The 72,089-nt window shown below is 38.0% G+C and overlaps 3 protein-coding genes across 3 annotated transcripts; 2 read left to right on the top strand and 1 right to left on the bottom strand.

The window, feature by feature from the left end:
• The first annotated feature begins 3,078 nt into the window (after positions 1-3,078).
• On the top strand, positions 3,079-7,579 carry cryz (crystallin, zeta (quinone reductase)). The gene is made up of 8 exons (XM_079243693.1): positions 3,079-3,266; positions 4,017-4,169; positions 4,295-4,458; positions 5,739-5,790; positions 6,399-6,548; positions 6,640-6,741; positions 6,834-6,929; positions 7,309-7,579. Exons 1-8 carry the CDS (start codon positions 3,159-3,161, stop codon positions 7,468-7,470), a joined length of 987 nt encoding a protein of 328 aa, XP_079099819.1. The 5' UTR covers positions 3,079-3,158; the 3' UTR covers positions 7,471-7,579.
• A 1,963-nt stretch (positions 7,580-9,542) lies between these two features.
• On the top strand, positions 9,543-17,364 carry lrrc53 (leucine rich repeat containing 53; the record flags this gene model as incomplete). Its single annotated transcript, XM_079243835.1, has 9 exons — positions 9,543-9,679; positions 10,747-10,846; positions 11,007-11,135; positions 11,372-11,470; positions 11,544-11,719; positions 12,160-12,323; positions 12,430-12,619; positions 12,874-13,066; positions 15,098-17,364. The coding sequence occupies exons 2-9, from the start codon at positions 10,840-10,842 to the stop codon at positions 17,362-17,364; spliced, it is 3,225 nt and encodes a 1,074-aa protein (XP_079099961.1). The 5' UTR covers positions 9,543-9,679; positions 10,747-10,839.
• A 5,706-nt stretch (positions 17,365-23,070) lies between these two features.
• tox (thymocyte selection-associated high mobility group box) lies at positions 23,071-71,865 on the bottom strand (the record flags this gene model as incomplete). The annotated part of the gene is made up of 11 exons (XM_079244263.1): positions 71,682-71,865; positions 71,373-71,566; positions 54,850-54,915; positions 50,000-50,110; positions 45,571-45,852; positions 36,175-36,420; positions 33,073-33,297; positions 29,463-29,543; positions 28,818-29,300; positions 24,973-25,133; positions 23,071-23,107 (listed from the first exon to the last, which is right to left on the bottom strand). The coding sequence occupies exons 2-11, from the start codon at positions 71,475-71,477 to the stop codon at positions 23,071-23,073; spliced, it is 1,797 nt and encodes a 598-aa protein (XP_079100389.1). The 5' UTR covers positions 71,478-71,566; positions 71,682-71,865.
• Between the last annotated feature and the right edge of the window lie 224 nt (positions 71,866-72,089).

Here is a 72,089-nt window from a genome sequence, read left to right as displayed (position 1 = left end):
ACAAATGAGAAATGAAAGTTACTAGGTATAACTAGCATATATACACAGCTGCGGTATTATTAGCATGTAGCTCTACACAACTGTTAATGTTTTTCTCAGTCGCTTTGGTGCATTTCTCTCATCACTATTTACATTTGCACAACAGTTAGTTCAACCTCCACAACATTTAGTCACTTGTGCACATCATAGTAGCAGTTTTTCATTCCTTCCAACAAATTGCAAATGCTTTTGGACATGCATCAATTGCTTTCATACAACTCTGCTGTTTTATAACATTATCATTTGCTAAGGTCATGTCAGTCAAATTAACTAAATTTGTGAATGTTGAATAGTCATTCCATGTAATACTAATAGTCCTCATTATATTGCTCAAGTCATTACATACAAAAATGTTGAACTAGTTGTCAAAATCTGTCAAGCAAATTGTATAAATAATTTTTTTTTTTTTTACCTGAAAATGTCTCCTAAATTGAACAATTTCTCTTAGGTGAACCTCAGCTTTCACTGATGAGAAGGTGTGCGTGAAGCATGAGTTGCAACGAATGATAAGCCACTTCTCTACAATCACTCAGTACTGAATCCCATAAACTCCCATTTCACAAGCATATATGAACTAAGCAGGACATGGTGTGTAGCATTTCTCCAATACTGTGACACAGAAATGGAAGGACACCCTCGTGGAAGAGGGGTGAGGGTGCAGGGAGGAATGGGAAGAGGACAAAACAGGGGAAGAGGAAGAAGAGGCCAAGCACATAGGCAGATTCCTGATTTTATATATATATATATATATATATATATATATATATATATATATATAATATATATATATATATATATGTGTGTGTGTGTGTGTGTGTGTGTGTGTGTGTGTGTGTGTGTGTGTGTGTGTGTGTGTGTGCTAAAAAGCACTTTAGTAAATGCAGAAAGGGTCATAATGACACGCAGATGACAATATAGATGACAGTTAAAATATTACATATATGTTAAAAAATAGTCATTTTAGTATTTTAGTGACTTTTATTGTATCGATGCATATTTGTTTAATTTCATTTATCATTTTAGTTGCAGGTCAAGCTGTTAATTGTAACTTTTGTGTCGACTTGCAAAGACTAATACATTGAAAAAATAACAATATGCCAATACACAATAAATGTAACATTTTTCTCCTCTTTTAAAACCAAATGTAAAAACTAGTTATGTAGCTTGCCAGCTACTTCATAGACTAACATTAACTGTCAAGTATCAAAAATTATGCTCTATATTTATTCTATTAAAAGCTCAAAGGGAAAATGGGAGATAGAAACGAAATGTGATTTTAAGTCCTTTTAAAAAGCAACGCAGGAGAGTTTAAGGCGGAATGTAATATTTTTAAAAGAAGACCAATCAGGCTGCAGCCGGGGTTTATTGGACCCATAGACATCATACACTACTCACAAAAAGTTAGGGATATTTGGCTTTCAGGTGAAATTTATTGAAAATGCAATATGTTCATGCTACAGTGATATAATATCATAAAAGTAAGACATTTAAGTAGAAGGATGCACTATTGATTTCCTCATCTCAAAAAATTCATTCAACACAAAAGGTAACAACAACAACAGTTACACCACAACAAAAAATTTGAACGTCTCAATATCTCGTCATGTGCCCTTGAGCATCAATTACAGCTTGACAACGACGTCTCATGCTGTTCACAAGGCAACTTATTGCCTGCTGAGGCATGGCATCCCACTCTTCTTGAAGGGCAGCCCTCAGGTCATTGAGGTTCTGGGGTGCAGGGTCTCGAGCCTCTACACGACGGCTCAGCTGATCCCACAGGTTTTCAATGGGATTCAGGTCTGGAGAGAGTGCAGGCCATTCCATTTGAGGTACACCAGTCTCCAACAGCCGTTCCCTGATGATGCGGCCTCGATGAGCAGGAGCATTGTCGTCCATGAAGATGAAATTAGGCCTGTGCTGTTCATGTAGGGGCACAATCCCTGGATTAATGATGTTATTCAGGTAGTATGGGCTTGTCACTGTACCATTCACAAAGTGTAGGGCAGTTCTGTACCAAGTGGACACCCCTGCCCACACTGTAACACCGCCACCACCAAAAGCTCGCCTGGTGACAACAGTGGCTGATGCATAGCGCTCTCCCTGACGTCTCCAACATCGTTGCCGGCCATAATTTCTGCTCAGTGTGAATCGACTTTCATCAGAGAACAGCACTGAGGCCCACTGGTTCCTCGTCCAGCATAAATGCTCCCTGGCCCATGCAAGACGTTGATGCCTGTGCCTGGTGGTGTGGTCAGGTACCCGTGCAGGTCGTCTAGCACGCAGACCACGCTGATGGAAACAATTTCGAATGGTCTGACGTGACACTTGGGTGCCTCTCACCTCTCTTAAACGTGCCTGGAGTTGAGTGGCATTCATCATCCGGTTTCTCAGGGCAGTGTTCACAATGTAGCGGTCATCAGCACGGGATGTGGCCAAAGGACGTCCACTTCTAGGCCTTTCTGCGACTCTTCCAGTCTCTCCATATCTCTGTTGCAACCTGCTGATGACACTCTGTGACACTCCAAGCTCAGTGGCCACTTCTGTCTGAGAACGTCCTGTTTGAAGCATCGCAATGGCAAGGGACTGTTGTTCCATTGTTAGGTGTCGTCTTGGTCTCATGATGTCAAAATGTGAACAGCATGATGAGGACAACTGTTTAAACACCAGCTCTAATTGAACCAGGACATTTATTGGTCAATTCAAGGATCACACACCTGCCGTGATTTTTGCCGTTAAGCTCCTTGTTAGAGAACAGCAACTTGTGCAAAATTTATTGAAACATTTAACAGTTGGACATGTGCATTTAAAAGCTTAGAGAAGATCACATTAAGTTCACCTGTACAGGTTTGAATGCATTTTAGGCTTGTTGTGAAATTTCACCCAAAAGCTGAATATCCCTAACTTTTTGTGAATAGTGTATATAAAATGTCTCTGATTGGACCAATTAATTTAAAAAATAAAGGCAATATTCCACACGGACACGGGAGGGCGCTACTGCGCTACAATCTGCAGCTGTCAAACAGACGAAGAAAAGCGAAACACGGACTCTACCTGGTTCACTGTGAGACGGAGTTTTAGTTTCTCTTCGTGTCTGCTGAGCAGTTTGTCAGTGTGCAGACATGTCGGGCAGCAGGCTGATGAGAGCCATCAGAGTCAGTGAGTTTGGAGCTCCGTCAGTCCTGAAGCTTTGCTCAGATGTGCCTGTCCCTCAGCCTGGACGCAGACAGGTGAGACATGCTGGACACACTGCTGGAGGATCACAGGTCAAAGGTCAACACTTCGCCAAAATAAAAACATGGTGATGATGTCTGAAATATGTGCATCAGATATCATCACATGTCCAACATGTTTCTTCATGACGTCCTATCTGAAAGTTTTCTCATGTTTGTCACAAGACCTTTTAGTAGATTTAGGGACAATGCGAAGTTGGTTTCACTTTACGTCTGTAAATCTGATACACAACTTTCACACACTCTTGTCTATGAGATTGTGAAAAATCAGAATTAAAGAAATATATCAAGCTACACTTGTCTTTTAATCTAAAGCAAAGTTGGATAGCAAAAGATACAATGATACATATAGCCAGAGTAAAACTTTATAGGTATACCGGTATTATTCTGTTTTATATAAATAACAGCAACGAAAAAACAATGTGTGTGATGCCTGTACTGTGTAAGGAGGTATTTGCTCTTATTTATGTGGAATAACAATATATTTTATAATGTATAAATACAGAAATGCCCTGATTTTAATAGCAACGTATGTTCCATATTTCATTCTTATTTATTTCTCATTTCAATCCAACAGTCAGTTAATCCAATAAAGAAGAACAGTTCTTTAATTTCTCTTTTGTAATGTAGTTGATATTATATTGGCTTGAAACTGTATTGTTTTCCTCTTGCAGCTGTAAACACAGTCTCTCTGAAATGTACCTGGTTTGTCTTGTGTTGGGAACCATGTTGTCTCTTTTTTTGCAGGTGTTGATTCGTGTCCTCGCCTGTGGAGTGAACCCTGTGGAAACTTACATCCGCTCTGGATCTTATGCCCGGAAACCCACTCTGCCATACACTCCGGGCACTGATGTAGCCGGAGTGGTGGAAACTGTTGGTGAGGAAGTGATTGCAGTAAAGGTAAAATAAGCATATTTCCATAAAATCCATATAATCTATATCTAGATTGACAGTCATCATGCATAACTACTGTAAGGTAAATTGTTAAAGCAATCTCAGGTATACATACTGTGTGTGTTTTCAAGGCAGGCGATCGGGTTTTCACCACGGCCACTGAGTCCGGAGGTTATGCAGAGTACACCGTTGCTGCTGATGACAATGTTCACAAGCTGCCTGATGCTTTAGACTTCCCACAGGGAGCAGCCATAGGCATACCATACTTCACTGCATACAGAGCTCTGGTTCACAAGTAAGACCACATCTCTGGGATCATTACAACATTTACAGAATCACAATTTGCACTTTAGAACTTACTCATATCGACACTGCGTTCATGTATATATTTATTTATATATTTATATGTATCTATTTCTATCTCTCTCTCTCTCTCTCCTATATATGTGTGTATATATATATATATATGTATATATATATGTGTGTGTGTGTGTGTGTGTGTGTATAAAAATAGTACAATTGTACGTGCAGTTTTCTGTTCCAGTGTTTTTCCGTCTTTCTTTTGTACTCAGCAATAGGAGGCATTTATGAATGCTTGTGTGTGCATAGTGACAGTTATAACTGATCCAACCTGGTGTGAGCGAAGTGGACGTAACAAAGTGGCTGGTTAGAGTAAACCTATGGCTGAGTATCATAGAAGAGTGTGCACTGTGCTTCTGTTTCTGGACAAAAAAAAAAGAAAACAGGTCATCATTAAAATAAGGAAGTGGTCAGTTCAACAAAAACGCTTTCTCAGACCAAACTTGCCTTCCCCTGGGTTAAGCCTGCCAGTAATTTATACTGGTCAGAGTTCTGTTATTAACTCAGAAAGTTGATCTTTCTCATGTATGACTGTGGCATTGAACTGGATTCTGTGTGCATGTGCATGTTGCTGTTAATTTATTGATCCCTGCAGAAATCTGTTACCTTTATAACTTTATTCCCTCCTGCATGTCTGTCAGATCTCTGGGCATCAACTATCTTTATTCACATTTTTATGAATTCAAGGAGAAGAATACTCTAGATATGAACAGAATAACTCAAAGGGAAATGCTAAGTGCCTGTCTCACCTAATGACAAATAACTGTCTTATCACAAGGAAGTAACACACCATGATGGAAGCAGAAGACAGTATTAACATTTCTGGTTTACAGTCACCACAACAGCACAGAGTAGGCTGGAGCTGCATTAATGAATTAGTTAATACTGCCCTCTGGTGGGCATCATCCAAACAGCCCATCATCATCTCCTCCCCTTCACAGACAAATCCAAACTCAGTTGGAATGAAAATAATGTTTTATTTATAAGCTTTATGACTATCAGTCTGCTCATTTAGACAGTCACTAATATATTACCTCCGTCTCTAACAGCTGTGAATAAAAGATCATTTTTAAATTGTTTTATGGTTTTGTATAGATAATAATGTTTGCACAACTAAACTACATGCTGAGGCCTCTCATGAAATGTTTTTTAACCTATAAATGTGACTCAAATGTTATTTATTTATGTTTTAATTTACTGTTTTGTGTTTGGAAGAGCTCGGGCCAAAGCTGGAGAGACCGTCCTCATCCATGGTGCCAGTGGGGGGGTGAGACCAGTTTTCAGCCTTTCTGCACCAGTGAAACACAATAAATATCAGTGAATCCAGAGTAGAGAAAGTCAATACTTATGCATATTCCATGGCAGCAACAGACACTTAATTAGAGCTGCTGCCTGCTGTCCCGCTCGAGCCATCATTTCCAAAATGTTTGCCAAAATGTTGCAGCTGGAAATTGGAAATTGGGCTAATCCTAAACCTAACCCTGTCCTGGAAGACAGCTCCTTTATTATTAACCCCAATTGTCCCATCGTGTTGTCATGACAATTAAATACCAGCTTAGCTAGCTTTTGGCTTTACAAATAGAGAACTTTCTAAAAAACATTGATAAGTCATATTTAATCAAATTATTTTGAGAAAAATAGGATAAAATAAATGTTGACTTTAATTGTTTGTTAATCCAGAATTGTTTCAGGCAGAAAAACAGCTGCACATGTGACTACAAATCTCTTTTTTCTGTACTTTCTTCTCCTGCTCTGTCTCTTTCACTTTATGTTTGTAAAAGAAATTGCTCTTAAAAATGCAGGAGGTTAAATCTTAACACTATGCTCCCCGGCTCCATGACAGAAATGGATATTGTTATCATGTCAAATGTTTAGGTGGGTGTTGCAGCATCCCAGTTGTCCCGTGCTCTGGGCCTCCGGGTGTTGGGGACAGCAGGGACACCTGAGGGGATGAAGCTGATTCTCAATAATGGCGCTCACCTGGCTTTTAATCACAGAGAGGACAGCTACACAGACAAAATCATGGTATTCACACACTCGGGACAATAAGCATGAATAACATTTTAACACCTCTGTAATCACAGAAAATGGATTGTGTGCTTTTTTTGTGCCTCAGGAGGCCACAGAGGGCCGAGGTGTCGATGTCATAGTGGAGATGCTGTCAAATGTCAACCTCAGCAAAGACCTGCAGATGTTGGCCTACGGAGGGCGTGTTACCGTCAGTCTGCTGCTGCTCCCCACACAACCTCATCTCCTCTTTTTAATTCAAAGCACTCACAGATTTGTTTCTGCTTTGTCGTCCTTTTGTAGGTTGTTGGTTCCAGAGGCCCGATAGAAATCAATCCCAGAGACACCATGGCCAAAGAGAGCAGCATCATGGGAGTGGCCCTTTTCTTTTCCACACCGGTAACTTGCAGTGATGCCACATCCACTTTGCATATATGATTTTTACATGTCATAAGCTGCAGCTGCATGCATGTAAAACTAAATAAAACCTTCATTCTACAATCCTCATGAACCATCTAACAGCATTACTGACATGAGCCGACTCAGCGTTGCAGCAGAGTGATCACATGGTATCATGACTAGTTAAATGCTACAACATTCATTCATTCATTTTCTGAACCGCTTAATCCAATTCAGGGTCACGGGGAAGCTGGAGCCTATCCCAGCTGGCTTTGGGCGACAGGCAGGGTACACCCTGGACAGCTCGCCAGTCCATCGCAGGGCAAATGCTGCAACAGTGTGTCATTTAGTTTATTTCTTTTTCCTGTTTTTTTCTCAGGAGGAAAAGAAGGAGTGTGCAGCGCTGCTTTATGCAGGCATGGAAGCTGGCTGGCTGCGTCCAGTTGTCGGTTGCCTGTATCCGCTCGACAAGGCCGCCCAGGCCCACCATGACATCATGGAGTCCCCTGGAGCTGCTGGGAAAATGGTTCTGACCATGTGATGATATACCAATAAAATCTGCAGATAACTCCACTAACTCATCATCCACAGCGGTTTTACTAGCAGTTGTCATTTTTCTTTAGATGACACATAGGAAAATTGCCACTATGTACAGTTTTAATTCTTCATATAGAAAGTATTTGTATCAAATGCAAACTGTTGAATTAAATAAATTTTCATAAAGATGTCATATTTGGATTTTTTCTCTGTGGTAATTGTATTGAGAGAAAGAACTTAGCTGTAGGTGTGACATTCAGTGATCATTTCTGAGTCAGACATGGTATCTGTACCTCTCAGGTTACAGTCATCCCTACTGAGCATGCTCAGAAAACAGCCAGGTAACCTAAGCTTGACCCACTCAGACTCAGTACATGCTCCAGCACCACAGCAACCAGTAAACGATGATGGCTTGAGTTTAAAAGAGCTAACAGAGCTAATCCTCACGCTTATGGTGCAGCGTTTGACTGGAGTGTACCATGTCATCAGCAGAGGCAGATCTCTGAGCTTCGTTCAAAAGGTAAGCAGATCTGACATGATGTCTGACAATGATCTCAACATTTTTTTTAATAATTTTGGAGTGCATGTAGATTATTGGATACTAAAACTAATAAGAACTTTAATCAATGGTATAGGACCGGAGCCCCTAACTCTGGTCCTCGAGGCCCACTGCCCTACAGTGGTTGATGATTCTTTTTGCAGGACACCAGCTGATAACGCTGTTTACATGGTAGTTCCTCGTGCTTAAAACTGTCTAGTTACTGCTGCCATGAAGAGGCCAGCCAGATATGTGCTGCAGGTACAGTTCTGGCAATGTGAATAGACTCAGTAAAGCAGTTTACAGGATGAGATGATTAAACAGTCAAAGTGTAAACCCTTCATGTTGTGTTTGACAGAAGCATTTGAACTGTATACTGTATACCACGTCTGTACTAGATGTTGCAGTAGGACACTGGTCAGGCTGAGTGAAAGGGCCTCTAATAAAGTAGTTTAGCTACAGTAATAGGTCATTAGCAGACGTTTTGTAACCAACATCTGACCGGGAAACTTAGGCTTGAGCAAAATTTATATGTGTTGTAATTGAAATTAAGAAAAATATATATTGCAATGTCCCAATAAAACATCAAATAGGATCTGAAAGTGGAATAAGGCCTATGTTGCAAAGCAATAAGTTTTTTTTATTAGTTTGATATCGATGTATATGTTGTTGTAATGGCCCTCAGAAATGTAGAAGTTCATTCACATAGCCCAGCCATGACACAATATGTCTGTATGTGGGTAGCACCACCTGGGATGAATAATGCTCTGAGTTAAGTTTGTCACTGAATTTTTTATCCAGTTACCTTTTCTTGACATGGCTGAAAGAGTATCCTAATCAAACAGCAACCTGGGTCCTGACCTTCTGTGGGCAGATCAAGGACTCTAAGCTAACCTGTTAGCAAGCCCCGACATTAACAGTGTGATTGGTCCATTGATGTCTCTGCCATGCCTGGACCAGCTGAACAGTTTGAAGAGTAACTAGTAGCCAGCACTGTGTGACGTTAACTAGTCAGAAGGTTAGACATGAAATGTCGAGTTGGTGGTGCTGTAACTGTTGTGTATCTTCTCAATACTGCAGCAAATGTGTTTGTTTTTTGTTTTTTTTTTCTTATATTTAGTTGTAAAGAGGGGTGATTTGTGTGAGCTTTGCACGTTCTACATGTGTTATACATGGGCTTTCTTCTTTTAGGTACTCCGTCCAAATACATGCATGTTCCCCAGGAGGGAGCATGAATGGTTGTTTGTCTCTCCGTGTTGGCCCTGCAGTGGACTGGCGACCTGTCCGGGGTGTGACCTGCCTCTTGTCCTCTCAGCTTCCCTGCAGTCCTGAATTAGCCTCAGCAGTATAGAAAATAGATGGATATTTGTCACAAACTGTCTTGTATCCTCTACCATCTGTGGAAACTTTGACAGATTTTTCATCCTCTTTTTTATTTTTCTATGTGAAGCTTAGACATGCAGACCAAAAACAGTTCTGCTGTTCACATATTATTTAATAATCACATTCATATCTAATTGGAAATGTGTCAATGATCAGTGGAGTGTCAGTGATAAGGGCTGTATTTGCTTTCGTCGTGTTAAACCTTAATTCCAACAGTCCCTCACTTTGCTTTTGATTGCTCTCTGGGAAAAAGACTTCCCAACCTGAGAAAAAGAGAATTCCTTGTTGAAAGGTAATGTATTCTTAATCATTTGACATTTATATAAATGCTCATACACAAAGTAAGAAGATATACCAACCCATTTCAAAGATGAACAACACAGGTTTATTACAAAGTTGGGAAAAACCAACTGCAGAATGATAAAGTGAAAAAAAATTGATAGTATCACCCACGACAGCAAAGGGACAAACAAGCTCATTCTTTGCAAAGGTTGATATTTAATGTCCACATTCTTCAAAAAAAAAAAAAAAAAAGAAAGACTTATTTCATTAGCAATGACTTCAACATTGAGCATTTTTTTTCATTCAGTTCTTAAATATCACTCAATATTACAAATTTAAGGGATGCAGTCTGTGTTCAGATACTAGAATAAATACTTTTATTTTTAGATAAATAAAAGGTTGCCAGGATGTAACAATATCACACTTTGTAATGTAGTTATTCCCTTGCGGCCATTCTGATGATCTGCTCTTGTTCATGGATATTAAAAACTCAATTTGATTTCTCAGAAATGACGGCTTTCTAAAGGAAAGTCCATTAGTAAAAGAGCTTTAGTGGAAACACGATAGGCCTTATTCTGCTACAATGTCTGGCTGTCATCCATCAGTCAGCATCCTCGAGGGGCGTTCCCTAACGACACCACACACAAACACACACATCGGTGTATTGCTAGACCTTTTTGCAACTCGGAATAACCTTGATGTTAGAAAATGTCCAAACTTTGTCCCAATTACATGTTTGTTTGTTTATTTTTACAACTATCTAACTGGTTTTCAGCAAAAAAATTCATCATCACAATCAACAGACTTAATTTTATGACAATAAGAAGCTTTTTGATAAATATGTAGTCAGGATGAATTGGTAATAGTGATGATATTGTATCAACTGAGGGTGCCACACTTCAAACACACCACTCAGCCTCCGCTCAAACAAATGTATGTGTGCCTGTTTTATGTGGGCTTTTATTTAAAAAAAAAACCTTTTTGTGTCCTGTTCTGTACTATGAATGACTGATCACTACATAGAGCTGTGCACAAAGATCATTTTAGTGACTATCAATGCTTTTTCATCCCAAATAGATGATAATGTTGATGCTGGGGAAGCTGTATCGGGTTCCAACCCCATTGAAGAGATGCTACCTCATCATCATGTTGCCTCCACTGTAACACAACATGACCAGTAAGTACAGTAGGCAGATAAATCATAACAAACAGAAGGAATAATTACAGACATTTTAAATATCAATCAAATTAACCCTTGATTGCTTCTGGTAATAGTACAACGGATTTCCCCTGAGCCAGCATGATGCAGAGAGCAATGTTTCTGAATTTCTCTCCAGGCGTTTTACTGATGCTGCTGCTGCCAGTTGTCAGAGCCCAGCGTGTGTCTCCTGCACCACCATGTCCTGCTTCCTGTGTGGTTTGTTCTGAGGATGCTGTCATCTGTCAGAGACTGACACACATCATAGGTATTTCTGTCATCTCAGTGGTTAAAGCTGCGGTTTAGATTAGACTGTGTGGTGGCTGACCTGCGCTAATAACACCACTTTTATTGTAAATGAACCTCAAGATGGTTTGCAAACTTCTATCAGCAAGGTGAAATCAGTAAAGTAACTAAGTAATCCTCTGGTGTTGACTAATGCAAAAAGTGAATACTATGCGACCGATGAGAGTAAAGTGTGTGTTTTTGTACTTGTGTGAGCAGCTGCTCCAGATTCAACTCAGGCTTTGCTTTTAACCGAAGGCTCCATCTCTTCAGTCCAGCCTGCCTCGCTGTCAGACCTCAACAACATTACCGTCATAGGTCAGAACCAACGTGAATCTGAATGTGTGTCATGTTGGTCAGAAAGTTACTTAATGATGTTGAATGTGTTCAGGTCTGAGTCATAACCACATCTCAGAGCTCGGTAAAGAAGCCTTCAGAAACCTGCCTTTCCTCCACACCTTGTTGCTGGACCACAACCTCCTGACCAGCCAGGCTCTTCAAGGTGGAACTCTGATTAATTTAACCCAGCTGCAGGTTCTTGCTTTGGGCCATAACCTCATCAGCATGGTAGGTAACTCTGCAGGGGAAGATTTTGTGGCAATTTCTTTTTTCATCTATTCATTTACAGAAGAGTCGCAGTTATCAAGGGTGTCAAACTCCAGTCCTAGAGGGCTGGTATCCAGCAGGTTTTTGTTTTTCAGCTGCATCAACACACCTGATTAAAATCAAATAGATCCATCAGCTTCTTGTCAACCTGTTCATTCATTTCAGTCATTTGTATCGGAGCATGGAGACAACGAAAACCTGCAGGACACTGGTCCTCGAGGACTGGAGTTTGACACCTCTGTAATAAATGAAGACTGCTCAGCTGATGCTCTATTTAAAAAAATTGATTAATAAAAAGAAAGAAAGGAGCTATAGAATAAATCATGTCCTGAATGTTATGGCTTTAAAAGTACTTGTTTGTACTAAAGAAAAAAGACAGATGCATTCTGGGTGTTGTGCAGATCCAGGCTGGCTGGTTTAAAGGCACAACGGCTCTGCTCAGTCTGAAGCTGGAAGGAAATCTGCTCACCAGTTTGGACTCTGGTTCATTACCTCCGAAGGACTTCAGTAAACTGGAGAATCTGGATCTGTCAGATAATCTGATTGCAAATCTGGACAGAAACAGGTTGGGATCTGTTTTACAGTTTGAATGAATGATCTTGTCTTTTAAAGAGAAAAAATAACGAAAGAAATGAACAATTTGGTAAAATAATGTTCTCTTGTGGTCTTAGTTTTGATGGGCTGGTGAGTCTGAAGACTTTGGATCTCTCCAGAAACCGCCTGACTTCTGCTCCTGCCGAGGCCTTTTCCTACCTCAGCTGGCTGACAAACCTCAACCTGGACCTCAACTCTTGGAACTGCTCCTGCGAGCTGCTGGAGTTGGCTGTCGTCCTGTCCACCTTCATTCAACAGCCTGATAAAGTAAAGATGTTCCTTGAAAGTTTTGCAAAATAGCATCACAACCTCCCTTGTTTCATTACCTGCTACATTATAGTAACACAACATAACACAGAATAAACAAACATATTCTACCAGCGTCAGACAAAGCAAGTAAAATGAAGATGAGGGTAAAATTGGTTTTGCATATAAGACAAAGAGCCAAAATGGTGAATCAGGTAAATCCATAAAAACTTAGTTTACTCGAGCCTAAACTCTTTCCTCCATGCTGGTTTCAGACGCTGTATAATGGCCGTAGGATGGTATGTGTGAGTGCCGACAACCCAGCTGTAACCACAGTACTGGAACTGACCGAGGCCAACTGTGTCCCGTCCAACCAGAACATCACAGTGCAGATAGAGACAAGAAGCAGTGTGACGCCTCAGCTCTACGCTCGAGATTTGGCCATCACTGCTGTCATCTGCTTCATTGGTGAGAATTAGAAACATTTTTAAAGTGTTTTATTATTCTAAAGAGTCATTTTGGAACTTTTGCAGAATTTCTCAGCGATGTGGCCCCTAACGACAGCTAATCATCTTGTATCCGACATGTACTTCCTCTTCTCTTAAGACAGGAAAAGTTTGTCCTATGTTGACTCTGGTCTGATAATTTGCTTTGTTTCGCATGCCTCTCTTCCTCAGATGATGTTGTCTTATGATTCTTTTAGAGATGTATGATATTATCGGTCATCAGCCGATATCAGCATTAAAATGCAATATCGGAAATTATCAGTATCAGTTTTTACTTTTCTGATTATACAACTTTTACACAATATGCACATGTTATATCAAACGCTTCAGCTACGTCTCTTCTAATTTAAACCAACAAAATTTAAAAGATTTAATGTATAGTATCAGATAATTTTGTTTGTTTGGCACAACTTGTTTAAAAAAAATCAGTTTTGGCTGATATTGGTATTGGAAATTGAGAATTGGAAAAAATTGATTTATTGGATATCGGTAAAAGAGAAAAAGCCAGTATTGAACATTCCTTGTATCTTTGATGAATCTGTGCATGTGACAACATGTGGGACACCAGAAGAAAACAGTTGTGAAGTGCAGTTTCTCATCTTCAGGGGAACAACAGCTCCAGAAATGTGCATAATTACTGTCAATATGAGTCAGAAACACTCTGTTTTTAAGGTCCAAAAGTCATATAGTGCTAAATTTACTGGTGTTACATTTGTGGGATGAGCAGCAGAGTTGTGTGTGTGTGTGTGTTGCACCCATTAAAAAAACTCACCAAATCTCCTGTGTCAACAGCTTGTTCTCCTGTTGACTCTAGTTTGGTGTCATTTATCTGGTTAGATAATTTAAGTATTAAGAGACATATTGTCAGTTTAAAATAAATAATTCAATAAATCAACAGGCTTTCAAAAAGTACTTATTAAGATTTATTAAGATACACTGTCACAACAAATGAATCCACTGGGTTTGGTGGATTTTTCATATTCAGTTTGGTATCATTTTACACACAAACTGTTTAATAGTAAATGAAAGTAATGGATCACCATTTAATAATACTGTGATTAGGTCTGAGCTTAATAATGTGATAGTTAGCACTGTTTCCTCACAGCAAAACGGTTTTAGTGTGTGGAGTTTGCATGTTTTCCCTTTGCATGCATGTAAGTGTATTTTCCCCTGTAATTTACTCCTGTCTTAAAACTCACAACTGAAAGACCATCGAATTAAACGCATACTTGATGCAAAACGAGCTACATTAATTTTAGTCACAAATGTATGGAGCTGCTACTTTTTTTAAATGTAGAATAAGATATAGAAAAGTAATATGACTGGAACGCTTCAGAAAATAGCTAAGAAGGTTATTGTGTAGCTCACTGTATTATAATCACAGTACATTATACCATTTTAATGGTTTTGAAGAAAACGTTAAATATTTATCACGTAATTTATCTAAATTTCTCTCATATATAGTCATATTTGTGTTATAACAAAAAGCAAAAGGACACAGTATAATTGTTAAAAGTCACTAGTTTATAAAATTTGAGTGTATTGTTAATAATAAAACACCAGTATCAGCAGGCTGGAAGGAGAGTCTCTAACTTGTAACAGATATGAACATACCATTGAAACAACCTGAACTGTGCTAACTAAGCTAATTAATTCAGACAAAGAAAAATTAAACAAGTGAACTGCAAACAAGGTCATAAACGTCAAGTTTTTTCTTGTTGTGGTAACTATGTGTAGTTTGAACCGGAAATTAGCATTTTCGTTTGCAGCCTTAAATCCATCATAACATTCATTAAAATGTACATTTTGTTTGTCTGTTTGGTTAAAAACTTCTGCATAAACACTTTATTGTTGTTAATAATTAATATGATAACAAATTGTTCCAATTTTAGCGAAAAAATAGTCCCTGGTTACCCCAAAGAAAACTCTGGAATAGTTAAAAGTAATATAATGAATTTCTAAATCCATTCATTTCTGTTTTGCTGTGTTTCAGGTGGTGCTGGTTTGACCCTGTTAGCAGTTCTGATCTATTATCAAGTATCTCAAAGGAAGAGGCGGAAAGAAAGACTAAAAGTAGAAGAAGAGAGAAGCGGCACTGGGATTAACCACATAAATCACTCTGATGTTAGGAACAGGAAGAGGGATTTTGCTTTGCAAGCTAACGGTAGCCGTCCTTGGAACACAGAAACCATGCTGTCGGGTGTGAAGACAGACGGATATGGTGCCCAGATTTGGTCCAGAACTGAGAAGAACGGTGGTTTTTTACAATGCCCTCACTGTAACGCTGATGGACAAAACCCAGTGAGAAGGGACAACTGGATGAATGGAGGAACAACGGCAGAGGATGGTCTAGAGAGGAAGGTGATGATGATGATGGAAGAGGAGAGGGGGCGGGCAGGTTTTCAGCAAAGAACCTTAAGCAGGGATGTCCCCAATAAGATTAACTCTCATAGCAATACAAACTTGTCTTCTCACTTGCCAAGAGAAATTTCCAGTCAGTGGATGGAAACTTTGCCGGTCTACAAAAGTATCAGAGACACAGACAACCACAGGGCTGACATGGAGACCAAGATCAGAGGTCACAACACTTTACACTGTGAGAGCTGCCACAGGACCTACAGACCACCAGAGCAGAGTTTGAGACAAGGTGGGGTTCACTCAAATCCTGCAAACTCCCCTCTGTTTGATGGCTTCCCCTTTCAGCCTGAGCTCACTGACAGAAGAAGGAATGGTCATCATCAGTTTAGCAAGATGAAGAGCATGGAGGTGAAAAGAAAATCGAGAAATGTTACGTTTGATCCAAACATTTCAGCGACCAGTCAGGGTAAGAACAAGCTGGAGGAGGACACGAAGAAAGGGAGAGAACAGGCAAACAAAGTCCAGTCCGGCCGCTTACTGAAGGTTAAACTGAACCTGAATCCGTTAAAAAAGAGCAAAGTTCATCCGAGAAAAAAAGCTGAGCAGGGCCACGCGGAGAGAGGCAGCTCCAGGAAGAGGAAAAAGAAAAGAAAGCATGGGGAAGAAAGGGAAGAGGTGGAAGGGAAAGGAAAATCCGGCAAGAGGAAATCCTCTAAGACTGGCAGGTCTTTGAAGGATGGAGAGAAAAGAAGAGAGGGAAAAGAAAGAGGAGACGGAGGACAGAAAAGCAAAACCTCTGATAAAGATAAACAAACTCCTGAGTTAGAACAGCAGGAAGGTACTGGAGGTGACCAGGGTGAAAACTCACCAGAAAGCTCCCAACCTGCAGAAAGCACTACTCCTGCATGCCAGCCAGCCTCTGCACAAGCAGCAGAAACGCAGGGTCTTCAGCTTCAGGGAGCTGGACTGGCACCAGGCAGTGCTCCCCTTTCCTACCAGCATCCCTTCTCCTTCACTTCCACTGACAGGAATCGAACTGCCAGCCTCTCCCTTCTTGCGTCGGCCGGCTCGCAGTTAACAAGCAGCAACCTTTCTCTGCAAGCTGGGAATGCTTTGCTCAACACCCCAGCTGTAGGATCTAATTTGCTGTTCCCTGGAGGTCCCACTAATCCCATTAACTCTGGCGTAGCATACAGTGGGCCCAACGTGATTCCAAGAGCAACCACGGCCAGCCTCAGCGGACAAACGCCAGGAGGGATCATGCCTTCAGTTTCCTCTCTTCTAGGTAATACTGCACACACCAACCCTCTGATACAAACAGCTCCTTTTCACACCTCCCAAGCTGAAGGACTTCCCTTGAATTTAGCACACCCAGCTGTCCAATCAGCACCCGTCCAGCCTTTGTCTAAGAGTCAGCTGAATACTGATAGCGTTCCTCCAGTTGCGGCACCAAAACCGGATCCATCACATGGTCAAGACATTAAAACTATAGGACAGCTCCAGCTGCCTGCTGAATCCCAAGCACCCAATGAGAGTCTATCTGACCCAGGTCAGGGTGAAACATTCGGGGTTACTCTTCAGACTGTTGAACCTGCGACCATCATAGAAAATATTTCCAATAATAACAGCCAGACGGAGACTGGGCGGGTCAATATGCCAGTTGGGGACGTGACTTTAAGTGAAGGATCTGCAGCAGGGAGGTCAGGAGAGGTCAAGCAGGCAGCAGATGTGACTGCAGCAGGTGTTTCAGCACCCAGTGTCTCCACAGCAGGAGCTGCTCTGCTGCAGCAGGAGTACCTGTCCGAGGAAGGAGGCTCCTCCCCAAGGAGGAAACTGAGGCTTGTGCTTCCTGAAAAAACATCCAGCCGCCCGCCCACCGCACTGGAGAGAAAAATACGCTAGGCCGCTTCATATTTAAAGTGTCCTTTTTTTTTTTTTTTTTTTTTTTTTTTTTTTTACAGACTTTTGGTCCAGATTCAGAACGTTGTGCAGCTCAGACTGATGAACATTTTTCTACATATTTAATGTGAAGTCAGGTATTTCCACTAAATGTTATGAGTTTTCAGAGTGTGTAAAGATGTTTTATGTTGTTTTGCTTTTATAAGCTGTAAGAAGAGGAAAAATCCTGAATGTCATTTTTGATTTATAAAAGTTAAAAAAAAAAAAAAAAAACTATGTTAAACAGCAGTGAATTCTCCGGCAGCGGCGGCTTTAACCTCAGTGCAGATGGTAACCAGTTCCTGGGTTTTCAGTGTGTCGCTGCTGGATTAAGTTTCCAGTTTTGGCACCAGGACATCTGTTTGTTGTGTGTTAGGTTTCAGTTGTCACACTGCTGCTCTGTAAGTGCTGCCCTCAGATGGTTAGGTTTACACTCACCAAGCCTTTTATATTGTCATATTAACTGTTTTTCACTCCTGGAACTGGACGAGGTCAAGGCGAAAAGATGTCTCACCAGTGTGTTAGTCATACTGACTCTGAGTTGAGATGGCAAAGCTCAGGGAAGATGTGAAGTATTTATATGTATAAGCGGGAAAAGATAGAGGGCAGTGTGTTACAGCAGTGTGAAATGACACCAAATAAACCAGGAAGGTAATAATGTGGAAAATGACTTGGTGTGTTGTAACTCAGCTATCTCTGACGCCAGGCTGCAGGATGCTTTTGCCTCTGCAGTGCGTGCAAAATGTGTAAGAATGACTTGTTATTCAAGTTCTGATTCATGGGACCAGGATGCAAAATTTTATTCTTCATTTCTTCGAGTTCAAATATTTTTTAATAATATTTTAAGATAATTCTTTTCCTGCCTGGACAGAAATATCCAAAAATAGCCTAAAAACAAAGTAGCACCATGGCCATAACAACAACCCACATTATGCCCCAAGAATGAATGTTTAATATGATAGTTGCATCAAGTAAATATGTTTTGTGCAGAAAACCTATTTACACAACAAGGATGTTATTTGCAGTAAAGTTGTGCTGCATTTTACCTTCATGAAAGTACAAACAGTAAATTAGTCTACATTATAAATGGCATAATATAGAAATAGAGGTCATAAAAGTACACACAATCTTTACTTAAGTAAAGTAGATTTACATAAAGCATATCCTCATGTGCATTGGGTGTAAGTGCTCCTGCAGAAGCTGGTGATTAAAAAAGGAGGTTCCTGTAAAGTAAAAGACCGGTTTGAACCAGCAGGACTGAAGGCTCTGTCACATGCAAGAGAAACTAGAAAAACTGAACCGGTCTGGAGAGAAAAGCTCAGTGGGCAACAAGGGAAAGTGAAACCATTACAGGTCTATTCACTGCTGCTGCTAAGAAGAATGAGGGTGATGAAGAGAAACCTAGATCCTGAGAGCTTCACTAACATTCAGCATGAGACAGAAAACCTGCTGAGCAGAGCAGACAGCTGAGAATCAGAACCAAGTAGTGGCTGCAGACTGGTGAACCGGACGTCAGTGATGGTAATGATGAAGATGTAGGCGGTGATGAAGTAAAACACCCCAATTATCAGCAAGTATCTTTGCTATTCTGGATCTGAGACTTCATATAGGTGCAATGATCAGAATGAGAACCGCATACATGAGTAAGGCTTAATACTGATGTAACACTTTTAATAAGTCTTACTACTTTTAGTAAATCACTCGACATTTATTTATCTACATTTATGACTCTACAGTAGCTCTAGTTTTATCTATGACATATTCTGAGCTGAAAAGCTTTGTCACAGTTTGGGAAAGTGTGGGAACTCATCTGCAGGACAGAGGCAGGAAGCAGACCAAATAAAAATAAAACAGGACAGAACAACCGAAGGGAACTATGGAGACATTAACACAATGAACCAGCACTGAGAATACAAACCAAAACGTATAAATACACAGGGGGAGTAATAAGGAACAGGAGAACTGAATCTTGAAAACCAGGTGAGTTAATTAACAGGAAGCAAAATGGGAGAGAAAACACAAGGGAACAAAACTACAAAATAAAGCAGGAAACCAGGAACTGAAGGGACAACATGAAACATCACACCTTCTGTGCTGCATCTCTTAACTCTAAAAAGCTGCCGGGATTAATCCAAATCTTTCTATCAACTTTAATATTTACTGATACTTATTTTAATCCATGTCTTATTGATTATTTCTTCATTAATGGTAAAAATGTATTGTAGGATTTCACCATTTACCTTGATGGTAACTTGATAGTTCACTGGACAAAACATACTTTCATATCCAGTCTGATATCATTTTACATGTGAACTATTTAATAGTAAGTGAAAGTAATGAATCACCATTTAATAATATTAGTCTTAGTTTATGTTGGGGTGATTAGTACCATTTACCTCATTGCAAAAATGTTTTTTGTGTGGAGTTTGCATGTTTTCCCTTTTAATGCATGTTTGGTTAATAAGTAACTCTTAATTTTCCCTAATATTAAGTGTGAGTAGTTGTTTGTTTCTGCTGGTAGTTGCTACGATAGTCTAGATAAATCGAAATAAATTAATAAAATGTGTGTAAGATAATAAGAACAGTAAAGTTACAACACTGGATCAATACAAAGAAGAATACAATTTTCACCAAAGCTTAACGTGTATAGTTTAAAGGCTCCAAGCAACATGTTTAGTAACATCAGTTAAAGTCCTATTTGACAAATATATACACTAGAGGAGGCATATGGGGGAGGATTAAGGCAGGGAAACAATAAAAGTCAATGAGAATGAAATAATGACGTTGCAGTTCTGCACCGTGGTCAATAGGGGGCAGTGTGTATCCACAGACATGCGCAGCTTGATTATTTCAGTGGTTGATATTTTGATTTATGATGGGGATGGAAGTAAAATGACATTTAGGATACAAAATATAATTACAGCTCAGAAATAATAATAAAAAAAAAACTAATCTGCTTCATGTATTTAGAGGGCCGTGTGATCATGAATTAAATTATTTTTGTATTAACAAAAGATTCAACTAATACTGACACAAAATAAATCACCCTCAAATATAAAAATGATACATGTATGCAGCATATACATGAATAAAGTCCACACACCTGTTTAGGGAAGGGTGGTTTAATCCCAACAGACTTAACTAATGTCAGTTTGCAGCGAGATGTTAAATATGTCTGAATTGTACAAGCCTGCAGTTACTGGACTTTCCCACCTTGCACTGCCAACACGTCAACGTGTAACTGATGGTGAGCATCTGTGTGAAATGTAAGCGGTGAATGAAAGAGAAGAAATGTCTGGTAGGTTCTGTTTTCATTATGGCTCCGACTCGCCCCCACACCCAGCAGAAGCTTGTTTCTTCTGAATAATTGGATATTGTATAGAAATGATTTGTTAGTTTCCACTCGGCTCTGGCAAAGTCTCCTATTACCCTACGTAGAAGCTCAGATATAGCCTGATTAATTATGAATCATTTCACCTGTTAGTGTTCATCACAACAATGACCGATAATCATGATGGGAATGAATGTGTAGAAGCTCCTGTTGATAATATCATCGTTTTAGTTAACAGGAAATGCAGAAGATACCTGAAACCCTTCTTAAAGCAAACATTTATGGGGTTTTTCATAGCTTGCCAATGTTAAAAAAAAAAAAAAAAAAGTAGTAATAATACCTTGGCAAATTTCTTTTCACTGTACAATGAATTTAAAGCACAGCATTTGTTGTAATAAGGTGCGTTTCTGACCACCAGATGAATTTAAGTCTGTTTTGGTTGTTTTAGCCTTTTCAGGTAGTCAGTTTAACTACTTCCTCTGTGCTTCATTCATCATTTAACAGAAGCAGAGCTGCTGGTGTCAACAATTATACTTCTAGCTATGATGTAAAAAAAAGACCATACACCGTAGAAAAGATGCAAGCTCAAAAGGCATTTCAAATGTTTTTGCAGCACTTAAAATCAAAATGTTTTTAACCTTCACATGTTCAGCTTTGCAGCAAAACATCATTACGCTGATAAATTTTCACTCTATTAGTTGTTTGAGCTAACGGGTTAAAAATACATATTTTCAGACTTCAAAGGCATTTGTTTTTTAATCACAATGCAACCTGCATAAAAGTGAACGTTATCATTAAGGCAGGTGTGCTGTGGCATGCAGGAGTTGTAAAGTTTTAGTGCACATTGAATATTCAGAAATAAACACGAAAGGCAGGTTTTGGAGTAACGACTGCACATTACTGCAGCACTGACTTTATTCTCAAACACATTATTAGAATCTAAAAATAAGAAAATCTTCATGGTCGTTGTGGCCCAGAGTCCTTTCATCCGCCAAAAAACCCCACATTAATACAAAGAGATACAGAGCGGGAGAGAGAGAGCGGGAGAGAGAGAGAGAGAGAGAGAGAGAGAGAGAGAGAGAGAGAGAGAGAGAGAGGGATAGAGAGAGAGGGGTGTCTCTCAGCATTATTAACACTAAAACAAACCTCAATTTGATTTAAAAAAACAAAACAAAAAAACATTAAACACAACCAAACCAGCAACAGTTATAGTTTCTTAAATAGCCTCTGAGCACAGACAGAGGCAGAGTTGACAAACGAGATCATGCAACCCAATCACCCACTCAGCTTTCTCATTAACACTTCACACACACTCACACACAGTTTAGATCCAAATCAAAATTACCAGCAGACATATGCCAGGAGGAGGAGCTGGCATCAAACAAAGGAGGGTTTTTTTTGTTTTTTTTTTTGCATTTTTTTCTCTTTTTCCCAACAAAAAAAAACAACAAAAAAAAAGTTTGACATTTCATTAATTCCAAGGGGCTAAAATACATCAGATTTCTTCAGAAGAACAATGAAAGTTCTTTAATCTTTAGCGCCTGGTTAAACCAGGCAACAGGCTCGGGTGATGTTCCACATCCTTCTCTTATTTGTCTTTAGCTGAATAAAGCAGCGCTGATGCAGTCATTATCGCTGCGCTCAACACTCATAACCATCACAAGTTCCTGCCTCCGTGTGGGACTTCAGCCCATATGGCATCAGATCATCATGGAACTGAAAACTCAGGGGGGGTTACACATTTTAATTTGTATTTGGTTAATTATCATCTTAATGCTGTGCTCCTCTGGCTTTGGCTGTAGAAGGACACACCAGCTATGATGTAGAAAAACAAAATCATTCAACAACTTAAACAATTACTTTACAGCAATTTACACATGCTTCAGATGGTAAACACCATCCTTACAAAATGAGAAACTAGAGAGGAAAAATGATGAGACCAGACAGAAAATTTGACAGTTGTTGGAATATATACACCTATCAGCGCAGTTCACGGCACAGGACCTGCCCACATGTCCTCATTGGTATACGCACGTTCTTTTCTTGCAGCAAGTGACTAGCAGAAAAGATACAACCAATAACACGTTTACATCTTTTTTAAACCTTGTTCTACCTTAAAGAGATAATAGTAATAACCGGAAATTCACCCACTAATTTTCTTTCCCTTTTTTTTTTTCTTTTAAGTGCCAAACTCAAGTTTAGTTCACATTTTATCTGCAAGTCCACTGTGAGTCCATTTATTATTGAACCAGACGGGCCGGGGCTGATGGACACATGAGGCTGGAGGTTCATGTTGTGGCAGTAGCAGAGTTGATGTTTGGTAACATTTTGTCCTGAGATTAGCTCAGGTACAGAGGTTTGTCTCTCTGAAGACCCCTGAAAGCAAAGAGCAGGGACCAAAAGTTAAGACAGAAACAAAAAACAAAGGACCAGTACACAGATATACTACATGTATGTATGTATACACACATTTATGGGCATTAATGTTGCAAAGATACTTTTTATATCAGAGATAAAACCTGTGTGATACATTATAATTCTAGTCAACATTACAACATGTAGGAGAAACGTTAGCTTAATTTTGATAGGTGTTTTTCCATCCAACAGTCTCTGTACATATATTTTTAACATGCACATAAATAATGAGGTTTGTGAAAATGCTAAAAACTCTCTTAATTCCCTCATCTGGTTGAAGAGATTGTTTCTGTGAAGATATACCATGACAAAGTGCAGTGCAAGCAGAAGCATAAAGCATGTGACATTAACTGCAGCTTCAGATCAGTGTGGAAAAAACTGAAGGAACTTTCCTCACATAACAAAACTTTGTCGTGTTTTTCTTATACTTTTCACTGACTGTGTATAATCTGTGTTGGTTTCATAGCACCAGCTTGGAGAAACTCTATTAATACATACTAGATACATACTATTTCCAGAAACGTGCATAAAACACATCTTAAATCAATGCTACATCTGGAAGGAAACCATGCTAAAGATACAGTGATTGCAGGGGAGTAAACAGATGGTGGGTTGTTGGTGCCCCTGAAATCTTCTTTTGGTGCTACTTCCGAAATGGATGCCAACAATTATTTTACTATGTAAAGCAGTTATTTAATAAAAAAGGCGGAGACATTATTTGAGCAAATTAAGTGTCACAACTAATCTGTAAAAATGTGTTATTATTACCACTACCTTACTGAAGATAGGAGGGAAAAATAATGCAAGGTTTGAAAAATGGTCTGTCAAATAAAAAGTTTAGCCTCAGGTCAAGGTAGCTTTGTACTCCGTTTCAGCTTGTACACGACCACTTCCACCTAAATCCAGACCAAAAAGTGACGGCCCAGAATTGTAATATATAATCTGGACGGCAGAATTTGTCTCTCCTGCAACAAACAAAAATGGGCAAAGAGGTGGAGCTGAGACGGGTTGGGGGCTGCTAAATACGCCAAATTTTGATTTGAAATTACTTCTAAACAGAGGAGTAAAAAATAAAATTCACTCCCCTCACAGTTGTCATGGAGGTAAACCTGACCTACTAGACCTAAAATGTTTTTTTAATTTTTGTCACTTGGTTCCTTCGGTGGTTAAAAGTGAAGCCTATGCGGAAGTGCATAAAACTGCAGTTCCCCCTTCATCCACTAGGGGATCCAAAACAGAGCAAATCTCCATAGACTCCAATGTTAAAAAAACCAACTTCACTGCACAAATAAACATGTTTACAGCCTGGTTCAAAAATCAATTTTCAGTTCAGTAGGTCAGGTTTACCTTCATGACAACTGTGGGGGGCGTGAATTTTTTTCTAACTCACTCGTTTAAAAGTAATTTAATCTCAAATTTTGGCATATTTAGGGGCGTGTCCCTTTGATTGACAGGTACCAATCTCCTGCTTCAAGTCAGAAGAATGTAGAACAACTGCGTTTTTTAGCCGGTTAACAACGTGACTTTACCCTGCTTACCTCCGTTAGCTGTTTAGCTCCTGTTATCTCCGGGTTAGCTCGGTTAGCTTTTTGCTACAAGCAGCTCGGAGTTCGCTCGATGTAAATCATGACGCTCACAGCCCCCCTCTCAGCGTTGCCTATCTGCCCATATTTGTATTTTCTGGGTGAGACGACGTGCATGCCCCTGCCAAGATGGCGATGGTAGGAACCGACAACTGAGCTTCAATTCAGCTCTTCAAAAATCGATGGGTAACGTCACGGAGGCTCCGTCCATCTTTTTATAAACAGTCTATAGTTAATACCTACCCGTTGCCATGGTAATCAGAGCTCCAGTCCAGAGAGGGGTGTTGGTTTGGAGTGTGTCGTCCCAGTTGGTGGTAGTCCACTGATGAGGACATCACTGATCCACTATTGAGCATACCTCCTCCCATAGGCTGGTAGTCAGACTGGAGAGAGGGGGGGTAGCCCTGTAACAATAACATAAACAAACAAACAATGAGAAAAAACTAATTAGATTTTCAGGAGTTAATAACTCTACTAACATGTAACACAAGTAGTCCCCAAAGCCTCCGTCAAGTTATGGTAAAGGTAAACATGATTTTTTTTTTCCTCCTAAAACTGTACAAAACTTTTTATTTTAAATCTGAAGCATTTAACTAAGAGTCATCTCCACGGGACTGAAAGAAGAAAAGGGTGAACAGATTGAGACATGAGAAAAACATATAGCCTGAGCTGAAAGGGACAGGTGCATGCTGCTGTTCTAAAAAAAAAAAAAAAAAAAAAGCTAGTTATTCTAGTTTGGCGCCTGCTTATCAACACGGTCTGCAGTTGGAGCAGCTGTGACACAAAACTCCTGGAGACAGTTGTAAGTACTCCACGTTGCTGAGGAAAAACAATCTACTTCCTCTTTGACATCATAACATACATGTATAAATCTGCTTGCAGATTAGAATAAATACTACTGTTTACTTTTATTTTTTATTTTTTTGTCTTTTTCAATGTCAAACCATCCTGCATAGACAGCTGATGACAGCTGAGACCGGTCTTCATAGTTTTACAGAAATGCTTCCAGATTAGAAGGAATATGAATAACTAAAGAGAAAAGAGACGGATCAGGTTCATCAGCTATAATTACCGAGGTTTGAGTATCTTACTGTTTTTATCATCAGCGAGGATGGAGGAGGAGGGAGCAAGGAAGATGGAAAGTAAGAGGAGGAGGAGATAAAGAAGGAGGTGAGCATGCCTAAAACCTTAAGATACTTGAGAGAGGAGAGGGAAATGGAAAAAGGCGTGTGTGCTGTGACAGAGGGTAGACGTGAGTGTGTGTGTGTGAGAGGGGAGAAAAGGAGAGAGGGACTGAAAGGGAAGTTAATCTGAGTGTTGTGAGTGAAAGAGGAGAAAGAGGAGGACAGCAGGTGGTTGGGTTCTCCCCCGCTCGCCTCCCCCTCTCCTCCTCTACCTCACCTATTCATCTATTGTTGAGCAAATTCTTCTCCTTCACTCTTCACAAAAACCCCATCTGCCTCCTTTGTCTCTCCCTCCCTCCCCTCCCCTCCCCCATCAGTTCTCACTCTTCACCCAGTAATAGTTAGGAGCTCTGTCACTGGGTCCTCTCCTTTTTTCTCTCTTCACTTTAAAAAAACCCAAATTTGCTCTGTTACTAAAAAACACACTAAATGGGGGAGAGACAGGGGATTATGGGAATCAGGGATTAAAACTGCACTATAAAAAGATGCAGAAATGGAAGTGAGACTCTGGCCCCATTTTATCGATTCTGGAGGATATATTTTCTACCTTGTGGGCTTCCATTTGATTCAGCATGATTTCATATTACAACCACTCATCCTGCTTTTCCTCTTTTTTTTGTCTTTGTAGACAAACCAACACTAAACGGTGGGAAATAAAGAAAGCTGAGGGGAGACTGATGACAGTTCACGGCAACAGTAGCAGAAAAAAGTGGCAGTCCCAACAAACTGAACTCATTTTGTTTTGCTTTTTAGTGACTTTGTATCAAGTTACTGTTTGTCTAAATGTCTTGAGAAAAGGTTCCAAAGTGGCCAATTCCTATACAAGCATTAAGTGTTGACATTGACTAAATTATAAGGTAAAAAAAAAAAAAAGTCAGCCAGGAATTGACGGGAAGAAAAAAAACCCAGCAGTTTTCTCCAACCATTTACAGGTGGATCAGCCAAATATGGCCATCACTAAAGAAGACAGCAATGCTGTGCAGAAGACTGACGCTCAAAGCTGGAAACTGAGATGAATTTATCTGAAAAATTTCCTGAATAAAAATGCCTTGTTTGCAGTTTCTTCTGGCAAATAACCTGGTCTCATCTTCCATACAAGCAGTCTTGTCAGCTGATTAAGTTCTTGCTAAATGTTTTTTTACAGATACATTATAAAAAGGAGGTGTAATAAAATCACACTAATTTACACTGCAAAAAAAGTAAACAGAACACTTAAAAAGACCCTAAATCTTGATAAATAAAATATTCCAGTTGAAAAGTATTACGCATTATGTAGTGGAACTGCGTTAAAAACAAAATAACAACATATTTCAATAGAAATAATCATTTTCCCTTGGAGGTCAAGAGTTGTACTCAAAATAAAGTGGAAACATCAGATCACAGGCTGACCCAACTTTTGACATTTGAAGATGCTTGTTCCCATTGAGACAACAGGAATTCTCCCGTAGGATCTCCTGTCAGACCTGGATCAGGTCATCAGTCAATCTGGACAGTCTGGGGCGCGACATGGCAGAGGTAGATGGAACGAGACATAACGCCTCAGAGGTGCTGGATTCAATTCAGGTCTGGTGAATGGGCAGACCAGTCCAGATCACCAATGCCTTTGTTGTGCAGGAACTGCTGATAAGCTCCAGGCACATGAGACCGATGCATCGGAATGAAACCCAGGTCCCATTGTAGCAGCGTATGGCCTGACAATCGGTTAGCGAGCACATGGAGGTCTGTGCGGCCCTCCAAGGATATGCCTCCCTAGACCTCCACTACCAAACCAGTAATACTGGAGGATACAGGCAGCAGGACCTGGTGTTTTCAGATTCTCATGTTTGTCTCATGTGCTCAGTGTGAACATGCTTTCAACCAATTCTGCAGTTCTCTGGTAAATGCCATTTGGGCTGCATGATGCTGGAGTCTGGTCACAAGCCCCACTTGTGGACATCAGGCCCTTGTACGGTACACACTGACAGTTTGAGCAGAATCATACACATTAGTAGCCTGCTGGGGGTCACTTTGCAGTGCTTCTCCCATTCCCCCTTGCAAGGAACAGATAGTGGTCCTGCTGCAGTGCACATTGACGTACCATCCTGGTTGAGCTGCAATACCTGAGCAACTTCTGCAAGTTGCAGACACACCTGCATGAAACCGGCGGTGGAGAGGGTGCTGGCAAAATGCAAATGTGACAAAAAATCAGCCAGAAAGGATGAAAACAGGAAAATGGTCTTCAGTCTCTTCCATTTGTACAACAGCCGGTGAAAACAACTTACAATCAGGGTTACTTCCTACATGGACAGACTGATATCCCAGAAGACAGACGTTCCAAATGACTTGATTGTCAGATTTGATTGTGCATTGTGAGCTGATTATCAATTCTCATAAAGCAGGTTATATTAATGTTTAGCGTGCAAGCAGCAATCCTGGATGAACCATTTTAACCACTAGCTCTGAGAGGATTATACAATGAGCCACATGGTTGAAACACTATCACAGTGGTATGCTAACTTGGCACGCTGCTAGTATAGAAGTTGTTTTACTACAGAGATAAAAACAGAAGTCTCTGTGTAGAGTCTGCAATGAAAATAAGTCAACCTACTTTTAAATTTACAACAGGCCAATTTATGGTACGATTTAATAGATCTAGGCTATTGTGTACTGCTGTAATTGTAATCCCTTTTCATCCATGGTAATTAGGTCTAGTGCTAAATGAGAAGACCTTAATTTATGCAGCACATTTCATGTTACTGTTATTTGGCAGACATGATTAGTAGCAAGTTCATCCAGATCCAGATCAGTAGTATGTCAGATTATAAGCTTGTCCTCTACAACAAACCAACAAAAAGCAAATATCTACAAGCACATTGTTGGAAACAATCAAATAAATGATAAGATTGCATATACAGTAAGTCTGACCTGTGTGATGGCAGAGGGGGGTGTCATTCCCAATGAGTGTCCACTAAGCTGCTGGTGCTGATGGTGTGGACTGTGCAGCCCTCCCAGGTGTGCCTGGCTGTGAAGAGGAGGGCTGACCTGAAGAGGAGGGGTAGAGGCTGCTGCCACATTCCCAAGGGAAAGGGCTCCCTGGTGGGGGACACTGGCCCGTGGCACAGTTCCTCTGGAGGACAGAGCTTGGAGTTGAGGATGGATATGGGGGTGAGGAGGGGGCAGGTGTGGGCCGAGACCAGGGCTTGAGGCATGAGAAGGGTGTGATGGGTGAGGATATGGCATATACATGCCTGGATGCTGAGGGGGAGGGAGAGGATGAGGGTGAGCCAGTGAACTGGAGGAGGAGTGCTGACCCGGGTAAACTGAAGGTTTGGGTGTGAACATTGAGGTAGAAGAGGACGATGTGGAAGAAGAGTGGGGCGGCTTCATCTCTGATGGGTCGCTGTAACTCTGAAAAAAACCAAACCAAACATAACCGTAAATAATAAAATGGTTTGTATGTTTCATGTCTTTTCAAATAATCCTAACTGAGCAACTGTGTGTGTGTGTGTGTGTGTGTGTGTGTGTGTGTGTGTGTGTGTGTGTGTGTGTGTGTGTGTGTGTGTGGGGCACCTGTGAGACGAGACTGGCTCTGTAAGCAGCCAGTTGTTTCAGATATTCCTTCTTTGCTGTTTCTGTCTTCTTCTTGTACACCTGAAACACAAAAGATTTTCCCTTAAAGATCCTGAACCTTCTCACAGTATTTGAAACCATGACCAGTATGACCAGTATGACCAGTGTAAATGACAGAATTCCACTGTGTTTACTCTGGTACAACCATCTGAGTGCTCAGAGTTAACTCCTTCAGTTGACAACCACAGAGGCATCTGCTGCAGAGAACAACTGGGTATTTGTGCAAAACTACAGACAAAGTGCAAATTATTCTCCCTCCTTGTATTTTCGAGTGTACTTCGCACTTTCAAACCTTTCCTGGGGAAAGGGTTCAACATCTTAATGAGTCTTAAGTGAAGACGCGGTTGGCTTTGAGTTTACATTAAACATCACAGCTGTGAAGTCACATCTTCAAACCTCATCACGGCCTGACTGTCAATAAATGACTAAAAAGCTAAAACAAAACACTCAGAAGACTGAAAACTGTCTAACTTCTGAAACGCCTCGATACGGTGAGAAAAGACGGTTTGAGTGGAGTCGCTCTAAATATTCTCTAAGTTTAGATCTCAGACTACATGTTGACAAAACGTCATTTTATTGGATCTGTGTATTCAACTTGCTCAGTGATGATCGTCATGGTTTTCAGCATAAAAAGTGCCATAAAAAACAGCATTTCTATCTGATTTTCAGGTGGTTGAAGTCACATTCTTCTATCTCTGCTAGTTGCACATGTTTGTGTGTGTGTGTGTGTGTGTGTGTGTGTGTGTGTGTGTGTGTGTGTGTGTGTGTGTGCCACAGGTCAAACTCAACTATGTTCAGTACAGAAATCCTGCAGAGAGAAATGACCTACTGTGGTGTAAATAAGATAAATAACATCAGACTATTAACCCTTTAAAGCCCAACCAAAGAACAACTGGGAAGAAAAGTCCCTTTTTTTTTAGGTGAAGTCTTTGTTTGACCCTTAAACATAATTTGAAAAAACTGAATTAATTTGTTTTTTTGGTGTTTTTCCCATTTATTACAATGCAATAGATCAAAAATGTGCAGGAGACCAGTATCTTATGGTGTATAACAGGGTTTTGAGTAAAGTTTCAACCTTAAAGTGGTGCAAAATGTCTAAGAAACTTGCTGCGTTTCCATTACACTTTTTTCACTAAATAAAAGCAATATTTGTCGGTTTCGACAAACAACAATTGCGTTTTGCGGGTGTTTCCATTGAACAGCGTTTAGCGCATTAGTCTCTAGTCTCGTTAAATCTCGTTACTCTTGTCAGACTTTACAAAAATCGCGGTTTATGCAAAGTAGCCGAAGTAGAGCGATCTTTTGTGGTTTTCTACTTGCTGCGGGGAATTTGCTACAGATTTCAAACCTTTTTCCCCTCATTTTCTTTCCATTTTCTAAAACTCTGGAATTCGCTGTTGTTTTTTCCACACAGCGTCATCTTAACCAGAAATGAACTGCTCATGACTGCCCACGTCTGGGGACACGTAAATGCAAAAAAAGTGTTTCCATTACACTTTTGCGATATGTTTCTATATCGAAACGTCTGAAAAACCACCTCACGAGAGCACAAAAACCTTTTAGCGATATTTGAGACTTTTTTTTTTCAAAATGTAGGTGTTTCCATTTGCGGTTTTTATTGCGATATTTCGTTTTTGTGCAATTCTAAGTGTGATGGAAATGCAACTACTTTATGAATCAAATAAGATATGTTTGGTTTTATAGGGTTTAGTTTTTATGACAAAGACAACATATGAACCTGTTAAAGAGGAAATGCGTTGAAGTTGTTCATATCTCAGCTTTGAGTCCTTGTTAGAATATAGAGAAGTTCCTATTCAGATGTTTTGATAATCCTCCAACTCATAGAAAATGCACTTCTGCATCGACAGTGAAATTAAGTTGTTTTTTTCAAAAGATTAGATTGAAACTTAATCTTAACTGTAATATTGATCACAATTAGATATTTTCCTTTATGGTCCAGGGCAACTAAATAACTACGACAACGTCACTGAATCCGAACACCATAACATTCAGCTGAAATGGAAATTTAGCCTGTGCAGTGATGACTGGTAGTCCCAATGGTATTGTGATAGCTGGTGATGTGTTCTTATCATAAAGATGCTGCCATTCACTGCCCTTCTCACACAGCCAGTGTTTACTTCAATTTATGGTTTTACTGAACAGAATAAACATGCTGACTCTCACAGGGGACAAGGCTCTGCAGTAATGCTAATGGTTCTGAGAGGCTGTACATACACTGGCACAGAGAAGATACAGGCAAAAACCCTGACAGTATTCTCAAACATTCAGACAATGGAGGACAATGTTGATCAAGGTTAATTTAAAGTGGAACTATTATGTGCATTTCAGGCTAATTTATTTTTATTTCTGAGACCAGAAGGGCTGGGATTGATTGAGTTATTGTATACAAATCACTTTATTTACTTCAGACCGACCCTCTCCGTAGGCTGTCAGATCAGCCTGCGGGCAAAACAAGTGGATTGAGACTCTTCCGCATTAAGCCCCGCCTCCCGCCACTGCACTACATCGGGAGCGCGCACCGCACCTGCTTTCGTCGTCATTGTAACATCTCATAAACAGAAGTATTAGGCTAATATGAACTCAATAGAAAAACAAAATACAATGTCAACACATAGCATACAGCCCTACATGTTGGAACCTGAATCAGACCCTGAAAACTAAGTGGAAAACAGCAACCCACAGCAACGAATGCAGCAGGATGTCTCTTTTTGGTAAACTCACCAGCCATGGAAATAACTTTATCCGATGTTTTCCACCCGCCTGATGTATTTGTACATGCCCTTGTTAACCAGTAGAAGGTAACCAATCACCGAACCTTATCCCCCGGGACGTCACAAGGATTTCCAAGTAGAAAAAACTCTCTAAAACGACGCGTTTTTCGTTGCCATGCAAACCGAACGGAGAGCGTGCTGAAACTCAAACTCAAACATGCGTTTAGGTGATAAAAAACAGTGCCGTTCACATGTCTGATGAGGATTCAACACTGTAACACTGTAGAAAGACCATAATAGTACCCCTTTAACATGTTATCATGAAGTAATTTGTCGCCTGATGTTAAAAAGTATAGCAGTAGGTATAGAGAAAATGTTTCACACACCATGAAAGTACAGGATTGTCTATAAAATTGGTCTTACTGTGCTGAAAGATAAGTTAAAGCAATCAGTATTTAAGACCATGAATATCTTAACAAGTGATCTGGCTATAAATTTGAAACCACCAAAGCCATAAACGCTGATACTGTGGGGGCCTTTTAAACTTTATTTAACAAATATATGGCTTATATGTTTTTTATTAGGCATCAGTCATTTTTTGTTTATGTTCATCACTGCTACATTCAGGCACAAACAACATGAACACAGAAACCATAAAAATATTGGTATACGAGAGGTTTTTACAGTACATGAGACTGGATGCTATTGAGGGAGGTATAATGCATGAAGTTACTGTCGTCACCCCCACATATCATGTTGCCATAAGGTTCTTCCCCATCTCTGGTGTTCAGTGTCTTAAGCACATTTTGAGGACCTACCTGTTTCTGTTCTTCACCGAGGCCATCCCACATGGAAGCCACAATCTTTGACACTTCCCCAAAGGTAGCGTTGGGGTTCTGGGCCTTGATGTTGGCTTGTGTGTCCCTGAAGAACAGGGCATAGGCTGACACTGGCTTCACTGGCTCATTTGGATCCTTTCGCTTCTTTTTCTTTGGTGTTTTTGGTTTCTTGGAGATGTCCACTGTGGCTGGCCGCTTTTCTCCCTGTTAAAAACAATGATGGATGTTGAAACAAACAAAACTATGTTTATACTACACAAATACATATATAGGCACCACTATTAGTAGGGAGTTCATGTCTGAAGTAGAATGTATAAAAAAAAACAAAATGAGGTATGAATATGGCATATAAAGTCAGAAACAAAATATATATCTGATGATATCATCCAGAAACAAAGTTAATGTAATATAATTCCTCATCTGTTATTGTTTGATGTTAATTAGTTGACCACAGAGATGAATCATATGGAAACTCCCTACCAGTCTGTGGAACCGATCGAGCCCTTGTGAGTGGTTAGAAATTATAGACGCTATAAAAAGGTCATGTTTCCACAATGCTCCGGTCCACTAACTGTTGCTAACACAGCATGTCAGCAATAGTTATTGTCAATCTCTTCAGCTTAGAAACATTATGTGAAGACTCATTGCCAAAAACATCATGAAATCATTATATGTAGTCCTTAAGGATTAAATGCAGCCATTGTATGGCTTGCATAGACTTGTCAAACGTTGGAGTAAACACAAAGTGTTTATCTGGTGCTCATAATTATCAAATGTCTTGCAGTTCTTTGGCTGAAGAATAAGATATTGTTATTAGAATAAGACATTTTACTACAATATAATTTTAAAAAATAGCTAAGCAAAAAGGAATTCAGTCTGAGAAATGAATGATGAATGTATGCTTCAAGGTTTAAATGGATAAAATCTGTCTTTATAAGCTAAAACCAACTAATCATTAAGTATCTTCTAACTTTGCATGTGTGATTTATTCAAACTGCAATATTGTCCTTTTAGGAACAAAATATATTGAGTGTAAAATAAATTGTTGCCAATATTTTTAATCAATTAAAACTATATATTATATATACACAGACAGATGAAATAAAGATACAGATGCATCACAATGATTGATGAGGCATCTGTATTTCACTATAGTAGTAATAGTAGTAGTATTAGTAGTAGTTCCAGACTCATTTTCATGTATTAATCTCAAGGACTGTTTGTTTACTTAACAAAATACCATTCTTAGCATATTATTCTAAAACTGCATCTTTTATTTGGGCTTGTTTTATATCAGACAGATTGAATGACATGGCTGCTCCAGGCTGAAAAACATCAACAGAAACTTTTTAACATTTTTAAAGATTAAAGTAAAAAAGTTTATCAGGAAAATCATCATCGGTGTAACTTAACAGTCTATTGATTAAAATGTAAAAGCCCACCAAATTAAACCATAAAGACTCTGTAGAGTTCAATGCTTAATATGATCCCAAAGTCTGAAATGTGGAGATGTATGTTTCGTAAAATACCAATCAAAGTGAAAAAAATATATATTTATACAATCAAATATATCATCCTCAACGACAAGATCTGATTAAAATGACAGCAGCTTACAACATCGGCTAACAATTTATCCACTGTATTCAGATTTAGTTTGAACATGATCAATGCAGGATCTTCTCACAACATGAAGAAAATAGATATGTGATAGAAATTGGTTCTTTCAGTGAGCTCCTTCTTCTTTAGCGGTTTTGCATGTTGTACAATCACTGCATTTAGCTTAAACTAGATGCACAATTTTCAGTTTGTTTTATTCTTTCAAATTTCACCTTTATTATGCTGTCAAATGCTGCAGCTCAACACCCACTTGATCATTAAGACTATATCTACCTTATATACACTACCAGGCAAAAGTTTAGACATAATTTCACATTAAATCCAATGGGAAAGTGTGTCTAACCTTTGGACTGGTACTGTATGAGATATACGTTATATATAAGGAATACCTTATATATAAGTACTTTATCCTTATACCATGGTCATTAAGAATTCTAATGCCAATTGGTTGTATTATTTTTGTATATACTATATATCACAAGTATTTTGGCAAGTTGAATCACTGTTTTATCACTCTATTACAAGCATCACCATAGCAATGCTTTGACTAACTGTTTTTAGACCAGTTGGCTTTTGACTGAATGAGAGAAACGAACTGTAGTTTTATAACGGTTGTTTAGCATAAAAAGTACATCAGTGCCAACATAAAATAGTTCCTATACTTTAACATATTTAGCAAGTTTTGTAACAATAAACTTTTGTTATAAAATGTCTACTCTGTGGGATCATGGTATGAACAGTTTAAACAACTCGGACCCATGCATTACATGGCTTTAATGCCCTTTGTGGAAGAACACCATGGTGCACAATGGAGTGGTGTTCTAGACTCCACATCGTGCATAAAACTGTGTAATGCACGCCTCCTCGTTGTTTAATCCTTAAACAATTTGTATGTGTTTACTCAAAGCTAGTGGTTAACATATTTCAAACACATACAGTGACTTTATAAAGTCAACTTTACAATAGACATATATAATCACAAAGACAGTCTTTTTTTGGATGCTCAGGAATGAATTGTGAAAGTATATTGGGGATCTATTTTGGTTTTATTTCCATTTCTTCTTGAAGCCAGTATACCTGTATGCTGGTTCATAATGTTACCCATCTGCAGCCTCTGAGAAAATTGGTAAATATCACTCATCAGTAATGGTTTCATTTCCCAAGAACATGGAGAGTCAGGTTGTTGCTATGTGGTTGTGGGTGAGTGAGACAGCTAACAGTGAGGGAGCTGATTTTTATCTTGTTGATATGCGGAGAAAATGGGTCTATTATGACATATAACATTATGAGTCTCCACTGTCTGCGCGCATATACACACATATGCACTCACACAACAGAATAAAAATGATAGCAATATATCTCACTGCTTACAGCTCAGTGAGATAGAACCAAATGACTCATACAGACTGCAGGAGTTGTGTCTCTGTATATTTGTGTTTGCTTTGTGTGTGATTTTTTTTTTACCCTGAGTCCATCTTCATTGTCATCTTCATGTGCTGAACTGGGTGGAGATGGAGTGGCAGATTTACTTCCAGGAGGTGAAGGGGAATTGTGGGTAACAGAGTTCCTATGAAGGCCCAGCTGGGATTGGTTGATAGTAGACAACTGATTTTGTTGGCTCATGCCTGATTGGTTCCTGGGTCCAAGTGCTGCTTCAATTGGTTGCTGGCTGCTGGTAAACCGAGAATCTGAGTTCACCATCTGCTGCATCTGCAGAAAGACAAAATGGGAAGGCAAAGCATTGGATTTTGACTATCTAAAAAATATTCCAGTGTGCAATTATTAACATAATTGTTCTTATTCATCATCAGTCAAATAGGTCACATTATACTCATTTTCAGAATAACAGGTCTCTACTAGAATGAGTTTCTTTTTACCCTTTCATGCATGAATTAATGAAAAATAATGCAACATTTTTTAAATAAAGTATTTCACCTTCACTAACAGATGCAATGATACTTTTTTAGTTTATTAGTGTTATTTAAAAATTTATCATGATTTATGATTTATCATAATGTATTCTATAAGATATTTATCAAATCTAATTTATTCATTCATTCATTCATTTTCTGAACCCACTTAATCCAAGTAAGGGTTGCGGGGGAGCTGGAGCCTATCCAGCAGCCTTCGGGAGAGAGCTAAGGTACACCCTGGACAGGTCGGCAGTCTATCGCAGGGCTATAAAATTATATATAATTATAATTATATTATGTAAATCTTCTATAAAATATAGTTGTGTTATTTTCTTTTCCTATCTATCGCAAAGGAAAACTTGCGTAATTACATTATATTAAATTATATCATAAATTTATTTATTCTCCAGTAAGTGGAATCTTATTGGATGACTCACTAACATCCACTGAAATGGTTTATTTACAAAAATACCATCCTCATTCATGAATATGCAATAAAAAAAAACCTGTAAATAGGTGTTCACTATACGGCCACTATGCATGAAAGGGTTATTGTCCGAAATATAATGATTGCAAAATTGATGGACCATCTCTTTTTACTTTATGTCTAAAACCCTTCATTTTAGCTCAGAGTCTGTCTGTCTCTCTGAAACAATCTCCCCCAGTGACAGTGACTGGTAAAATACAGGGTTTGTCATAAACTGTGATGAGGTGTGTTACTGTGAAACAGTGAGAAACCTACACCGAGGTAACTGACACTGACAAACACTAACAAAGTAAGTGGTAACAAAGAAGTGCCAAGATTTCCTTCTCACACTTGTCATCAACATGCTTCCAACCTGAATAGTCACAAGTGATCAGCACATGTGCTTACCAAATGCAAAGCTATATTTAATCCTTAAACATGTTAATCCTCAAGAGCTGGTTTTATTTGCTACCAAATATGATGCAAAATATGTCACTATCAATGTAAACATAGCAATTATTGAAAAACTAAAAAATGTGGTATACACTGTCTCATGACATGCCCAATAAATGACTGTTTATGATGGAAAGTTGTAATTTACTGGTCAAGGATATTTTTTTTTTCTTGTCCAGCATTTAAGCAAGAAGAATGATTACCTGGATGCTGTGTTGAAGACTGGGCAAATGTACTTTGCCAAGTGGAGCATTACAGATACAATCCTTCTGGATTCTTGTTTTTTTTTTCTATTTATTTTGCATAATTGTTTGTATTACAAAATTTGTATTGCTAGACCGGACCGAAAAGGATAGAAAAGGGACAGAAAGAGAATCGAGAAGAAGTGAAAACAGAAAAAGAGAGAAAAGAGAGAGAAAGAGAAAAAGAAACAATGGGAGAGAGAAAAACCTACATACATATGCATGTACATAGGCACACATACACTCCCGCCTATATATACACATATACATATACCTATACACATCGGAGTCATGTTCCCCCAACGGGAGGACAAAACCATTAACTGTTAGGAGACCCAGAAATTAACAAGCTAAATCAAAAACAGAAAGAAAACCAGCTGCTGTTAGTAAATAAACCTGCAGACGACTCAGTGACTGTGTCACATGCAGAACATACAGAGTGGAACATGTTTGGAGAAGAGTCATATAAATCTTTCTAACTAGAAATTAAGAGACTATCTGAGATTATTGGATTACTGTTAAAGAGCTAAAAGAAACAGTGAATAGGGCTGACATAACTACTGGATATATAAATGTGTCAAGCACTTTGTCTTACATTTTACTGTAGGAAAAGTGTTTTATACATAAAGTTTGATTTGATTATGATTTGATGAACAGTAATCTTTCACATATGGGACAGTGGAGACCAAACCAACACTAATTACAGAACAAATCTTAGGCTTAAACTCAAGATGTAGCTAAAACACTCAGGAAAAATATTGTTACAAACAAAACAACTAACAGATTGATATGTTTACATGACTAATGCAGCTTTGTCAGTCAGTGTTGTTTACTGCCTTTTTTACAGCCAAGACGTAGTCATAAAAAATAAATGACAGCCTTTGTTAAGTGTCACCGAGACAGCTTTTAGTTTGCTTTCAAATCAAGTCTGAATCTTAGATTCCACATTGGCCTGAAAAAGTATCCGCGGTACATAACACGCTCATGTAACAGACCTAACCCTGAAACAGAGTCTGTCTATGCTTGGCAAGGTTTTTACTGTGTGCAGCGGTCCAGAATTCACTAATAATGAAATCTGATAGTAACCGTGGCAACAGGCAATACAGCACTGAGGGAAAAGAGGATCAGAAGTCATTTAAAACATCAATTCCCATTTCCCACTCAAGTGTAAGTACATCAATAGAGCTTTTTAAACTCCATTTGCTACACTCCAGAGAAGTGGCTACATATCTAGAGAAGAAGCTGAGTCCACAGGTGCAGACTTAACACATACACATGCATTTATTGTTTGTGTCTTAAAGGCCTCAGTTATGTATCAGAAGGATGTTTATTGCAGGATATAAAGTGACCAGACAACACACGCCACACCTTTACTGTCACACCTGCGTCATAAATGCATCATGTGTCATTGTGACTGGAAACAATTGCTTCTGAAACAAAGGGCAAAAACAAGGGGGTGCAATATCAACATGTCTGGGTTGAGGCATAAACAACTTTATGATTTAAACTAACACAAAATACATAGTTTCTATTCATCTTATTATGTTAATGTTATGTCACACTGTATTTGAAAATAAAAGTAGCTACTCTCTCATAAGTGGGACAGTTTATTGTGTTTCAGTAAGGAATGATGCCGCTGAGTCAAATCAACAAAGGATGGCGTGTAAGGCATGTAGAAGGGAGGAATCATAAGAGATCAATGCGATGTGACTCTGGGATTAAAGTTTAAGGCCTATACATTTTATTTAGCTTACATTCAGACTACATAATATTCACATGACATTATGATTTGAGTCTGATGAAGACAAAGCAGTGTAATAATGCTAAAAGCTAATGTAGATAATGATACATCTTCATTTGCTAAAACAAGATTGCAATAGTTTAGTTTGGTGGTAAGAGACACGTGATTTACATTGTACCAAGCCAAGGTGACATTAAAACATCTAAATGAAACTACATGGTGTAAACTACTGTATGATTTGTGCAATTGATGAAAAATGCTGTAAATAAATTTTTTAGTGGAACCTTGGACTCCAATCATCTTTTCATCCCCTAGTTCAGTTTTACGTGGCACTGGCAAAAAGCAAGCAGTCTAGAAGTGAGTCAGTCATTTGTGATATTCTGTCCACTTCTTAGGAAAACAAAAGTTAACATTTGTCAACCTCAACGTGAGAACTTTGACACCAATCGTCACAAATATGAAGATGTGACTTGGATGACAGTATGAATTTAAAGTTTCCACCTTAGTAAGCATTGAATAATAACGGATGTGGTCTGGGCTGCCGTGCCCCTCTTGGGAACGCAGTACCTGAACTCGGTTACTGGCAGCAGCTTCTGAACACCACTGTGGTATTTAGATGGAACACAAAGCGACATTTCTTGAACGTGGAAACGGGTTTCAGACTTATGTAAATGCTGATGGAAAAGCTGAAAATTACTATTTGTGGTTTGGCGTTGGCTGGGTCAGGACTTCAGTAAATGCCACAGTAGTAAACAGAAAAACATGCTGGGGGTCATAAACTTTCAAAAGCCATTTTCTCTGACACGTGTATTTAAAAGTTAAATGAAATCATGTAAGAAGTTGGGATCCTGACCGTGCATGCGATGTAAACAAATCAAAACTTTCCTCCTTTTACTGATCTAAAGTGCACGTCAAATATGACTAAAACTATCTTTCATTATATAAATGAAGGAAATTATATGAGATTATAGCTGAATATAAAACCCATTTTAAATGACCTGGCTCAGAATGACAAATGCATTCAAGGAAAATGAAGGACATGGGTCAGGCAGGAGTTCACAAGATCACACCACAGACTCTCGTGACAATATAAGGCAATCCCAATCTAAAAACAACTTACCACCTAAAACAGCTATAAAAAGAAAAGTCTAACTCACATTTTCCCTTTGAAGTGATTGAGGTGTAGGGGATAGAGTGAGGTAAATTCTGATGATGGGGGAACCCCTGATGTCTGAGTAATGACTTAGTCATGTCAGGGTCAAAGCTCTAGTCGCATATAGTGGCCTCACATTTTCACAACAGTGTGGTTTATGAGGGGTTTCAACATGATAAACAGAGCTGTGAAATTCTGATTATGTTCCCACTTTTAGTAAAAACAGGAATTTGTAAGTTGTGATTGCATGAGAAACCCAAAAAACCGTTTGCCTAAATGAGTATTCAAAACAGGGTTTGACAAATGTTGATTAAAGCAGTAGTTGAAGTGAATCAGCAATGAAACTGAATTATAAATTAGGGGTTTCTTTAAACATTTTTGTCCATTACTCAAACAAAAACAAAAAAAATAAAAACAGTTTAGTCTTACTGAACACCTGAAGAGTTAAATAACTGCACATAAAACATTTATGTGCAAAAAGTGCAATTTTTCTACCAATCGTGTTTATCTGGACCTAAAAGGTTTTTTTTTCTCTCCTATCTCATTTGATCTTCATGTACTCTCAATTTGTTTAAAGAAAATAATCTATTCAGTAGCTGTTCTGCAGCATTTGACCAACGTCATCATTTTACCCAGGGTGACTCTTCCAGGCTTTCATTAAAATTATAGTTCATATTCTATTAAATAAACACATTCGTGGTAATAGTATGTCAGTATGATTAATTATGATTACCATCCCAAAGACTCAGAAACAAGGAAATGCAGACACAAAATTGGTTTTGGTGTGTGGCAGCAGTTTTAAAACTGGTTTAAAAATATTTTTATTCAAGAGACTTAATGTTCAAACTACAGCTGCGACTTATACCTATTTACATGATGATTGTCATACATGCTTATGTGGATAATATTTTCTTGTTTAGTTGCTTTACCAATAAAATATCAGACATTTTATAGCCTGGTGTCTATGAGATTAAAAAGGGAAAAAGAGAAACAAAATAGATGAATGTTTATGATCTTGCTAATTCAATATTGGACAATTTTGCACAAAAAAAAGTGTGAGCAGCTGATTAATAAATGCAATTTGGGCAGTAGTTTCCTTGTCTCAGATATTTAATTTTGCTCTGAGACTTTGGTGTAGGGGTTGACAGTAATTATAAGAGGTAATCCATAAAACAGACATTTTTGTCAAATTGACATTTATTGATTTAAGACTAATAACAAGACAGTCTTCTGAAGTGTAGTCTCATTTCCAATACTACCTTAACTGTAACATGGAATATGTATCCTCTGATTTTTATTTATTTGGTTATTAAATTATATAATTTTTTGTCCTGATTTTTAGAAGCACATTTTTTTGAACAAGTAACTGCTGCAAAGTTAATTGATTATTTTACAACTAGAAACTTTTTTTCTGCTATATTACGTGACATGAGTGCAGGAAAACCAAAAGAGATGTAGACATCAGAATTGATAAACTGGGAAAAATGTAAGCAACAAACCAGCAGACGAGGACAAACCTCTCTGAGGTAATCTTTTCAGACAATCAAGATTAAAACAGCTGCGGGGAAAAAATATGACAAAGAGCAGTATTAAATCTCAGTATCAACTCCAACTGCATAGTCTCCTGAAGGAAAAGCATTGCACACACACACTCTGACTTCAGTCTTTCTAGCCCCTTTTCTACCCACCCCGATTAGGCTGAGCCCAGCACGGTTGCTAGGCAACGATAATTCATGGTCTGGCAGTAAATGTATGTTAGCATGGAAATATAAAAGTGAGGTACAGAGAGGGAGTGAGAGAGAGAGAAAAAGTAGGACTGAAGCAGAGAAATAAGAGCTTGCCTTCAGGCCCAGGAAATAAAGATCTTCATTGTTCTGTAGTTAACGGACAGGTTAATCACATCTAAAGTGAAGACGAAAGAAAATCTGAATTTAATTGAAAACTGTTAGAAAAAAAAGAGAAAAAAAATCAGTTGTTGTGTTTAACAGTCATTCTTATTTAGCTATAGTCAGGCTGAAAGCCTCTCGTGTGTTTCAGAATTACTCATAATATTACATCAGGCATATTTAATATAAAGATTAAGAAAACAGACAGGAGGACTGAAATATCAGCAGTGGGAGGTGAGAAAGTTTAATTCTGAATAAAAACAGGAGCAATCTTTAGTACAGACACTGACTCTCATAAACCTCTTGCACCGCTCCGAGCAGCCAGTTTCTATGACAGTTGAAGAAACTACGAGTCCCGGGTTTAGCTTTCATTTCTTTACTGTATGACACAGTCTGCCACATCAGAATGTCACAGCTAAAAGCAAGATTTTCACTTTACTGTGAAATGAAGACTTAAAATATGAAGCAAATGTCAGATCGACCAGATGCTATGATTGGCCTTCAAATAACACTGCCCCAGGCAATATCTTATTTCACACAGTTACACTGAATGAAATATGAAAGAATACAGTTAAAATATACCCGCAGGCTGTCAGTTCAAATCTGGCAACCCGCTGAGATTCTCTACTTGCTTCCAGTAAGTGAATCAAAGTAAATTTGATAAAGAAACAAACTGATAGTCCACCATGAAGTATTATTTTTGAAAGTAAAGTTGAACCGAATGTGCTGCTTACTCTGTGTTGTGGAGGATCAACTGGACAAAGTCACAAATGATTTCAGACGGACAATGACCGAAATGTCCTTAACTAATCCTACAGATGTTCTGCTGTTAGTCTGGATGAATAGTATGATCAAAATGAGTTTCAAGACTATAGTGGCACCAGAACAGACTTGGATGGTTAAACATATTGTCTAACCTGCAATGGGTAAGTTTTAGACCAACTGGAGTTCCAGTATGAAAGACATTTATTTGCCTCTATGTAAACATTTGAAATGATCAGTAAGAATAAAAAAAAGTTCTTAATGGTAATAAAAAACTGTGAAGTTCTGATAATCACACAAATATACGGACATGTTTATTAAAAAAGTAGAGAACTATATAAACCTGAGGTTACCAAAATACACATCATGTAATTTATGCTCATTCAAAAATCATTAACACATTAGAATAAAACTTCAACATGATGAAAATACTGAATAACTATAACAATGAGAAAGTCTAATAAAATATCAACACAGGTGTTTTTAAATGTAAATTCTGTCAAATGTACCAGAATTAACCAAATGACAACTTTTTATCTGTAGTCACTGGACAAGATAAAAAAAAGTACAGTTTAGGTGGATATATGGTGACACTAACACTTTTTTAAAATAATATCTTAAAGCTTATGTTGGACTTTAGATGGAGGGCTCTGTAATGCGTAACTCATTGTAATTGAAAGCAGTTTTAGTTAATCTTTCCAGAGTAAATTGTAAGAACTATTTTTATGCATTTGTAGAACAATAACACAAAGCAGATGCTTCCTCTGTTATTAACACAACCATCAGTTCTGACTGAGCAATACAGTTTTACTTCACTTTTACTTCACCGAACAATTTCAACAACATGTAAAATGAAGAAAAAGAAAGTTGAAATCATCATTTTGAAAAACAATCTCAGTCTTTAAAAAATATTTAATGACCAAAAAACTTACTAGGGTTTAAAAAAATATTGTGCAGTAATAGTGTTGTAGTAATAGTAGTAATAAACATGATAAAAATATGATGAAATTTCAAATAACAATACGGCAATAATATGTTGAGTTTGTAGGGTCTAGTCGGAGCTCACACTGTAAATAATCCCCCTCCTAAACCTAAACTACTGCTACAGTGAAGAACAGAAAATGATGGATCTAAAGTAGGGTTTGGTCTGGAACAGATTCACTCTTAAGGGCAACGTGAAGCTAAAACATGGAGATTATACTGTAGATAAACTGCTGCTTCTGAAGCAATAAAAACAACATCATTTTTATTTTCACATAGTTTTTCATTAATATTAATTAATTAATATTTTTTCATTAATAAAAAATGTATGTCTTATGATACTTTTCCACAAACAAATGCTCCTAAATGCTACATGCTGAAGCTTTAAGGCAATAACCTGAGCAGTCCCATGCCTAATGTTTCAAACTTTGATAGTTTTCCTTGCATATCTATTTTAACTGGTGTTTAACCCATAAATTCCCAGACATAGAAGTAGAATAAAAGCCAATCACAGGCAGAGAAGGGACAGATCTTTTTCTTTAACTGGTTCAGCCCACAGTGTGTGTACTTATCCTAAAACCTGTGGGCTACTCTCGTAGAGCAACACATGGCAGCAACTGCTAAAATCAAAATGCCTCCTCCCCTCAGTAATTATAGGGGGAAAGATGTATTGATAGTTTTTTTAGTTGAAAAAATACCACTTCTCAATTACACATATTCCTGGTTCTGGATTGAAAACACCAAACCTAGACCAGCAGTTACGGTGCATTCACACTAACATAGCCCGCTAGACACGGCCTGACTGCAGTCTGCTTTGTCAATTTGCTCCACTTGAAGTGGACAGAGTGTTTGCAGGCGGACCAAGCCCGCTTCGTCTGAATCAGAATTCAGTGGCACATTCATAATACCCCAAAAACAAAGCAAACTTTCTGGGGATTTTTCATTTTCAAATCTTACATACAAATGTGTTCATCATTTTGTGTTAATGAACTAGATTTGAAGGCTTAAAGGAAAAAGTTCTGTTTTAAACTTCAAGCCCTTGAAATGACTCAGCTTAGCAAAGAAGGGTTAAAAACACGTGTGTGTGTGTGTGTGGGCAGGGTGTAGGACATTTTCTAACACTTTATATACTAATTCGTAATATAATAAAAAAGGTGGTGCTTTCTGGTGTTTTGTACTCGTACAAGTAGTCATCTTATTTCCTCTGCACTGCTAAAGCATCCAGTCATATAATCGGTGTGTGACTTATTTGAAACAACTCACCACAGAAAGAGTACTGGTCATTGGACCGCCCTCTGGGCTGAACGTGCCACCGTCTTGGGTCAACATACCAGCCCCGTCCTGGCTGGCTTGCATGGTGGGGAGGTCCATGCCCTGCAGCTGGTATGGGTGGTGAGCTGAGCTGGAGGGGGGCTCCATGGGGTGGTATGGTCCAGAGGAAGAATCATTGGGTAGATGAGGGGGCAGCATGTGGTCTGGCAGGGTGGGGGGAGTGATGGGCGGGATGTTGAAATCATCATCGCACAGTCCATTCCCTTGGTATGACTAAAGGGATGAGCAAAAATGTAAAAAAAAAAAAAAAAAAGTTATTGCTACTTGTACAAAAGTACATGTTATCTACAAACCAAAAACACACACTGTTGTTTGCCTTGGAGAACCATGACTGATGTGAGACTACATCATACTGAGAGCTTGGGATGGCAGGACATGTTGCCTTCAGCAAAATGACAACTTGGAGAAAATCAATAAGAAATATAAAGAGGACTATAAGAGGCTTAAGTGTCATGAAACATTACTGTCAGAGTTAATAGATGGGAGAGATTGTAAAAACTGCCCATTACCATTATCTCAGTGAGCTAAATCCAGTCTGAACTACAGCTCTGTGTTTTTTCATGTAGTCACTCTTCCTCAGCCGGAGTTTCTATCGCAGACTAATTATCACTAATGATATTCCCCGTCTTAAAAGAAAAGCCTTATTAACAAATATTCGCTCATTCAGCAGCAGAACAATGGAGTCATTTCCATGCACAACCCATTTTGTCTACAATAATAGGCACAGCTAGATCTTTGTGTGTAAAAATAAATCAGTGCTAATTTGACATGCAAAAAGAAAACCTGGAGCAGTTTACTACATATTTCTGGGTGGAAAGCCACGTGAGGGAGACATGAAGAAAGAAACAGAGTGAGAAGAGTCGTGTGAGAGAAGAGTGAGAAACACAAGAGAAAAGAGAGGCAGTGTTAGAGAAGCCTTCTCATACTAATCTGACAGAGGAGATCTTTTATAGAGACTGACAGCCTTTTCTGCTTGGCTAGCCACACCAGTCTCTCCATCTCGTCCTCTTTTGCTCTTCATCTCTTACCATCCTTCTCCTTCCACCCCTCTTTTGCGCTTTTGCTCTCCTAATCTCATACTCAATTTCTCTTTCATCTCTCACTCTTTCATTCTGTCTCCCTCTTTTCTGCTTTATCTCAGACCCACATGCAGTGTTCAGTTATAAGTTGCATGACTTGCGAGCGGAGCGATGAGTTATATGATCGCTACATAATTCACAGCCACTGTGGCAAACCACGATTCAAGCTGATTGATTCAGCACTTTCAAATAAAATGTGCAAAATAAAAAAACTACACATCAGACATAACCAACTAAATAAAGTCTGTCCACCTCCGGACTGAGAGCATCATTAAACATGGCGTAGTGGGCTACAGACTACTTTATCTGCATTTTCACAAACATACACACAGCATCATTCCCTGTTTCCTTCAGCTTGTTGGATCTAAAAGGCATCAACTGGGAATGTTAGCATAATTTACCCCGCTGTTTTAACTGCTACTTTTAGCTGCTTTATTGAGACTGTGTTGCACCAATGCTGAGGTTTATTTTACCAATTTCAGCTAAGTTTCAAAGCAAATACATTTGTTCATATCTAATGTATGACATAATACGCTGTGGTGGACTGCCAACCCCTTCAGGGAGTACCCGCCTCTTGCCCAATGGCAGCTGGGATAGGGTCCAGCCCCCCCCCGCCCCCCCCCCCAACCCCAAGACTCTGAATAGGATAAAGCAGGTGTAGAAAATGGATGGATTGAGGGGTAAAATAAAAAAATAAAAAAAATCTTTAAAGTTTGCATGAAACCGCGAGTCGTGTTGTTTGCCTTAACACATTTGTAATTTCCTGTTATCAGCTGGGAAGACTAACTAACAGACCAAACTCTTCTAATCCAGCTTCAAAGGCCTGATCAGGCTCTGTCTACAAATATCTATCAGTTCTGATAAACTTCTACATTGGAGAAAGCATGGAATTGTGAAGAAGGAGCCATGAATTATTTTAATAAGTTTTTAGGAGCTTAATTATAATTAAAATGCTTTAACAAAAAAGCACTTCTGTTTATAGTTAGGCCATGAATTGGTTTAATGTAAATACAAGGGATATTATTAAGAATATTTAATAAAATACTACTTTTAAAAGTGTTCATCCTTCTGACAGAAACAAAAGCGAGTTCTTGGATGCCACAATTATAAAAGTTACATCATACAGGTTTTCCTGGTTATGGGGGAAAAATATCATATATAGTATTATATATCATAAAGGGTAACGTGACAGAAGTAAAGCAGTAGAGACTGATAGAAGTTTGATATCGATGTTTGATACATTTTGCTCCTGTACTCAGGTGGAAAAATACACGCGTTTCTGAGCCTGGATGTAGATATCCCACTAAACTACAATGTTTATCAGGTCCAACAGTATTTTTCCACAGTCTCCACATAGTGTTCTGATAGAGCTCAGAGCTCTGCATAAATTATACTGCATGTCTGTTTTCTGTCTGCCTCTCACTCTCCCTCCCTCTCCCTACTCTATCACTTCTTCAACTTCTGCATAAATTACTCTTCTTTCTCGCTCTCTTTCTGCTCCTCCATTCATGTCAGTACAATGGGCTGTTCTTGTGCACTGGGAGCTGCTAGAAAGACTAATGTAGTCAGGATCGAGTCTTTTCACACATGTTGTGTTCACATTACAGATGCTTTTCTCACACCGCTATGTCTATTTTATACAATATGTAAAAGCACACATGGATATGAGTAATAAGACCAGTTTCATGTAAAAAAAAATTATAATAAAAAAACTTTGATAAATGTGATTGTAATGGATGATGAATCATCACTAAAAGGAAACATTAAAAACATTCTTCCTACTTTTAAAATGCCATTTGAAGAGTGTACTTTTTGATCAATTTCTGTAAAAAATTTTTATCTGCTTTATTAACATGCAGCACATTGGTAGTTAGCCACTGTGTCCAAAAGTAGTGGGTTGTTTTTTGTTTTGTTTTTTAAATCTTCACGTCTTACAATGTTTGTCAACGTTAGTCTACCTCACCACAGTAGCAGTGATTCCTTAATGTTCCTTTATATATATACATATATATATATATATATATATATATATATATATATATATATATATATATATATATATATATATATATATATATATATATGTATATATATATATATATATATGAGCTCATGTTATATGTCAGATGTACAAGAAGACAAAGCTGTTGGGCCCTTTGAATTTAGTATTTGTTATGCTCATGAAAAAGAGACGAAAACCTCAGGTGAAGGTCATGCTTCTAATAATAAAACCAAAAGCTCTTTTATACGATACAAGACTTAACTTTTATGCAGACACAAGAAAGCAAATCTCAGTTTTGTATTAGTTTTTTTTTTGTTTTCCTCAGATTTTGGCATTTCCTGTATCAATCACTGCTGCAGCTATTGGATGTGATAAAAGTAATTTATGCAACAGTGTCTGCTGCTCAGACCAGGTGAAATCTGCTCAAGGCGGATCGTAGGTTTCCACCACAACACACTCAGAAAACCTTTTACACGAATGAGCATGGTGATTGAAATGTTCTTTGAACTGAACCTTAAACCACACACAAGCTCACACAACATCTATGAGAGGGGTACGTAATTTGGAGCTAAGTAATCAAACCTGCACCAATGTCCTTCTGAACATGGACTTTTGCAGGAGCAACAAAGGAAAACTTTAGACTTGATGCTGTTGATTTAATCTCCTTAGACAAAGCGCTAACCATAGCAATTTCAACTCATGTGCCACTTGCAGGCAATAAAAGTTTTATGCTAAAACGTATTCTTAGTCCCGACTGCTGTGTAACTGTCGCAATGCAATAATGATGCTGCAATTCTTGGGGATAAAAATAACTAGAAAGAAAAAAGAAAATTAGCTGGAGGCTGTAGAAACACCAAATGTTAGCTACCATGAACAAGAAATAACTACTTTACAAACCATAATGCAGTAGATCATGCATTCTTTAAAATTTTATACACAACCCTTTTCCCCACATAGACTGACAAAAATCTTTTCTGAACCTCTAACAATTGTCTTACAAGTTGAAGTTTTAAGACTACAAGTGTCAAAATGAAAAATCTAAAGGTGAGGATAGACCTGAAATCGTTCGGCTTCTACATGTTGCTTAGTTACATTATAGACACTGCAGGTTTTAGTGATGAATAATAATAAATATGAGGCTCTGTTGAACAAATTTAAGTAGCTGATGCTGTGACATTCCTTTCCTATGGGAGGTGCTGTTTTGGTTCAAACTGCAGATTCAGAGCAGAACTGGCTTGAATGCATGCGTTTGTGTGAATATTCGTGTGTGTGAATTCACCCAGGGTAGGCGGTGTATGTCAGCCATGTGTGCATCCCTCCTCCAGTACTGTGAGGCTGGGGTGGGTGGCGTCACCTTGCTGAGAGGGTGAGGGGGCTGTGGCACACGAAACTGTGGGAAGAATCACAAAGACAAACAAAGATTGAAATGGGTCCAGAGAGCAGGAGGAGGTCAGGGGTCAAACAAAAAGGCCATGAAGAGGAGCAAGGACAAAACAAGAGAGAGGGGGAGAGAGATAAAACGGCATTTTCCATACAGCGCTCATAGAGACACACACATTTTCCAATATACTAGTTAAAAGAGGTTTTATCTTTATGTGTGCGGGATATTGCTTTCAAATCTACAGCAATGAACAGTTAAACTGGGTGGAGGTAAAATAATAAAGAGAAAGAAATAAAAAAATGACAGTCAATGTGCTTTTTAGAGAGAGACCAAGCAAGGCTGTAAATAAATTGCTTGTTTATTTCCTTCGCAGCTAATCCCTGATAAGAAAAGGTTACTTTGAGTACTTTACAGCTGCAATGACTCAAGAAACATACACATAAAAACTGACAGTGCTACAAACAGGCAAGTCAGAATAATGAGGTGAAGTCTGCTATACCCACAACACAATGCAGTACTATTATTCATTTATATCAAGTTACTGCTTCTTTTTTTTCTCGTCACCATAACCACTAAGTAGAGCAATAAGTCTGCGGAGAAACTAAGCATGCTGATTCTTAGCAATATTAAAAACTGCGCCCAAACCAGCTTCTTTGAACAAAAGGTGTCTGATCCCTGAACAGTGTCTGACTTTACAGATAATCCACGGAAGAATGAGGAACAAAAGCCGCACTTGCAATTTATAAGTAATCTGTGGCAAATTCAAGCATGTATAATTACTGATTTTTGATTTTGAAGACTGCTATTTTCTTAATAATAACCTAAATATATAACAGAAAAATGTTTATGCACATGTAAAAGACAGCAGTTGTGAATTTAGGTTATACTGGAAAGAAAACTGTCCAGTTATAAGAAATAAAACTAAAGAACACCTCTCTTCTGAAACCGTCTCCACATGGTTAACAAGGAAAAGGTGGCAGATTTCTACACTGAAACATTAAATTTAAAAAAAAAACATAACCTCCTTGGTGGCAGTAAGAAACGGGAAATCTGAAAAGTTGCTGACCTGGCAGCAGTGAGGTGAACTGAAGTGTGATGTAAACTGCAGATAGATGATGGAGACAAGCTGATATAGTTTTCAGTTTAAAGTTCAAATGAGCAAATGTTGCCGTAACAACAGGCGTGGTTAAGATGGCGACCACTGTAAACCTCATACCTGCTAAACATTAGCATGTTAGCATGCTGACATTAACTTTCGGCTCAAACTAAAACTGCTTTATCCTCACACAGACACTGACGTTTGCTTTTTTATTTTCTTTTATTTCATTTAAGCTTTTTTTATTATTATTAATTAATGCTGTTGAGGAAATGGTAATTTCATTTGAACATACTGAAAAGTTGGGATTATTTTTATGTGTATTATGAACATGAAACCTTTGAGTTCAGTTCTGCACGAGACTGATAACATAGTAAAACGCTATCGTACAGTAGAGGTTAATAACATAACCTTCTTTTGAACTGGGATCATTACGATTTGTCAATCACTGCTTATAAAGAAACAAAGTCTTTGTCTGAATCTTTTTCACTAAATGTGTTAAACAGAATACATATGTAACAGTATTCATGGCCTTTCTGCTGTTTTTCAATGATAGAAAATAATTTTTCTAAGCTGATCAAAACTGACCTAAAACATAAAAAGTTAAAAAGGCATTACTGTAACTACAGTAAACCCCTCTGACTCAGTGGCTGCCAGTCATCGTTATAGCAGAGAGTCCCGTACTTGCAGAGTTTTGGAGCCTTTTGGCTTTTCCAGGACACAAAATATTGAGTTGTGGGACGACAGAAATGGAGGGTCGATTTGGTTGGGAGTGTGTGTTGTGATGTCCTAAGAGTGCACACTCCAATTGTGTTTGCAATGTGTGGATGTGTGCTGCAAACCTGCATTTTGAGGACATTTTGATGCACGCATCCAAAGCCAAAGTGGCTTTCCAAATAATGAAACCGCAAAAGATGTTTTTAGACATCTTTTGCAGTGAATGCCGGGATTTGAAAGACATCAAAAGATGACTTTGGGAGCGTTGAGTTAAAAATATGACAAGGCATGTTGACCCACCATGAGCAGTTTAAAAACTCCCTCATGCCTGAATTTATAAAGTATATATATAAAAAAAAGAATTATTTGTAGTTTGCCTGTAAGCAGATGTCCAGTTAAGTTGAGATTTTTTATTTGACCATATTGCATAAAACCAGGGCAAATTTGTCAAATCAGATGCATCAAATTTGATGCAAAAGCAATGAAAATTTTGATAAAACACATTTTTTCTATCTTAAAGATGAAAATAGTTTTATTGATGCTGCAAAACTAATATCTCTTGATTCACCAACTTTTATAACTACTGTTAACAATTATACTACACACACACAAGAAGAAAATGCAAATCTATCTATCTATCTATCTATCTATCTATCTATCTATCTATCTATCTATCTATCTATCTATAGATAGATAGATAGATAGATAGATAGATAGATAGATAGATAGATAGATAGATAGATAGATAGATAGGTAGAACATTTTTTAAGATTAAATTCAAGTTTCATATTTGACAAATGTTGATTGGGCAAATAAAATTATTTTCGATGCAGGAAATTTGCTATACCATGTGCATCATTCACCTTTGCTCAAAACATGTCTTTGAGCCCTGCAAGTAGTGCAGCCCTCTCTCTGTGCCTACAGCCTCTATGTTTCTGCTGTAACACAAGGCCATCACTTCTACTCCTTTAAGAACTCAGAATATGACAAGGATGAGGGTCAGACTGGACTGAAATTGATCACATTCATCACAACAACCTCTGACTTTATTGAAGCAATGGTACTTCAATAGTAAAGCCATAAATTCTTATTCCACTCACCACTCCCTATCTTCTTACAAAATAACACTATGAATAAAACATCAAATCATTCAGCTCTATGCCACACAATATTCTCTATATGGTACTTTATGAATAATGTAGCAGTGCTTCTTATTAATATGGGCTTTCCTTGGTGGTGAGGTAATTCTGCCCTAACAAACACGCATCTTGCGCCCTAATGTTTAGCCTCCAGAAACTACATTCTGAATGCAGCAAGAGCCACAGTCATATGAAAACAGCTTTTGGTGCATAGCACAGCTCCAGAGCAGTTGCCTTGTAATCTAATAACAGCCAGGCACAGAAGTGACACAACAGGACAGCTGTATGTACACCATAAGCTACTCCTATATGTAGACCTGACTTTATGTAACCAACGCTGTGGTTTATTATGGAAATTTCCATTCTTCTTCCATGACCAGCTTATTAACATACATTATCTGTTCTACTGAGACGAGGAGCAGGGGAGGTAAAACTGTTTTTAAAAAAAACAAAATGGTAGATTATTTTGTCTTTCACTCCATTAAGTCATAAAATACCTTCTGACCATAAAATGATTTCTGAACTTCTGAATGTGACTTCTTCACATTTTAAAGATATAAAAAGTTATCATTGTACAAAAGCAGTCACACCAGCATTAGAAGAGATAAATAAAGCTAAACTTAGCTTCTGGAGGAACTTCTTTCTAAGTCAAAGGTTTAATCTTTCTCGTGTCGACTGCCATGCAACACTGCAGCAGCTCTTTTGGTATGAGCCATGAAAGAGCTTGGAAACAGAAATACACTGTAATGCTTTAGGTGCCTCTGACTGGGTGCTGTAAGTGCTATTGATTTGTTCAACAGAATGAGGAGGAAGTTTGTTTTATGTGACTGGAAATAAGACTGAAATAGCTAAAGGTGAACTCAAAGACAAAATCTGGCATGATCAAATGATTTCAAAGAAGCTACAAAAGTCTAATGTAAAATAATATCACATTTCTCTTCTGAACAGAGTTTTTTCTCCATTGTACTGATGTCTTAAAGTGTATCTGTTGTTGAAGTGCCTCTTCATCAGAGCTTTCCAAAATACAAAGACATTTGAATAACACTCCCTACTATGAAGTTCAACCACACCTATGTTTATGTAGTGGTGTCACAAGATGCTTTTCTAAAGCCTAACTAAGCACATCTTTCATTTATTACCTTCCATAGAAGGTAATAAAATGTCTTTGTTTCTGTGTTTGTCACTAATTTTGGCCTCTTTTTTCTCTTTTCTACTGCAATTATAACTACATCTTAATGAAGGACTCATTTCACTTGTGCACAAGCGAAGGTGCAACACACATTCATGGACTTTTAACACTTTGGATCTTTTAGTCATCCTTAACTTGGACTGAACAAAATTCAAGACATTACCTGCCAAAATCTTAACAGCATAAAAACAGGATTTTACATGCAAATTAAATGAAGTCACTGACTGTGTGTTTTCAGCATATCCGCTTTATATATGGTTTATATTATGTACAAACTGGGTACGTTCCAAACTCAGAAGATGAGACAGTATGTCATCACAGAGTGAAAATTACTTCACGTTACTGTCATGCAAGTTTGCTTTGAGTTTTAAAATTTGAGATGGGAGCAAAAAGAAAAGCAGAACCTTATCGAAAAATACATTGTTTATTTTTGTTCTTTTTTTTCTGTTTTATACATCAATGACTGTTAAATCGTTTTTGCATTTTATTAAGAGAATGGCTCAATAATATTTAACACTCCAAAATAAGCGAGACAACTTCACAGGGGAAATACCTTTTCGGTCTGGCTCACATAGATGAGCATACAAACTGCTTTACAAACACTAACCTGATTGGCTGAGGCGAAGTCAAGGCCTGCTTCTGGCATACCCAGGAACATGGTGTCCCCATCCAGCTGGAGAGAACAAAAAGCAAGGGCAACAATGTCAACAAACTAGAATCAAGCACAGCAAACACAGAACAGCCAGCCATGACTAGAGATGCTTGTAACTGATAGAAAGCAAGCAGCCAACCCATTTTTAATTTGTCATTTTCTATAGACGTTGAACGTCCTGCCAGTGACCTTGTAGTCAAAATGATACTTGGGTGAACTGCTTTTCTCATATTATGCTACACTATTATGAAATTCATAAATTATTACAACATGCTGCATATTGTACAAGAACATTCTAATCACAATCTGAGGGGTATCTAGTCCCAATTAATCACCAACAAATACTTAACTTATCAAAGCAAGAGTAGAAAAAAAACTTTCATTTACTGCATAATGCCTTTTATTTAACCTGGTATATGCAATTACATTTCTCTACTAGAACTTCAAACCTTGAACAGAAAAGGATCAACCTTCTGGCCAATACAGCAATTTAAAGCTGACTTTTAACATTGAAACTTTCGTTTACGATAGAAAAATTGATAAATGATGTCTTATTATTATATACTAAGCGTGTTGGCTGAATTTAGCAAACCACAAGTATACACAAACATGTTTTATTTTATTTAAACAATCATTATATACATCATCATAAGGATCGCCGAATATAGGATAATGTTTTTTATCATTAATAATATTAATGTACTTATTACTATTATTACTAAACCATAGTTTAATATATAACTATGCTATAAAATTCACCAATTTAATTAATGGTTAGTTAATTGTGTATGCAAGAGGGTGGTAGTAAATAAGCATTGGCTTCCTCCCACTGCCTTTTAAACGGGAGTGTATATCCTCGTTTATTGTATTTTTTTTCACATGTTTTTATGTTCACATAAATATTTTAATTCAATTTAGTACTTTCTGTTGTACGAGTGTTTTCATGTCAGGAGATAGGAAAAGGTTGTTTACATATTTAGAGCTATAGCCCATAAATATTTAGTATCATAATCTAATAAATATCTTTTATTAATTAATAGGAAACAATAATAAAAACAATAATAAAATTTCATGAACAGTTTATTAGTAGCTGAATGTTTTATGTGCTTCACTCTAAGGACATCTACCTTCAGTTACTATTACTCATCAATACATTGCACACAAAGAAAGGCCAAACAAATCCTAATTTGCATCCATAAGCCATATTCAAATAATTCATGGTATCCCAGGCACATACTCATCGTCTCAGTTGACAAACACAAGAACATTTGAACAGGTGGGTCGAAGTTAAGCACTGTCTTGTGCACACAATTACACAATCAAACACACACACAGGTGAACAGACAGGTGTAGCAGCCCTATCCATTTGCCAGCTGTTGGGTATTATGCAAATGAGGTGTAAGTTTACAAAGTCAACAGAAAGCCGAAAAACAGTGTTGTGATTGGACAGCCTTATAGCAGTAACAGTTCATATCAAATACATGACGTTGACCATTTAATGTAACAACCAAAAATAAACTTGCATCTGTTCAGTCTGATATTCATTCTTTCTCCTTCAGGATGAGCAACATTTTCAGACAAATCAGAGATGAGGGAGGGACAGTAAGCCTGCTGACCCCACTAACATATAAGCATCTCCCATTTACCTTTGACACAGCCTCTCATGCAAAATGTCAAAGAGTAATGAATACACAATGTGATGTGTAACACTATCTGGAAGCCTTCTGAAAAGAAGTACTTTCAGATAAATTAACACAGACAAAATTGCAGCGCTTGCCAAAAAAGGAAACGGTGTAAAATACATGTGATTGGCCTACGTGATGTCACTCGCATGTCTTTTATGTTAGCGACTCAACCAAGCTGACAAACAGTGGAGCTTGCAAATTAGGAAACTGGTGGGTAAATAAAACTCCTTTTGCAAACATATTGTGCACAAATCTTTTAATATGGTGAGTAAATCACAACATGTTTACATTTCAGTAACTTTTTAGAAATTAGTTCTGATTACAGGTTAAACAAATAGATAATTTTAACGGTGAATGAGCCGAAACATTTTCATTCATTCATTCATTCATTTTCCGAACCGCTTATTCCAATTCAGGGTCGCGGGGAAGCTGGAGCCTATCCCAGCCAGCTTTGGGCGACAGGCAGGGTACACCCTGGACAGCTCGCCAGTCGAAACATTTTCTTTTCATTTAATTATACTCCATGGTAAAAACTGAAACTATTATTCAAGACGCTGTTACATACTTAAAGTAATTATCTAAACTACATTTGGGTTTTTAAAAAAGTTCACAAAAAGTTTTGTTCTTAGACAAAACCAAAAGATGACTGATGTCTCATGATATCAGTAATAAACTATAACCACATACTTCACCCTTTTCCTAAAAAGGTTGCAGGGAACCCTACCATGGCCACAGAAACCATCAATATCGCCACCTGAGAGCAGCTGCTAGGTTTGTCCCTTCTGGGCTACAGTAGTAATATGATGCTACAACAGAGTGGAGTGGCACAAAAGTGAACCCACTCCATTTACTAAGTTATTTGTTCATAATTCAATCACAATGAGTCTTATTAAAAGTGATAAAAACACAGTCACTAATTTCCTCGTACTGCATCTTTGCCACTAGACTGCTACACACTTGAGGTTAACTGAGCTAAAGATTTGTGTATGTATCCTGAATACTTTACATACAGTAAAGCCCCAACCACAGATTTTAGAAGGTTTAAAAAGACATCCTGCTTGGTATTTGCATATTTGCCCAAACACCATGTATCCCAAATATCGGTGAACAGAAAGTGTTGGAGAAGCTTCTCAACAACAATTTGGGGATCGTCTGACATATTCAGAGACTCTAACTTGAAGTTGTTGCACATTCTGCTTGCATCCATTTATGAAGGTAGTTCATAGAGTGATGTCCTCTTTAGCATGCTTCACATCATGACAACCAATTCAGCCTGTTTGGATTCAACTTCTAACTCAAATATTAACACATGTAATTAAACCATGCGGCTGTGCCAGCTGATCTTCTTCTCTTTTTTAATTACAAGGGATAAAGGGACTTTATTTTAACCCTTCAAAACTTTTAAAGTTTAATAAAATTTTTGTCTACAGCTTCACATCCAAGCTATTTCACACAGCTGTGAGTTTAAAAAAAAAAAAAACTGCTCTTACAAAACAATGTGGGTGAAACAATTGCTAACTGTTTATTTAAAAGCATTATTATTAGTCTTTTGTCTTACTATGTTTAAGTCTAGAGCAGCGCTAGCAGAGGACAAACAAGTAAAAAAAAAAAAAGATCAAATTAATCAATACTCAACTTAATTACGATTTTTTACAAAAATCTTATTTTAAAATAAAAACAACCTGAATCTGGTGACGTTACGAGGATATCCACAGATATGTCACTTGTGGATTAAAGGCTAATCCTGAAAACACGGCAGATTGAAAGATAAAAAACTGCAAATATTAACACAGTGTCAACTGTGAAGCTAAAGACATACACCTAAAGACTGCATGTACTTGATTATGTTCAATTCTAAGGTTTGAATCTCAATTTACACTCAGAAAAGTTGCATCAATTAGAAATTGTGCAATTACAGTAATTTGGAATGGGTAAACCAAGTGGCTAATATGTTCCTGCAATCCAAAGAGCAAATATAGCTCTCAACCTACAGTATGTACCATCTGAGGAGAGGAGATGAGAAAGAATGAGGACAAAGGAAAAAAAGCCAGTGGAGAGAAATAAATAGTGATGATTTCTTTTCAGCAGGCGCTCAGAGTGAGAGTCGGAGTGGAACCTATTACGCTCTTCATTAACTCGGAGGAAAATACAGACAGAGATGGATCTCAGTGTCTGTCAGGGATTTGAATTGATATCTGGCTTCTTAAAAGCTGCCTTGAAATGACGCACTTTAGAACAAGACCGTCTCAAAATTTTTTACATGACCAGTATCATGAATAACGTGTTCTTGTTCTATGTTTAATTTCATTAAAGATTCACCGACAGAACTTGATCATCACAGCAACAGAATCTTTCCACACAACGCATCAAAAACAAGATGAATCATCGCTGGCTTGACAAACAGGAAACATTTAAGGTATAAAAAGCACATCATAAATAATTGGCTACTTACTAAGATGTGATGATAACAGTTTTCAGTCATAGTGTAAAAAGGAGAACCTCAGATAATTGTTTAGTGGTCTAAGCAAACATCCATCATCATATTGTATATATCATATATGCTGACATTTTACCACACTATATGACTAATATAAAAATGAACATAAACTTAAATGCATTTGTTTTTAATATTGAGATTCAAAGAATCACAGCAACCAATTATACATATTACAGATTATCATTATAGAAAAACACATGTAATTATGCTTATAACTGCAGTTAGACAGCGAGCTACTAGTTTTTCTTGTTTAAACTGAACACAATAGACTTCTATGTCTGTTTTCTAAATAAGAGATTTTCTTTAGGTGATGTTTCAGCAAAGATCTTTCAACATTAATTATGTTCTATAAACACAGAAAACATAAGATTATGTACCTGTCTTTACAGAGACAGAAGTTTGATGGGTCCATGTGTCCAATCTTACAACAGATTATGATTAATTTACTTTCATGAATTATTTCCAAATAATTCCCAGTTTTTGCAGGTCAAAGTTAAAGCAGCATCTCAAACCCTGCCATTAACATGCCGTAGCTTTTCTGTTGATGTTGTTGTTCGTATTTATTTTCATTGCACGGGTGAGACAGAAATCCATCTTTTTTTACATTTATTTATGTTTTTATCAGTGCTGAGTGTGTATCATGAACCTTTCAGCAGGAGATATAAAAGTGTGAGGTTTGTAGTGAAACCAATTTACTCTTTTTTTTTTCTCCTTCCTCATGCTCTCTCACACTCATCTTTGCTGCTGCTTCTCCATTTCTGTGTGTGTATGTCTGTATTTGTGTGAGTAAAGCAAAGGTTTGAATAACAAGCAGCCAGCTAAGTGGGTCAGGGTCGGAGGAAGGGGGAGAAAGAGGGGGAGAGAGACTATTAGGATGACAGACAAGGACAAAGGAAAAGAGAGGAATACAGTGTATCAAGGAAAGGGGAGAAAAGTGAGGGGAAAAAAAGGGAGAGATATGGAATATGCTGTGAATCAGACATGGAGAAAGACATAAAGGTTAAATAAGTGTTGGGAAGGAGTTATAGAGTGAAATCAGAGGACTTCATTTCCCACAGACCAGACTGTCATCTGGTTACCTCTTCAACTAAACTAAAGCCCTTTAAAATCCTACAAAAAGTCATTTAATTAACTGATTATTCAAGAAGATTGAAGAATTTTATATTGAGTGATAAAAAAAATGAAACATGAAGTAAGATATTAAATTTTCAAATATCTCCACAGCAGAAAATGTCTATCGTAAAAAGAAAATAAATTAAAGTTTAAATTGGTAACCTTGAGATCAAAAGAATATGGCAGACATGGAGGTGCTTCATTGATGATTAAAACCCCAAAAACTTGTGGAATAATGAAACGTTATCTGTGACTCCCTCTTCAGACCCAAGATTACGCTTAACTTGCAAGCAGGACATCTTCTCAAATGTGTCAAAATCGTGTTTTTGTACATGTGGAAATATTCACTTGCAGTGAACTGAATGCATTTCAGTGGACTTTGAACTCCTTGAAAAACTAAAATGTCTGCACAGAGATAAATAGACTGAGAACGAAAGGAAGATGTATGAGTGGTTGTGTGTGTGTGTGTGTGTGTTTGTGTGTAGGAAAGGGAGATTGTTGCAGCTGTGATAGTTCAGCTCAGCAACTGTTTATCCGTCTTATCTCTGAACCCTGACAACAATGTAAACTTCAGTTTTATTGGCTAAATGTTTTACCCCAACTATAAATCTAGATTGCAAGTGTAGATAAACACTTGTCTGTGGCTGTATGGAGGGAAATATGACTGGAAAAAAGTTCTTTAATCATAATTTTGGAAGTATGTTTACTTATGAAGTGGTAAGTATCAAAATCCTGCTTCCAAAAATGACTTGTTTGGCAGCATTACACCAAATAAGCTGATTATTTTTTGGTAGTTGTACAAAACTGTGCACTTATTTCAGAACAATTCAGACTTCACACGAGTCCAGCAAGAAAAAGCATCCATTGCTATTTTCAGCCATACGTTGCAAAAGTTATGAGCTCTAATCTTAGACTATTTAGCCCAAAATAAAAAGTCTTTACATCGAGCTTAACCATTCTAATTAATCTGGGTGGCCCATATACTGTTAAATATGACACTTCTGGCACAGTTTTTCTTTCATGTATCTGGCAGCGTTGGCTTGTCTGTTAGCTACATAAATCAAGAGGTTATGGACAAATTTTGATTACAATTTCAGGAAATGTGAAATGTAATAAGGAACAAATGATTAGATGTTGGGGTGATCTGGATCACAACATAGATCCAGGATGTTTTTAAAACATTCATTATTATGGGGAGATGGGGACAATTTTGCCATTACAGCTTCTAATTAAAAAATGAAACCCACAATCACTGGGGGAAAAAATGACCATGGTGGAGGTCTGCACTCTAGTGCGTTTAAAATAAAAAACAAAACGGTTCTGTTTAGTTTTTATAATGTTGATCTACTGCCTAAACAAGCTAAACCTACTTTCCAATTGCTATTACTACTAGGTTTACCCTGTGGTCTAAAACCTACAGCACTCTGGAGCTCAATAACTACTAATGACAACCATTTTAAATTAAAATCTAATTGTAATTTTTCTGACAAATATTATGATATGCTTTTTAATTTTCTCTTTTAATTTCAGCTTTACTTGATAAATACATGCATGCTGACAAATATTTTTTACAAACACTGAAGCCTGCAGGTTGTTTCCTGTAGAACAGGTTTATAGTTTTACCTACTTGTAAAAACTAAACGTATCTTATTTACATTAGCCATTTTTTGCTGCATGCTTTCTGTTTTGCACATGCTCAGTTCCACGCAGCTAGGCACATGCAGACACGTTGACACACATGCAGGAAAACCCATTTTTACTGGCAGGCAGGGAACAAATGTTGGATAATTTGTTGCTTCAGCCGCCTAAAAAAACCAAAAATAAGTGTTTAGGTTTTTTTTTTTAACTCTATGAGTTGAAGATGGAAACACTTCCGATTGTGCTGAGAGCTGTCCATCACGGGGACACAGCTGAACAAGTTGAAGCTACTCATCACTTTTGTCATTTCTGATGCATATTAAAGCTTAAAATGGGTCCAATGTTCTTTTCAGGTTTAATCATCAACAAATAATCTGAAATCTGAACTTTAAGAATATTTAGAGCAACTCCATTGACTAAAACCATTTTTATTCACTTCATCAGGACATTTTAGGTTGGACTTTTTTCAACCCTATATGTATGACCGTCACTTCACTTCAGTCGTTTATAAAAAAATAAATAAATTAAAAAAAAAGGGTCAACAATGAAGTTTAGCAATGCAACGTGACTTCACAGCTGAGTGCAGCTGTCACAAGATGTTTAAATGAATGTCACACAATAAGGATGACGGGAATTACGATTGAAGTAAATGGATTTGTGAAACCGTGAATGCTGGTATGAAAACCAGGAAACTAATCACGTTGCTTTGCCGCACGAGGAGTGCAACATTTTGTATTGCAGCTTTAATTTAAAACAATTAATCATTCAGTCTGACCTGAAATGAACACTTGACAAATTTAATCAAAGAAAAAGTAAGTTTCACATCAGGAATTAGTATATGAGATCAGTTCTGCGCCATATTTCTAAGTGTAAGGAAGGGAAGCAACAGAAAAATCCCAAGAGGGGAAAAGTTTGTTTCAAGTCACAAAGAGTTTTAGGGAGACGGGGTCAAAACAGACACAAATTCACAAATTTAAAATCTTAAAACTTTATTTTAATGTAGCTACAGTAATTAGCACTTCACTGCAACAGCATTGATTGCGTGAGTCTGAACAAAAGCCTAGGGCTACAAAAAAAAAAAAGGGCTTTCCAACATTTCCTGAAAATGCCATGGAACTGATCCAATCTTGTCTGCAGAAAACTTAATTGATCCAAGTCATTGTCACTAATACAGTACACACACACACACAGAAACAATGCAGCAATGATTGCAGTATGTGATTTGATTGCAATATGTTTGTTTTGGAACCAAAATCCTGATAATTAGTCTCTTCTGGCAAAGCTTTGTCTCCGCCCATCTGTTCCATTTGGCATCCCTCCACCAACAAGGAGTCCCTCATTGCTCCATCCCTGTGATTCAACCAACTGAAGCGCTTTCACACAAACCTACACACAAGCAACAGTACTGAAAGCCACCCAATCATAAGCAGGCTTCAAGAGAGGGGGATGCAGAGAGGAGTGTAGTGAGATGTTCTTCAGTAAGAAAGACGGCCAACATGGACAGACGGACAGACAGATTGACTGGTTGGGTTCTGATAGATAATTAGGTAAAATGGTGGCACGTTAAATGTTTGGAAAACTAAGACCATACAATAGAAGTACTGTATGTGTGAAAAAGAAACAGCCGGGAGGGGGCCACAGGACAGGGTGAATGCTGATGCACTGAACATCTTTTTAAAGAGGTAGGCCTGAATTTTCACAACACTGCTAAAACATTGAGATGCATTGAAGATGTGGAGCCAATTTCCTTACTATTATTAGATCTGGTGAGGTTTTCACTCTGTGCTGCTATAAAAAAAAAACACCAATTACCCACAGCACATTTACATACCGCTGCCTGATACATGACATTTTAAATTCACTGACAAATCCATATTAATTCATTTTTGTAATCCTGACTGACAAATATTGTTCCTTAAAAATGGTAATGCTTCCTTTCAGATTCACTGAGGAGTGCATTATTTTTCACAGAAGAGAGGATTATCCTGTTTATGCCATGGCTACATGCCAGCAAGCACAATATACAGTAAGTAAAGTCAGCCAACTCATGTGGAGCAGATTTATTATTACATGAAAACACTGTACGTACCCTGCAGGTATACACTAAGCTTGGGAAGAATAAGGCGTGATGATGATAATGTTCAGTTTGGTAACACAATGCTTCTATCTTGTCTGATTTGGTTAAAACTCATTCTGTAATTGTCAGACTACTTTTAGCTTTTCAGTACACCTACAGTCTGGTCATATTGAAGGAAAATGGACCGGCATAGGGATTTTAAGTTAGCTGAGACTTTTCTAATTAGAAACACTATTTGCAGTGTTTGTATTAGTTTCCTGGATCAAAATTGGTGCTTTACGACAAGAACTGGAAAGAGGCTTGAGTGAAAGCTTTTTGCAAAGTTTCCTAAATAAATTACAAAATAAAAGGCATCCTGTGAAGGTCATCTGAAATTTGAACTAACTTTGCCTGGACATGACACAAGAGGCACACTGATGGTCAAATCACAGCAAAGGTCAAGTTTAGCAGAAATTATCACTTGCCAGCTAGTAAGCAAACACAGAATTAAGAGTGTATTATATTTTATTAATATAGCATCAAAGCCAGGAAAGAAAGTACAACTGTCAGCACAAAAACATTAAATAGAGATGCACCAAAACTTAAAACAGCAACGAAGAAAAAAGTGGCTTAATTCTTCTAAAGAGGTTTGCAGTGTGTGACAACGTAACAGTGAAAGAGCAAGAACACCACCAGGACCCTAAAAACCAAACGACCTAATGAAATTCAGCTTTCACTGTGATTGAGTTTATCATTTGCAATTATCAAATTGCATCCTGAGCGTCTGATCTTATCCTGCTAATGTATGCTGCTCTTCCAGTGGCACTGCAGCCTCACATTTTATTGTTAGTTTTTAGGGGGGATAACTAGACAACATGTAGACAAAACTGAATTCATTTCAATTAAGTACAGCACTTTCTTCCTTTATGTTGCTAAGCATTACTGCATCACCTTTTATCGCCCACAAGTATGACAGACACCCCTTCTATGCCACAGGAAATGAATGAGAACAAACTTGTGTTGCTCAATGGTCACTAAAAAAGGTTTAGCAAGCTAAATCTACCATGATGAAAGAATTAATACTTATCTAGATCATTTACAACATTTTATTTCTGTGAAAGACAACCGTTCCTACCAAGCTTTAAATGCTTAATAATAAATGCATGTTTTACTGGTTACTGCCTTCATATCTTTGTTCAATCAGACATTTTCAACGTTTTACAAGTGTCCCCCTGTCTGCTGACAGCAGCCAAGTTTCTTTCTGTTTTCGTTCTATCTAAAACCTTCTGTTCCTTTCTTTGCCCTGTACTTTCCGCAGTGTTCTCTACTCATCTGTATTTGCTTTGGAAATACCTCACCCAGCTTTCACAGTCATTATGTTTATATTAGGCCCACTCTCTCTCTCTTGCCCTCTTTCCTTACTTTACTGACACATCCCATCTTGCTTTTTCCACAAGGGCACAAGTTACACACAACTAATTGTTTTACATTTTTCATCCTTGCATCAGTTCTATCTAATTCTATCTAAGTTCTACCAAATATCCATATGCAATATCATGATGTCATAACGACTTTTCAATCGATGCTCCTATTCATATCTGTAGGAAATCAGAGCATGTTCATCCAGTGAGAGCTTAACATAACTCATTTCAGTTCTTTCATACTTCCATGAAGCATTTTCATGTTTAAAATACACACGGATGTCCCACAGAGAGACATCCATTCTCACCTTTATGGCTAAATTACTTTCATTAACAAAAATAAATAAAACACAGAACGGGAGAATCTGTTATCCTGTATAAATTCTTGCAGCAACATAATGAACACTGCAATATGCCAGTACAATTTAGTCCATTAACACTACATGCAGTAGAAATTCTGAAGCGCAAGTATGAGATAACAGGAGATAACTACTAACTCACACTGACACCGCTTGATCCACTTCAAATGAACCCTGGTGCCACGGTTAGCGCAGTTTCTTCAAAGCGGTGTGTCTTGTTCAGACCAAATTAGCAAACTCCGATCTGCCTGAAAACTGGGTGGGGGCAGGGTCTTGGTTCACCTGTAAGTGAACCCTGGAGCCTTCAATGACAGTGTAAAAGCAAACGGAAAATCCAGTGTAACAAAGATGGGAAGTGATGTGGGATGCATCGTAGCGCAGCATGTTGGGTAACTTCATGCATCTCCTGCTGGGTGGATTCTAATGAAAACTGCATCAGGTTTTAACACCACAGTAAAAATATAAACTCTAAACAGCATTAACTAAAATCAATGAACCAGACTTTCTTCTTTTGTCTTGTTGGCCAACAGACACATAGGGGAAATGGCCCCCTGAGCAGTTTTTGCAACGATGTGATGCTGTCCAGGCAGTTTGGTCAGCTTGCGTAATGTGCGGCATGAAAGCAAAACAAACAAAGGTGTAAAAGATTTTCTGATTCCCAGAGCAAATCAGAACAAGTCCCTGGACGATCCTGCTGTGAAACCATCCTAAGTGGCATCTCAGGTCCAAAGGAAGAAAAAAAACTGTACATGTGCATAGCTGCTTCTGGCATTTCCCCAAAGTGGCTTTTTTTTTTTTTAAGTGGGCAAGTGCCACATTTTTAAACTCGACCACAAGTCAGGATGAGTGTAGGGGGGCTGGTAACTAATTTACTTCAACACCAGCATTTAAATCCTGGTCCTTGCATGGCTTCAGTAATAAAAACACTTTGGTTAATGTCTGAGAAAAAACATGTAGTTTTGATTACAAGTTAGTATCAAAAGATATTTCCTGTCCTTTAATTTTATAATGAAAAATTGACACCAAGATTTACCTATGAAAAAGAACCAATCATGCTTTACTTGCCAAATGCATTAGTATTTGTACTTTTTTGTCTTAATGTTAAAAAAAATGTTTTATACAGCTTGGCTTCAACATAAAGTCAGTTTAACCACAGTTTTTTTGCCTAAATCATCTTCAGATTGTACTTGTTCCATGAACAAACACATACAACATGACTATTTCCCCTTTATTAAATCCTCTTTCAAAACAAGAGAAATGAGATGCAAGAAGTGCTTGCAATGCTATACTATATGTTTAATGAGTGTTACATGAATGTAGGTTGTACTAAGGCTAGTTTTGCATTTCTAACAAGGCAGGACTTCTTTGGGTTTGAGGGTTGAATATCTGAATATAGTCATCACATCAATTTTAGATTTGAAACCATCCAAGCAGAAAAGATATTTACCCAAAATAAATTAATTAGTGTTTGACGAGTCATCATTAATCCCAATCATATGTGGCGAAAACCTGCCTTCTCAGTGCTAAATGTGCAGAGGACTTTTTTCTCTGTTCCACTGAAAATGTACCACCACCACTGAGATTACTTCTTTATATTACACATCTATACGAAACAATTCACTCATAAATATTTCCGTCCCTCTCATTTTGTTTCTTCTCTGCTTCCTGCTTTCTTCTCCCACTTCCTGTCTCTCTCCTTTTTCTCTTTCCTTCTGCATTCTCTTTCTCTCTCTCCGTTCCCCTTTCATAGTAACATGATCTCGTCTATCAGGCCGACAGAGCCGTGAATCAAAAGGCACACAAATATAGTACAAACCTTGGTGGCCCCACCCCCACTGCATGCTCTCTCTGTCTCTCTCTCTCTCTCTCTCTCTCTCTCTTCCTCTCTGTCACTCTTTCTCTCTCTCATCTACAACATCCCTACCCCCAACAACCTTCTCTATCTCGCTCTAGTCCCTGCCCCCAACACATAGTTAGCTCTCTCCACATCCCCAGCATCTACGGTCTATCTCTCCTTCCCGCTTTCTGAAACAAGTACACTCAGGCAACAACAGTGCAAATCTGCAGGAGTCTTTCCACACATGTGATTTTGAGCTTAAAAGCAGCACCCTGGTATGCAGTACAGTGAGTTGTGTCATTACATATGTCACAGAGTGACTATAATAAAAGAAAATAAAACAAAATAACTATTATTCAGCTGATTAAGACACAAATGTACTTTGGATGTCCAACAGGGCACAGCATCTGATAACCCCTGAAAATTGTAGTCCAAAACAGGTTTTTACAGATAAGACTTGTTGTTGATTAACTGTTTAACTGAGTTACTTCTACTGAATCCTTACTGGTGTAACATGACCCATTTCATTGCAGCATCATCTACTACTGGTGTACAGTATGACTGCAAAAATAAACAGCATTTGCAACTTTACTGAATCGATAGTTATGATTGTAGCCTGTAATGTTATAAGTCTTTTGCGTCTCAAGAATCTGGTTTAATATTTATCTTAAGCAGGTAAATCTTAAGCTGTGATTTGACTATCATGAGTAAAATCTCTCTGTCCTGCTTTTTTTTTTTTTTTTTTTTTTGCGTGTAACACAATACTGTTATTGACAGACTTTGCCTCAGTTCACTTCAGCCGATTCAACAAGCTGAACCTGTAAGTGAGTCAGCGCGCTCTGATTGGCTGTTCGGCATAGGAACTGAGTGGACTTATCTTACATTTTCATTTCTTTTAATAAGGTTGATTTATTTTTTTTTATTTCAATGCTTTGTTCTGTTTTAATTTGCATTTAATATTTTTCTTTATTCTATTGCTTTTGGTCTATTTCAGTCTTTAAATGTGTGCTGTTTTTCTTTTTTTAGATTTCTTTTATGTATTTCAGCTATACTAGAGTATTTTCTTGGCGTGTATGGCTGTGTTTGGAATTTTTTTTTATGTGTTTTGACAATTATCTGTTATATGTACAGCACATTGGCTACCATGTGTTTTTAGAACGTGCTACATAAATAAAATGGATTGGATTCGACAGAGCAAGTCACAGAATATTTTCTCATTTCTAAAAATCATTTCTATGAATAAGCCAGTTATCCCGTTTCCCAGTTGTTTCAGTTTGTAAAGCAAACGTCACACCAACATACATACCACAGCCCCCCGAACTAAGTTATTAAGTTCTTTTCCACAGACACAGACTGTACATCTTGGACTGCAGCCACAAGATGACTTTGTGATGTGATGGTCTTCCTTCTATTAGGAAATGCTCTGCAGCTCAGTAATATCTAATACTGTATGATTCTGTACTGATGTCTTTGTGATCCTTAATATAACGTTTATGCCCCACAAGTCATTAATCAAACTGTGTCTTTAGAAAAACACAAAAGGTTTTCTAAAAAACTCAGTTGTCCTCCTAGCAAGGTTTGCTCACAACTTTTTTTTTTTTTTACTCTGGTATCTTTGTATACTTATAATCAAAGGACACTCTAAATGATCTGGTTGAAAGTTGACATTGATAAAGCGGAAAATTCACTATTTATGTTTCAGATTATTGAAAACAATACCAATAATAAAACACCATGACACAGCATATTTGTCAAGAATTATTACATATTTATGTGAAATCACACATGTACAGATGACTGCAGGTAACACGGAGGCACAGCGGCGCGCTAACACACCACACAATACCTACTGGACTCTTAGTTGATGAGCACTGCTGCAAAAAGTAGTGAGACTTCTTCTGAGAAGCTGTGTGGTAGTTCATGGGTCTAGTTGGCTCTCCAGAGGCAGAAAGAAACGCTGCTGACATTTATGATCGACACACACTGAACTGCACATTGTTCCAACCAAATGTGAGCATCATCAAACTACTAGTACACCAATGTGGGAAACTATCATGTCAGAAAACAATTTACGAATATGCATCCTTAATATAGTTAAACGTGTAGGAAAACAAAACTGCAAATCCACAGAGAAACTTGAACTTAATGTGGAGCTTGGATGCAGCTTAGAAGTTTAGAAAATGTTTACAAGCAAGCATGAAAGAAAGTGAAGTCAAAGGTATCCAAAGATAAACCATCACAGGAACAAATCGTGAGGGATCAGACTATCGATCGATGAATGATACTTTCAATCACAAAGGTTTGTGCTACCCAGTCAGAAATGACAGTATATTCAGATTTTTCTTGGTCTATTTAGTCCATGACACATGAAACACATAAGGGCTTAAAAACAGCCGGTGAAAGAGATGTGTAAGAAAGCACTGTTCAGTTGTGTTGTGTTAGCAGAGGAGAAGTTGTGACTTAAATAATGACAGTGATTCCACAGTGTTAGGCCATATGCCTGCTTTCCTTGGTCCCTTCCCCGGAGAATAGTCTTTAATAACCCTTGATCCAAAAATAACTATTACTTTAAAGTCAGAGGAGCATTTGCATGTATGACTTCTAATATTTCAGTTTACCTCCCAGCTTCTGTCCCCTAAATATTCTGAATGTTATGCTTAAAATACTCTGGCAACAACAATACTGTATCAACATATCACAACCACTGGAAATGAAATGGGGAGGGAGTAAGGAGAACTTGCCACGGGAAGAATTTAAAAAAGAAAATGGTGGTCTACCTTACTGTATGTGCTATTTTTAATGCATATATATATATATATATATATATATATATATATATATATATATATATATATATATATATATATATATAAATATATATATATATATATATATATATATATATATATATATATATATATATATATATATATATGTATAAGAGCCATAATAACCATAAACCATAAAACTACTAAAAATTAACATGTCCTATTATACTTTATAAAGACTGAGGATAGGTTAATAATTTTTTATTAACTATGCTGGCTGCTCTCATCAGTTGAACCTAATTAAATAATTAAGCAATTCATCACTGTCAAATGAACATGTGCTTACTGTGTGTCTGCGTGTGTCTTCAGGCACACATACAGCAAACTCTGGGAACTATTCCTCTTTGTAGACACACAGCTATTCATATACTGAATACAACTAGGAATCCAATGATTGAGTCATTCCTCTCCAGTGGTAAATTACCAAGTCCAGGTTCCTGTTCTGGATCTGACCCTGACCTTTGGCTTTACTGGGGAGGGAGGAAGACAACAGAGCCTCCCAGATACCAATCAACTTGCGCATAACAGAAGCAGAAATTACACAGACCCTGTTGTGATTTCTCGCATAAATAGCCCATATAGTCTTAAAATAAACTGTGAAGCATGTTCAGCTCACTACTGTCTGACATGAATCGCATTCTTAGAAACACATATCTGGGACCACGTTTTAAGGTAATTATGATTAACTACCAGGGTTCAAGTTATCATTACAAGTGTCATTATTATTGATGACAAACTCAGAATAAAATTACATATCAGCAGCTGAGACGAAGAACTGAGCGTAACTAAAATGTAGTTACCCTCAGAGGCTGCTGTAATTAACTGGAATCAAATAAGGCAATTAGTTAGCACTTAATTAGCAGGGCAAGAAACACGAATACACAGGAGTGTGTGTGTGTGTGTGTGTGTGTGTGTGTGTGTGTGTGTGTGTGTGAGGGGGAGCAAAGGTAGTTACAACAGGGCGACATAAAAACAGCTTTTCTCCTCTCACAAAGTAAACACAAGCACCTTAAAAATGATCATTTTCAGAATCTTCCTTCTTACCTTGTTGGTCCCAAAGGCCGGGTCAGGATAGGCGAGCTGTCCCAGCCTGGTGTGGTCTGGTGCGGCCAGAGGCTGAGGAGGAGGCGGGTAAACTGTTACATCCATGGCTGAAAATACATCCACGTCTCCGTCTGTCCTTTTCTTCCACTTTCTTCTCTCTTCCTTCTCTTTATAATAGGAGCCACTAAAATGAACTAACAAAGTTGAAAGGTTGTTAGTCCAGTACGTACTCCAAACAGAAACAGCCTCAGTCTATTTAAACGCTTTATTTTTTTTGTAATGGTTGATCAGTAAATGAAGCCTATATACCCAGCTATGAAAAGTCTCTGAAGTTTAGGTTTGATGCTCTCCTCTACACGCCGGCGTTCATGCTCCAGTAACTGCAGCCAAGAGGAGCAAAGTTCCCAGTAAAAGCACTTCTGCTGTTAAAGACGAAGGTTAAAACGAAATGTGAGCTTCTTTTTTTTTTTTTTTTTTTTAAAGCGTCGTTTTTCCCTCCTTTAGTCAGTTTACGTCTCCACTTCAGGACAGGGGAACGTCGCTGGACCCTGTCTGTCCCCGCTTGGGACTGTGTGTTTACTGTTCCTCTGCTGCTGCTGCCGCGCGTGTGCCCGGTGCTGAGGTTTCTGTCGCGGACCAGTCGTACAAAGAGCTCCTCACACAAGCTAGCAGGAGTTAGCCACAGAAAAGCCGGATGTGTGCTTCCTCACAAAGTAA

The sequence above is a fragment of the Telmatherina bonti genome (assembly GCF_933228915.1).
Source record: "Telmatherina bonti genome assembly, chromosome: 7".
NCBI classification, from domain to species: domain Eukaryota; kingdom Metazoa; phylum Chordata; class Actinopteri; order Atheriniformes; family Telmatherinidae; genus Telmatherina; species Telmatherina bonti.
The sequence above is the reverse complement of the archived record's forward strand: the minus strand, read 5'-3'. Positions and strand labels throughout refer to the sequence as shown.

Excerpts from the sequence above, each read along its gene's own strand:
- cryz (XM_079243693.1), top strand. The coding sequence starts at position 3,159 with ATGTCGGGCAGCAGGCTGATGAGAGCCATCAGAGTCAGTGAGTTTGGA. Across the intron at positions 4,459-5,738 it reads TACAGAGCTCTGGTTCACAA|AGCTCGGGCCAAAGCTGGAG; the intron begins GTAAGACCACAT and ends TGTGTTTGGAAG. Across the intron at positions 6,549-6,639 it reads GCTACACAGACAAAATCATG|GAGGCCACAGAGGGCCGAGG; the intron begins GTATTCACACAC and ends TTTGTGCCTCAG.